This window comes from Malus sylvestris, chromosome 14 (assembly GCF_916048215.2).
Source record: "Malus sylvestris chromosome 14, drMalSylv7.2, whole genome shotgun sequence".
NCBI classification, from domain to species: domain Eukaryota; kingdom Viridiplantae; phylum Streptophyta; class Magnoliopsida; order Rosales; family Rosaceae; genus Malus; species Malus sylvestris.
In genome coordinates this window covers 26,958,120-27,028,703 of record NC_062273.1, presented here as the reverse complement: position 1 = coordinate 27,028,703, position 70,584 = coordinate 26,958,120, and the positions used below count along the sequence as shown (strand labels likewise).

General features: G+C 37.5%; 6 protein-coding genes, 1 long non-coding RNA gene, 1 other non-coding gene and 1 pseudogene across 10 annotated transcripts; 4 read left to right on the top strand and 5 right to left on the bottom strand.

The window, feature by feature from the left end:
• Positions 1 to 1,073: 1,073 nt before the first annotated feature.
• Positions 1,074 to 2,105, bottom strand: LOC126598662 (uncharacterized). The gene is made up of 2 exons (XM_050265022.1): positions 1,911 to 2,105; positions 1,074 to 1,707 (listed from the first exon to the last, which is right to left on the bottom strand). Exons 1-2 carry the CDS (start codon positions 2,046 to 2,048, stop codon positions 1,465 to 1,467), a joined length of 381 nt encoding a protein of 126 aa, XP_050120979.1. The 5' UTR covers positions 2,049 to 2,105; the 3' UTR covers positions 1,074 to 1,464.
• A 4,463-nt stretch (positions 2,106 to 6,568) lies between these two features.
• LOC126598556 (uncharacterized) lies at positions 6,569 to 8,197 on the bottom strand. Its single transcript, XR_007614881.1, has 2 exons — positions 7,749 to 8,197; positions 6,569 to 6,928 (listed from the first exon to the last, which is right to left on the bottom strand). It is a non-coding gene; the product is annotated as an uncharacterized LOC126598556 (long non-coding RNA).
• A 9,399-nt stretch (positions 8,198 to 17,596) lies between these two features.
• LOC126598642 (probable LRR receptor-like serine/threonine-protein kinase At1g74360) lies at positions 17,597 to 21,441 on the bottom strand. Its single transcript, XM_050265005.1, has 2 exons — positions 21,135 to 21,441; positions 17,597 to 20,907 (listed from the first exon to the last, which is right to left on the bottom strand). Exons 1-2 carry the CDS (start codon positions 21,214 to 21,216, stop codon positions 17,705 to 17,707), a joined length of 3,285 nt encoding a protein of 1,094 aa, XP_050120962.1. The 5' UTR covers positions 21,217 to 21,441; the 3' UTR covers positions 17,597 to 17,704.
• Positions 21,442 to 28,079: 6,638 nt separating this feature from the next.
• Positions 28,080 to 30,851, bottom strand: LOC126600637 (uncharacterized). The gene is made up of 2 exons (XM_050267237.1): positions 30,750 to 30,851; positions 28,080 to 29,975 (listed from the first exon to the last, which is right to left on the bottom strand). The coding sequence occupies exons 1-2, from the start codon at positions 30,849 to 30,851 to the stop codon at positions 28,194 to 28,196; spliced, it is 1,884 nt and encodes a 627-aa protein (XP_050123194.1). The 3' UTR covers positions 28,080 to 28,193.
• Positions 30,852 to 32,618: 1,767 nt separating this feature from the next.
• On the top strand, positions 32,619 to 36,614 carry LOC126598322 (uncharacterized; annotated as a pseudogene).
• Positions 36,615 to 36,990: 376 nt separating this feature from the next.
• Positions 36,991 to 37,093, top strand: LOC126601029 (U6 spliceosomal RNA). Its single transcript, XR_007615669.1, has one exon. It is a non-coding gene; the product is annotated as a U6 spliceosomal RNA (small nuclear RNA).
• A 5,997-nt stretch (positions 37,094 to 43,090) lies between these two features.
• LOC126600206 (protein IMPAIRED IN BABA-INDUCED STERILITY 1-like) lies at positions 43,091 to 47,784 on the top strand. Its single transcript, XM_050266768.1, has 9 exons — positions 43,091 to 43,803; positions 44,446 to 44,730; positions 44,873 to 45,190; positions 45,493 to 45,720; positions 45,811 to 45,908; positions 46,002 to 46,089; positions 46,180 to 46,710; positions 46,958 to 47,096; positions 47,265 to 47,784. The coding sequence occupies exons 1-9, from the start codon at positions 43,420 to 43,422 to the stop codon at positions 47,282 to 47,284; spliced, it is 2,091 nt and encodes a 696-aa protein (XP_050122725.1). The 5' UTR covers positions 43,091 to 43,419; the 3' UTR covers positions 47,285 to 47,784.
• A 4,236-nt stretch (positions 47,785 to 52,020) lies between these two features.
• Positions 52,021 to 61,262, top strand: LOC126599574 (formin-like protein 20). 3 transcript variants are annotated; one of them, XM_050265969.1, is made up of 17 exons: positions 52,024 to 52,515; positions 52,800 to 53,503; positions 53,582 to 53,803; positions 53,882 to 56,310; positions 56,475 to 56,601; positions 56,955 to 57,026; positions 57,200 to 57,298; positions 57,448 to 57,489; positions 58,430 to 58,510; positions 58,607 to 58,657; positions 58,741 to 58,822; positions 59,105 to 59,199; positions 59,432 to 59,503; positions 59,587 to 59,703; positions 59,816 to 59,884; positions 59,974 to 60,040; positions 60,243 to 61,262. In XM_050265969.1, the coding sequence occupies exons 1-17, from the start codon at positions 52,443 to 52,445 to the stop codon at positions 60,392 to 60,394; spliced, it is 4,554 nt and encodes a 1,517-aa protein (XP_050121926.1). In that variant the 5' UTR covers positions 52,024 to 52,442; the 3' UTR covers positions 60,395 to 61,262. The 3 variants fall into 3 exon arrangements, 2 of the variants coding, with proteins under 2 accessions (XP_050121926.1, XP_050121928.1); XM_050265971.1 differs by lacking the exon at positions 52,024 to 52,515 and having other exon boundaries at positions 53,356 to 53,503; positions 53,586 to 53,803; XR_007615191.1 differs by lacking the exons at positions 59,105 to 59,199; positions 59,432 to 59,503; positions 59,587 to 59,703; ... (1 more) ...; positions 59,974 to 60,040; positions 60,243 to 61,262 and having other exon boundaries at positions 52,021 to 52,515; positions 58,430 to 58,518; positions 58,741 to 58,824.
• Positions 61,263 to 61,587: 325 nt separating this feature from the next.
• LOC126599575 (uncharacterized) lies at positions 61,588 to 63,326 on the bottom strand. The gene has a single exon (XM_050265972.1). It carries the CDS (start codon positions 62,980 to 62,982, stop codon positions 62,008 to 62,010), a length of 975 nt encoding a protein of 324 aa, XP_050121929.1. The 5' UTR covers positions 62,983 to 63,326; the 3' UTR covers positions 61,588 to 62,007.
• Positions 63,327 to 70,584: the final 7,258 nt, after the last annotated feature.

The window sequence follows — 70,584 nt, the reverse complement described above, 5'->3', positions numbered from 1 at the left end:
GAAGCGATGGCCAACGACCTATATTTGCTCCACTTTGGATGATCGGCTTGGCCACTGGCAAATAGGCTTACTTACACCAGATACATTATTAGACCGGTATCTCAAATTGATAATGTGTTGATTAGAGTACTAAGAAGCGATGGTTAATGACCTATATCTGCTTCACTTTGGATGATTGGGTTGGGGACGATGACGATTGTTTTGTTTTGAGGCCGCAAAGCTCGTTCCCTATTATTTGGCCCTTGGCAAATAGGGAGGCTTCTTTACACTAGGTACACTATTATAATAGTATCTCAAATTAATAACATATTGTCACATAAGACAGTTCAACACATAACATTACGTTATTGATTTGAAATATTGTCACAACAATATAAATTAATTAAAATTTAAGCCCACCACACACTAACTATATCGGGATAAGATCATAATCTCTATATATTTTCACTAATCACAACATGGTCGACACACGTTATGGCTTGTGTTGTGAATCTGTGATCATAAGCTAGCCTAACCTATATAATATTTGCTCCACTTTAGATGGTTGGCCCTTATCAAAAGGCAGCTAAAATGACCACAAGGACAATCTGTCTGGTTGCACTCACATACTGTTTGGATAAAGAAGGAAATCTAAACCATAGAGGAAGATATATGAAGACTTTGGAAAAGACTTAAAAAAAAAACTTAGAGTATTTGAATTTAACGGAAAACGTGACACAAAACCGAGCGCAATGACGTTCTAGGATTTATACAACCGACCTCACTTAGTAGAAAAAGACTTTGTTGTTGTTGTTGTTGCTACTTACTCTGCTAAGCTTAAAGTAATGGCCTAGATTAAATACTGCATCATCAGTTTTGCACAGCAAATTATCAACCCTAACCAATATATATATGTAATAATAGTAAAATGAAATGACTACAATGTCCAACTGATTCATCTGGCACACTTGGGTTTAAAGTCCAACTTAGCAGACGTAGGTTTATTCAAGTTGGCTAGATGAATGTGTTTGTCCCTCCGCACCCTTATTCGATCTCCCTCCCCATAGTTTAGATGAGTTTAGGATAGAATATCGTTTGTATAAAAAAGTAAGTCCAGCTCAGTTATTATTAAGAAGGATAAGGAAGTAGATTCCTCCAAAAACAAAACTTTGATCATAAGACTTTGATCATAGTTGACAATCTAACTCGAGAAAATATAAGCAGCAAGAGTTTACCAAAATACATATAGAAAAAAAAAAGGCTAATGGTAGGGAGACCAAATTTTTTAAACCAAATTTGCAAACCAAATGATGTGATTGTTGACGATTGGATTATTACTTAAGCGTTGATCACGTGCTTATTTCATATTGTTGACACATCATTTGACTTGCAAATTTGGTTTAAAATTTTGATCTCCCTAGCATTACCAAAAAAAAAAAAGAGAGGATCCAAACATATAGAGCTGGTTCTTAATTTTGAGGTTAGCTAGTTGGTGGAAGCTGCTGTTTGCTTGGCAACGGGGTATTTTCTTGCATTCTTGACAATCTTGGTGAGAGCTGCTTGTCCAAGATCAAGTCCGCAAACGTCTGCGAGTTGAATCAGGTAGAGCAGAACATCAGAGAGCTCATCTTCCAAATGCTCTTTGTCATCAGAAGTCCAGTCAGGCAGCCCTCTTGCAACTTCACCTTTCCACTGGAAAATTTCAGACAGTTCTCCAACCTCTCCCACCTGCACAAACACATGCCATATATAAGTTCTTTTATCTGTTTGACATGATGATATTCTAAGCTATTATAATCTACAGGCAAGCGGTAGACTCACTACTTTGACCTGGCAACTGACCCACCTCACGTCTGATATGAGAAAAAAATATATCCGCATATAAGAAAGTAAATAAATTGATAAGATTCTAAATGGGTGAGAGTGATTACTAGTGCTAGAAGGAGATTTCTGGGGCTGTGATATTGTTCCCATCCTCTTACTTGAGCAAACTCAGCAAGCCTATCACTAAGTTCTTGAAGTGAAACATCTTTATGACCATTTCTTGCAAGCTCATGAGAACTCCCCATTTCTCTTCTAATATTACTAGCTCTCCTCTACACTTTGGCCCTCATGCAGCGCAACCAAATTTAAAGCAAATGGAGAGAGGGGGAGAGAGATAGATTTTTTAAGGGCATGGTGGATGGGGTACTTGAGTGTTACCAGTGGCGGATCCAGGATTTTAAACTCGGGGGTCTTAATAATAAAGGTCAAAAAATTTATAGACAAAAACAACATTGAAAATTTAAATATAATACATTTCATTCAAAAATCATATGCAAAACAATATTACAAATTATAAAATCATAATTCAAGCGTCAATTACGAGGTTTTATAAGTTACTAGGGAGTACCTAAGTTATTGATTATCTAATATGGACCACTAAATTTAAAACACCGATCAAATAAAACTCTCTCCAAACTCCCACTATCTTTCTAACCAAACACACCATTTTTCTCTTTTACTAGTTTCCAAACATCCACTTTCTCTCTCACTAAGAACACAACTGCCATACCTCCACCAACCGCCTCCCTCCCCATTCTCCCTCCCCATGGCAGCTCCAACCCCAAATTTCACCAATCCATGACAGATCATATCCATCTTACTAACCTTATGTAGGAAATTTCACCCATAAGAAAAATTACTAAGGTGGTTGAAATAATTTGGGGAAATTTGGGCTTATGTACTGCCTCGCCAGACGACAGAGAAAGGTTGGAAGAGAAGTGGGTGCATTGATGGATGAGACCATGGCGGAAGCCAGGAGGAAAGAGGCTGGAAGGGTCCCTTTTTTCTTTCTTCTCCTTGCACGATCATCTTCTCCGAGAAGAAAACAGCCACTGCAATCTGCAACCTGCAACCTACAACTTGCATAGACCTCATGCTCGAGTACGAGGGGTCCCCGGAAAATTTCTAGCAGCGATTTAGGATCGCCGACGGGTCCTGGGACCTCCCAGGTCCCTATGTGGATCCGTCCTTGAGTGTTACCATCATTTAATTTACAAATTTTGTCCCTAAATTTAGTCTCTCTAGCGTTACCCATTTTTAAAAGCACAACTTGGTATAGTGGATGGGGCACTTGAGTGTTCCCCTCAAAACAGTAATCATTTCAGGTATGGCACAAAACATGTCCCAACCTTCTCATCAATGACGTGAAATCACTCACATTTCCCATCTGCAAACTTTTATTTATGTGTAATGTTAGAGACATCAAAACTTTTAAATTAAATGATGTGGTGGTTGATTGTTGGATTATTACTAAGTGTTGATTAACGTGCTTATTTCTTATTGGTGACAGATCATTTGGTTTAAAGTTTTGGTCTCCTTAGCATTATCCTTTATTTATTAGTTGGTCCAAATCACTTGGCTCTTATAATACGAGAAATCTAATAAAAAATCGGGAAGTGATGAGAGAGATACTAATATCTTGTGTCACATAATGGGAACCTTTTAAAATTATAATTAGGAAAATATTTCATTTACCACGTGATGAGAGATATACTAATATAGGGACCAGTCTACACACAAGAAATCCCTGACCTATGGCTATGGCAATCTTTCTTTATAGAATCTAGCTAGTCTCGAATCCTTAGAATCTATAACTTTGTTCCTTGGTGTTTTGAATTTATCCTCCACCAATTTCACTAGCTAGTATATTTTTAGATTTCATAAGAATCACAAAATATTTTGGTTTCTCACTCTTTTGTGGAATCAACAACACAAAAACATCGTCGGTTGTGGGTTTGTTATATGAATCCGGAAATTGCGATAAGAACTAGGACAATTTACGACATCAGAATCGGAAACTTGAAAGGCATCCAGACAAAGCATTGGAACATTTCATATCATCCTCTATGGTTGTCATTTATCGTTTATTATAAGCATGGAAATCGTGTCCAAGTTGAAAAAAAAAAAAAAAAAAAAAAACCAACCAGCAAAGCCATTGCCCATTCTGCAGAATAAAACGTGTAAAAGAGAGAAAAAAAAAAAGTTTTTTTGCTTGCATATGCTTTAAACGTGGGCGCCCACCCACTAGTCCTACTCATAAGAGCACTTCTAGTGTGGGAAAGCCCCCGGGGCAACTGCCTATTGAGTCCTCTTCAATGAATAGTAACTGTATTTAATAAACAGTAATTGTCTTTTGCATCTTCATCATTAAACTGAATAGTCATAGCAATAGGCAATAAAATAATAATAAATAATTTTATTTGTAATTTCGGATAGGATTTTTAATCCGTCTCATTGGGTCACGTGTCATTATCCGAATGGACAATTTTTGATGATATATTTCGATAGATTTCGCTAAATTTACATAAACACACCAAATAAAAAAAAACACTAAATGAACTTAATTTTCTTGAGCTTGTTTCAATTCCCACTGGTGCTCTATCAAGGATTAGGTTGGAAACAAAAGTATATACAAACTGTGAGATAAAGATTGGAATGTGGTTGAAAGAGTTTGAGAAAATATGAAATTGTGGTGTGAGGTGGAATATAATGATAAGGTATTTATAGAAAAATAAAATCTTTTTTTTTTAATTTTTAAACCTTTTTTCGGAATTTTTATTAATTTTTGATATTTTTTTATTAACATAATTAATTTTTGCCTTTGGATTAAAAAAATTTGAAATCCAACCCTCCAAATTGTGCCATGTGGCACAACAATAACATATCTAATTTTTTCCTTTTTAAAAATTTTTAAAGGCAAATAATGTGGACCATTGATCTGGAATCCAACAGCTGATATTGTGCCACGTCATCTAGCCATTGGGGGAGGTTTGAAATTTTTTTTACCATTGGAAATCCAACAGGAAAAAGAAAATCCGTTGAAAACCAACGGTTGAGAATGTGCCACGTGGCACCAGAAACGATAACATCTTAGAGTTCAAATTACGGGCCCCACCAACTGAAAAGTTGTCGATGACACGCTCCCATGCGCGAGTGTTATGCACGCGCCTGACACAAATTTTTTTATAACGTGGTAGACGTCAGACTTGCAGCAGCGCACCCTTAGGCGCTCGGGCCGTGAATTCGTGCCTCCCCTCTCCCATGGGCCCACCCTTGGCCTAATTGCCCGCATGGGCTGGAGCAAGGAAGGTTGGCGATTTGGGTTACTGAGCAACTGGTCCCCATGGCGTTTAACAACGCTGGACTTGCTCTAAGCAAACTTATAAGCACATGCAATATCCTTCATACCTCATTTCCCTGAAGTGGGATTGATCCTCCTACTTCTTTTTCCAGATATGAAATTGATACTCTCACTATGCTCGCAAAATCTAGTTCAATTACTTATAAGCACATGCAAGATCTCTTCTACCTCCTTTCCCGATTTGGGATTGATATATACTCTCAATATGCTTACAAAACCCCTCCTCCCTCCTTTTTTCGATATTGGATAACCTACTCTGATACCATGAATAGGGTTCATGTTCCACCATAAAACAAATTGACAATATGGTGAGTAGCCAAACTACTTATAAGAGTACATGCATGGTCCTTCATTTCTCCAATGTGATATTGATACTCTCAACAAATTTCAGTTTCTATGAAGCCTTTAACATATGTTATTTAAAATATTTCAAAATGAAAAATATATAATGTGGTTGCTGGAAAAAACTACTATGATTGCTCCGAATGGCTTTAGGGACTGTTAGTATCACGTTCGTGCTCCAAAGGTGTTGCCATTTTAAGAACAGCTGCTGTCTGTAAAATCCAATAGGGTTGGTATTAATGTAGTGGTAGACCCTATCATCTCTGATTCATCTTTCCACAAGTGCTTTTTGTAGAAGCAGCTTTTCTACTTTCATTCATGGTGATGATTGATAAGTTGATGCACGCAATGCAACTAGAAGATTAAGATGAAACCATATGGCTCAGTTTTCGATCTCCTAATAAAATTGTGTTCATAAATTGAAACTGAAATCTAAGGATCTCATACTATATAGGTACTTCACTAACGTGTGCAAAGCGCTAAATAGTTCATAATTTAATATGATGCTAACTACTTGTCTCGGCCTGCTCCAAAATATTTTTCATAATGTAAACCAATATTTTTTTGGTTAATATTGCGAGATCATTTGTTTATCAAGTCATAATTACATAACTAAACGAGTTATGATTTGAAAGATACGTAATGAAATATTATATATATTAAAACTCAGTTTTTCCCGACACTGTTCATTAACAGTGAAATGGCGAAAGTGCCCTTTGTGCCTTCTTGCTTTGCCGTTCTTTTGCCTTCTTGGTGCAGTGAAATTAATGATTGATTTGCCCATGCTGGATACGCGTTCATCATCCTTCATCTTTAGCTTTTGGTACCCTTTACCTTTCTATTTCCCTTTACTCTCTGGTCGTTCTCTGGTGTTCACTATAGTTTGGCTAAACGATTTTTACTTTGGAGTAGTGGTTGAGCTAGGATTTTCAAATAATGGGGTAATAATTTCGACCAAAAAATACTTCCTTGGACCATTTCTTGAGCACCTAGTAGTAGGGCTGGGTTCGGTTTGAAACGGTTCGGTTTTTTGCCAAAACCGAAACCGAACCGAAATTTCGGTTCGGTTCGGTTCAATTTTTTTTCGGTTTTTTTCGGTTCGGTTTTTTTTCGGTTCGGTTTTTTTCGGTTCGGTTTCAGTCCGGTTCGGTTTTTTTTTTTAATAAAATGTAAACTTTCACTAAACTTACATACATATAAAAGCCCACAACTAAACACAAACAAAAAAATGGGCCAGAACAACAACCCAACCCAAGGGTTGAGCCCGAAAAAGAAAGAAAAAAACGGAAAACCCTAGCTGCTAAGTTCCCTTGCCGCCGTCGAAGCAAGCTCCGGCGACCATGTACCAGCAATCCAACAAACACCAGAGGTGAAGACCATGAATCGCGATATCCAATCATGATTTCCTGCTTTTAACAACCCCTGAGCACAAACAAACATAATTTTCCTTCAGCTGATGAATTAACAATCACAATTCAAAGAGAAAAATAACCTTTTTCGTCATTGATTTATGAATTACTTGCATAATCACATAGCAATATCATTTCTAAACAAAATAAAAAACTGAAGAACAAACAAGGAAAATTGATTAACATTTAGACCTAAAACTACTAGAACCGCTCAATTCCATTGGCGTAAAAGCACAACAACTGAAAATCTAGTTCTCGTCAATTTTCTTAGGCACCAAACTGAAAAAACTATAATAAAAATGGAAATATGAATAACCTAATAACAAAATCCATCAGATCTAAACAGGCATGCAGAGATCGAATCCAAAAACCAAATGCACAAATCCATCAGTATTTGGATTTCTTTTTTTCTTTGTTGGGGGTTAGAGAGAGAGAGAGAGAGGGAGGGAGAGTACAGTGGGTGTAACTATCCATCAGTATTCGAATCCATCAGTAATCCAAATAACAATCGAAACAAATATCCAAATACACAAATCCAAAACCGAAACCGAAAACAAAAAAAAACCGAAAAATCATGAAATAATTCAACAAATTAACTGATGCAGATAAAAAAAAAAAAAGCAAATGGGTTCGTCTAAATGCCATAATCGGACTCCAATATCACATGCCCAGTGCCCATATTCAAATTCATAGTCAAGTCCACAATAGATCTAGAAATTCCAAAACATATTCAGAGAAAAATACAAACTTTTCCACCTTAAATTACATAAATTTCAAATGGGTAACCATAAAATTAAAAACCCATAAACTGAAAAATAGATAAAACCCACAACCTTTGCTGCAGCGATATCGCAGTGATCGTCGCAAGCTCTTACAATTCCTCTTTTCGTCGGGTCTCGAAAGGGGGCGAGGGAAAATCATTGTTTGGAGAAAAAAAAACCACGAGGAAGACAAGAGAAGACTAGAGAGAGTGATTTGGAGGAAGAGAGGAAGGAGAGGGAGAGAGAGAGAGACTGAGGAAGCAGAAAGGAAGTCGCGGCGGGGAGAAAGAGACTTTGAGATCTGAAAATGAAATGGGAATGGGACAGAGACGGCTAGGGTTTTAAGTTTTTTATAAAGCATTCAATATAAGAAACCTATAAATAATATACTGGTACAACTATAACAATAGAAAGTCTACAGTCAAGTTGGCTGACAGCATCTAAACCCAACCTACAGGTCAGGGGTTCGAACCTTGATGCTAACATATTTTTTTGTATTTATATATATATATATTTTTTTCGGTTCGGTTCGGTCCGGTTCGGTTTCTGGACCTCAAAAACCGAAACCGAACCAGCCAGATTTGGTTCGGTTCGGTTTGGCAGTTTCGGTTCGGTTTTTTTTCGGTTCGGTTTTTTTCGGCCTCGGTTCGGTTTGGTTTTCAGTTTTTTTCGGTTTTCGGTTATTTGAACCCACCCCTACCTAGTAGGCACTTGCCAAAAGCTTACACCAACGTATGTCGACAACTACTATGATCATACAGGCTTTTCAAGGGCAACTGTAGGAAACTGTCGAGTAACGTTGAAGATTGCCAAAGTTTGTCAAATGAAGCATTTCATTAAACATTCGCACAAAAGAGTTTCACACAAAGAGAGAAAGGAAGACGTGGATGATAAACAAAAACAAAATGAAAAAAGGCATAAGTTATGATTTAGTTTGTCATAACCAAGGAAGAAAATATCGGAAATATCGGTAGTCCGAAAACATGGAAATATCGATGGAAATATCGGGATAATATCGATATCGATAAAAATTACATGGAAACCACGGAAATTGTAAGAAAAACTTGGAAATTTTTATTGAAACTTTGAATGATGTTTATTTAGTCAATTATCTATTAGTTTATCACAAAAAATTGGAAGGAAATGCATTGCATGATGGATTTAACATTATCAAGTTGATTATATAGCGAGCTGACAAACATTGTAAGTGTAGAAAATATGTAGTAATTAATGAAAGAAGTTTAAACACACCAATTGGGGCTTATTGCGGCAAGTTTTTTAGATATGACCTCACATCAAGTCGTCTTTTGTGTTAATTTGTAATCTTAACTGGTTTTGTTGTGTTGTGTCAATTAGTTAAATTAAGCGGTACATCCAATTGGGGCTTATAAACATTTTAATTCTCCTTAAAAATCTAAGGGCATTTAATTAGGATTTTAAGTGATTCTATAAAGTTTAAGGGGTATTCGATCATGATTTTTAAGAAATTCATACATTCCAAATGTATTCATTTAGAAATTGATTCGAAGAGATTTTTAAAAAGTTGGGAAACTCGAAAAAATTAGAAATATTTCACATAATATTTTAAACATTCTCAAATCGCTCCCTGAAAATTTGAGGGAATTCACTTAAAATTTTACATAAAAGTTTTAAAAATTATTAAACTTCATCAAAATTCATAAATTTTTAAATCTATTATAATCCTTTAAAATCTGAATGGAGTAAAAAAATTCAAATCTAAACCTAATATGAAACAATCACTAAATTACATAGAATTTCTAAACCAAATCTAATAAGGATCAATTACAATTCTAATACGATGTTGTAATTATTTGGAGTTTTTTAGGGCAATATGTAACACCCACCCCCATTTATAAAGATATATTTGTGTAATTATCCCCTAAACACTTTAATATATCAAATTGGTCCTCTTTGACTACCCAATCAGGATCCAAAACATTGGATCCCTTGCTTTCTGAAGTGGCCACGTGGCACCCCCCTCCACTCTTCTCTTTTCTCTCTCTCTGTTCCCCCGTGACTCCCTTCTTCTTTTCTTCTTCTTTTCTGTTTTCTTTTCTTTTTCTTCTGTCTCCCTCTCGGCTCTCTCTCTCATATCTCCCTCATCTCTCTTCTCTGCACCGCAGCACGCACGCACCCATCTCCATGCGCGAGGAACATCACCATCACCCTTCTCCCTTCTCTCTCCTTCCTCATTCCCACAACTTTTAATTATTTTTCGCTGTCTCTCTCTCTCTCCTCCCTGCTCGTCACTCTCTTCAGATCCCAGTCTCTCTGCAAATCCCAAATTCCCGGTCGCCCCTCTCTCTCTCTCTCTCTCTCTCTAAAATCCATTCCGTCAGGGAATCAAAATCTCATCTTTCATTCACATACAAAACCCACACACATATTTATAGATCTGCTGCTCCTCCTCCCATGGCTTCCACCGGGAATCAAAATCCGCCGCCGCAGCAGCAACCGCCGCCCTCGGCCGCTGCTGCGTTGTTTCTCGCCGCTTCCACTCCCTCGTCCCCCAAGTCGAAAACGTTGTCGTCCGTGTCGACTGCTCCGCCTCCTCATCTTCCTCCTCCGACAAGTCTCGGACCCCCTAGATCGGAGTCTATCGTCCTGTTTTACAGTCGGCCGGAGCTGTAGAAGCTCCGACGTTCTTCTCCGAGTAACAGTTCAAAAAATATCGCGATATTATCGATATCGATAATATCGCAATATTTTTCCGAAACCCCCTTGGATACCACTTAAAATATCGGTTGGGGGAAAAACCGATAATATCGGCGATATATCGCCGATATTATCGATATTTTCTTCACTGGTCATAACTATTTATAAGGATCAAATACAACTACACAGTCAATATATGTAGCAATTGTAAAGTTATTTGGATTATAGACAACCAATGATCCCATATTAACTCCGTTACTACTTTGGACTCTATTTTTAGGATTCTTTTATCTGTAGCCACTAATTTGTGAACTTGAAAAACTGTGAATATTTATGTTATATTTATCGATGATATTGCTGAGCACCCCTTCAATAATAGTGGGACCAAAAGTAATAAATTATTAAACGGTAAAATACTAATGTTTCATCCATGGCGACTTCTTGCAGTTGTTCAATATAAATAACTGATAATTTCGTTGACTGTCTAATTACAGTAAAATGCTATTCAACCCCACATATTTCTTAACATTTGTGACATGTCTTATTTGACTTTCGGTAAACTCTTTTCTTTCGGAATATAAAATCGTTGATACGATGGTTTTTTTTTTTTTTTTTTGAACAAACTATATTGTTTACAATAACTAGTGTGGAGGAAAGTTGGATTTAGCTTTATAATAAATTAGTAATAATACGATTCAAATTTACTTTTGGCAAAAATTAAATTTAAGACTTCTCGTTTACAAATGAAGAGAAATATCACTAAACCATTGTACTAAGTGACTTTTCTTTTTAACATGCTAAAAAATGGAAACGGATCCTCCCCAGATCTTTTCCTCTTAATCCACCAAGTCCGGAGATCTAGGCTATTGAAATTTGATCTAATGACTAAGTTTATTATAACTTTTAAAGTGAGTCTATGTTTGTAGTCATTTGATCAAATTTCAATGACTCAGATCCTCGAACTTAGTGAATTAGGAGTAAAGAATCCTAAGAAGATCCATTTCCCTAAAAAAAATCTAAGTTCAAATCCTACGTCCCGTCGCTAAAAACTAACTTTCTAATTTCTATAGGAGGAACAGTAAGTTTTAAAATTGTTAACCCAAAATAGGCCTACCAACTAAGTAACCCAACAAAAAACCCGACCCGGTTTCGATCAAATTCAATTGAGCCGAAGAAATCAATCTGCCCTAATTTTGCGTTTACCCCCTTTTCACAATCAGGTAATCAATCTCTCCTGGATCGAAATTTCTTAAATTTGGAAAATAACAGACGAATTTGTTTTACTTCTGACTCGGTTTGAATTTAGGGTTCGTTTTGTTTAGTGTTTTCTTGTCTGAATTGGGTTCCTGTTGCTTGATTGGGTAGGTCTGAAATGTATAGAAGTCAGAAAAAGGAGTGATTTTTATGTGTGTATAGTGAATTGCAGAGGACTATTGATATTGTACGAGGAACTGCAATGGTAGAGGGCAAATATAAACCTAGGAAGGAGTAAGAATCGAAGAGGATAAGTGGTTTTCGAGATAGAGATGACAAAAAGGAGAAGTTTTGGGAGGAGGCATTAGAGGGGGAAAGATAGAAATACGAGAGATTGTGATAGTTGTTACGTGAGAGACAAGTTTTGTGATTGTTCTGAGGACGAGAGGTACGATGTAGAGAAGCGGCATTGAGGAGATAGGGAGAGAGATAGTCATAGGAGGACTAGAGATAAGGAGAGGGAGAAGGTCAAAAGAGAAGGTTGCAGAGTGATGATGTAGACGAGGATGATGATGCTAGGGAGAGTGATAGGAAACGGTGTAAGAAAGATCACAAGGATAACGTAAAGAGAGAGCGGGAAAGGAGTAGCAGCAGGTCAGATGGACATAGGGATGATGGAGTTGAGAGGCTGATCATGAAAAGTGATGAAGATTATTCAGTTAAGAAAGAGAGGAAACGAACATGCGAGGTGGTGGAGGAGGAGTTAAGAGGATCAACAGAGGAATTGGATGAGGAAATGGAAAAGCGGAGGAGAAGATCACTAGTCACGCATTATCACTTCCTGGTGGCGCTCAACAACACAGATATCAAGTTTTATAAGTGAAGAACTCAATTCCAACCAACTTTAGGTATCTGCTTATGCTGAACTGAATCTGACTCTCAGTTCCTATTTTATTTTTCTCGGTCTCCTGATGAGTTTCCATACTGAATTATTCAAGTATGAGAGCCTTCTTTGTTAATCTCTACATGAAATTTCAGTAATCTTATCATTGTTGTCAATTGTTTAAATAGTCATGAATTTGTTTTGTCTTGCTTTATACAATTTTCAGTCCTGCTTTTGATTTTTTTTCTGTCATTTCCCCTGGTGCAAGGGACATTAGGTACATAGGCTCGCTTATTCAATGTCGTCTACGCCTTTACGAAGCTGTGCAATTCTTCATTTTAAAGGGATGTATGTGTTTTAGAATCTCCTGTCTTTTTTTGTTCCATCAGTTTTGGGACCTATGAGTTCATTCATTTTCTTTCTACTGAAGATTTTCATTTTTTATTTGTTTTTTCTTTCCCTTGATTTTGATTAGTAGTTTAAGCTGCCGTCTTTCCTGTGGAGACGATTTTATAATGTAGACAGTTGGTGACCAATGCATTAATGCTATACTGATGTGTATTTTCTTCTGTTCAGCGACGAACTATCGACATAAATAAGCCTCCGGGATTGATCTCGTGCCCAAGGTCAGTAAAACCCCGCTTCATTAAGTATGCTATCGGTAGATTGTTACCATCAAGAGAAAGTAAAAAGCATAACATTGCTGGAGAGCAAGTTCAAGTATAAATTGTAGTGGATTCTCTGTTTACAATTTGATTCTCACTTCCATGGTGTTCCATCCCTTACATCAATGTTTTCGATGCAGCGTGGCAGCAGAATATATCACGGGACTGAAACTTTTGCGTTTCAACAGTCAAGAATCTTTTCGGGAAGCTGTTAACCGGCTTTATGGAGACTGTCTTTAGATATCTCCACGATTTTTTGCAAAAACCCAAAAACAATTCAAAGTGTAAAAATGTAATGTGAAGTTTGTAATTACGAATGATTAAGAAATTGTGTTCTTGTTCATACAGGTGGAGCTTCCGAAATTCCCACTGTGTATGAAAAAAAAAAAAAAAAACTAATGAAAAGTCCAAAAAAAACTTCTCTTTTAACGAAAAGTCATTTTTAAAGGTATAGTGAATGGTGCCAGTTAAAGGTAAAATATGATTTTTCGTTAAAAGTGAACAGTACCAGAAGTGTTTTGTTAAAACTCCAAAAAAAAACCTAATTGGGACGGGGAAGATTAATTTTCTTTTACAACTTTTAGCGGCAACATCAATGATAGTCGCTACAGAATAGTTTAGCGGCGACAACAAAATTCGTCGCTAAAGAGACCTTTAGTAGCGGCTAGCAACGAATACATCGCCGCTAAAAAGCTTTTTAGTTACTGATGTCCATAATATCGTCAATATTCGTTACAAAAGATTGAAACAGTCATCTTAGGCAAGAATGGCTACTTTTTGCTAATTTAAGTGCTCCTCCATCTGCTTTTCGGCAAAAATTTAAGTGCTTTTCCTTTTGCTACAGCCCATTTATTAAAAGCAAGAAAAAATGATTGGTTTGTCAATTTTCCAATGTAATCTACAACCAAGTAGTGTTCCTTCGTGTTAAGAAATGAACTTGTAAAAGTTATTTACTTCCCCAGTGAACGTAATTGCTAGTAATTTCTAGATGAATTGAAAGGCAAGTGACTGCTGTATAATTAACAAGCCACAACGAAAATAAAATTTGAGAAGTTTCGGGGTTTTCATCTTAGAGAACCATGAATATCGAGACTATAAATAATGTAATTTGTGACGAAATATCAAAAAAAAAAAAAAAACAGTAAATGAGATCAGACCAATCCAACCCCAATCCAATGGATTGAGGATTAATTGATCAGTTGAAATTCGGTCGACAACAGCGAGAGTTTGGTAATCTTTGTCCGAGAGGGCAGCCTCCCTGAGATGGAGTGGGACAATTTCCCCACCATTGTCCAAGACGACCTTGACCAAATTATACTCATAAACTCCTGGATGTTGTTTAGGAGGCATCGGCGGATCTTCCAAGTCCCCAAAATCCCAAAACAGAAGGTGTGTCACCGTATCATCTCCGTACCCTTTGTCCTTAAACTTTCTCCGTATTGTCGTACTGGCTCTCTGTTGTGCCTTGGCCCGTTCGTTAGTGCGGAAACGAGATTCAGATTACAACCTCACCAAAAATCACACTCAGTTGAACAGAATAAAATACAAGAAATAAAGACACTGAGAAATTTACGAGGTTCGGCAAAAATCCTGCCTACGTCCCCGGAGAAATATTGCTCTTCACTATGAGAATAACAGTACAAGTTACACTTGAGTTAAATCGACATAACCCAAACCCCAATCCCTTGTACCCTCACAGCATTTTACTAAGAGACTCACTCTCCCCAAGAGTTTCTCACTCTTACTCTACATTTTCTCTCCTTTGTGTTCTCCTTCGGATGCTCTCTCTCACCCTTTCTCCACTTCGGCTCTTTGCAATTAAATGGACAGAAAAGTGAATCAACCTCTCCTTTTTTGCATAGACACAATGATGATCCATCATGCTCCCTTTGCCTTTTACTCAAAACCCAAAACCACTTTCGTGGCATGCAAATGGGAAATCAATAAAAAAAGGCCAAAACAAAAGAATCCATGAAACATCATCATTGTCTTCCACTATTAGCCAAAATGAGATATAGACATATTTGGCCACTATTCCGAACGCATAACACACAAAGTCACTTAATTGTTAACAGCTCAAAATATGAGCCAATCACAACACTCTCGTCTATGCCGCTAAATCTTAGGGACTCACTGAATACAAACACCGTCTTGATCATCTGCTCTGGCTTCACACTCCCCTTTGCAATGGCAGTCACCTCCGGAATATCAAACAACTTCTCGTAATCAACAAACAAGTCGGACTCCATTGTTCCCATAAACTCGCACTTGTACTTGAGATCTTTGCCTTGTATCGGACATAGCAGAGGCTGATCTTGGCCGAATTACCAAAAACGATCACCTTGCCTTTCCATGGCCCTTCGCTCAGTTGAGACAGCAATAGTGCCAAACCCTGCATCATCCTGCCTCCAACTCCCTTGTCCGCGTATTTGGTGGTGTGATACACAGCGAAGTAGTTTCTGAATTTTCCCTTCAGGTGCATGCCCTCCACCATTGTCTTCCACTGAAGCTCAGCCGCTTGCTTGATATCACTGCCATCTTCGGCGTAGAGTATGATTTGATGTGGAAGGAGATCATCGTACTTTATGCCACTTAAATTTCCTGCTGCAATTTCCTCCAAATACTTCTTATCATCACGGCGCTTGTGTCCGACAATGCCTCCAAGATTGTAGTAATTGGTCAAGGGCTCCTGTTTGGATTAAAACTTCCTGCCACGAACAGCTCCAAAACCTCCTTCGCCAGCCGCTTCCACTCTTGTGAATGAACTGATGATTGATGCGGGAAAAGCCTCCTTTCAACGCAGCAAAACAGCGCGGGTGGCTTTGGTTACTGAGGGGTATGCGCTAACGCACCACGCTGCAGCCTCGGTAACAAAAACATCATCATCACTATCATTGCCAACATCATCATTCAACTTGAGTTTCAGCTTGTTCTGCTTCAACTTTCCAATATCAGATTTCATCCTCTCCACGAAAAGATCCATCACCCGGTCGTGCAACAACCTGTAATCCGGATCGCTGTGCACCCTCTCAGCAGCGTCTTGGCCTTCCAGAAGGCTTTAGAGAATGTCAATAAGGACATACGAGTCTTAAAACGAAACGTTACGTAGTAGAGTCTTTGGGTGGTTGTGGTGGAGCCAAAACACGGCGGAGAAGAACGCTTCATCATAAAGTTTTCCAGAGTCGAGGTTGCTGATGAGCTTGAGTCGAGTGTGATTAAGGGATTGTGAGACCAGGCCAAGGGCAGCAGTTGCTTCAGATTGTTAAGCAAACCGGAATTATGTGAGGCCTGCTCGGTGTCATCTTTGAAGTATTTTTGTGTCACGTGGTAAAACAGATCAAGGCAGGGATCGCCGTAGGAGGAGTAGAAGGAGGAGATCTTGCCAGCCGCGTCGTTGGAAATTATGTAATTTGATGACTGGCTTTGTTTCAATGAGTTTTCTGGTAGGAGAGGACTAATAAGGAGGATATGTGTATATAGGAGAAGAAAGTGTGAAGGGCCCCTTTCCAATTACTCAACTATGTCAGATTATCTGCCTAGACAAGGTAGTTTATGACGGACAGAGATCCTCCTTGGATCTCACTATCCTTAGTCCAAGAATTCGACGATTTTATTAACTCATTCCATTAACCCACTTTACATAAACTAAGGGCTTCGATTTCTCTTTTACACAAACCAAAGGCTCGAATTTCCTGGTCCTTAAACTCTGAACAGTAAGGTCTAGAGAGGATCCAAATTCGTTTATAACTTTGCATGTCACATCCTTACCTATAATCTTAACATATATTTGCTTTCTATTAGGGTAAACAAACAAAGCACAAATCAATTCAAAGTAAATAACATCACTTACCAAGTTTGAATGAAGCATTTAAAATAATAAACGCGAAATATGAAAAAGGAAAACATTTGAGTCATTTGGTTAGCTACAATAACAAAAATTTAGTTAATATTGTTAGAGATGCTCTCACTAAGCCGTTGTACTGATTGAACATAGTTTTGAAGTTGGTGAAAAGGCAGACTGCACCACTTTAACCCATTATTGAGTAGCATTGATCATATTAGAAGGTGAAAACTGCCGGTGATAAATCTAAATTATATATGGGGTAATTGATTGAGTAGCAACTTCTGTTACTTGACAATTCAGCATGCTCTGTTTCTGTTCAAGACATTATCTTCCATATTACATATGCAAGTAAACAAGTCATTTATCAAACATTACTTATTAGTTAGATTCCTGACAACGATAGGATAATTTACACTAAAATATTTTAAATTATAGGAGAATTCGAACTTGAATGCAAAGAGAGGGAGCACACTACTTTAGCCAACTCGACTTACTCTAGGTATGCTATTTATTTGATCAATGCATTGCATTTTTCAGGTAGGGGATAATGATTTCATTTGGTTTTTTTTTTTTTTTTAAATATTATTATGAGAAGATGAAGAGTTAGAAACTATTACAATAATTTAAGGGATGGGAGTTCGAACCAGCAAAGCATGGGTAGAAATCTAATACCCTAAGAAGGGGCAAAATTGATTGGATTTTTCGTTTCTTTACAAGAAGAATTTACATAAACGAATCTGAGTAGAAAAGTTAATTTCTTTGTGAACTATATATTTAACATTTCGACATTATATATATTGAGTAGCATAGCTAGAACCTCCTTCATGTTTGGCCTTGACTGTGGTGCCTCGGCCGTGCACTTTATGCCAACCTTAAGCAGCTCGCACATCTCCTCCGCCCCATCAACCAGCCCCGATCCCATAAGCATAACCGGTATCACAGACCGGTTGAATCCTTGCTGTCCATTACCCATTACCCTTCTTGCCCATTCCACAAGGCACTCCTCTCCTCCATCCACCGCTCTCCTCCCGGTTGCCAACTCCATTGCCAGCACTCCGTAACTGTACACATCTCCTTTCGTCGTGGCTTGCCATGTCTGCCCATATTCGGGCGCGACATAACCAACAGTCCCCGCCACCATTGTGCTCACATGAGTATTCCCTGCATCGACTATTCTAGCCAGCCCGAAATCTGTAACTCTCGCCTTTCCATCCTTGTCTAGCAGCACATTGCTCGCCTTCACATCGCGGTGCACGATGGCAGGGAAACACTCGTGGTGTAGAAACACCAAGGCTCGAGCCACGTCAACTGCCACATCAACTCGCCTTCGCCATGTCAGTCCTACTCTATCAGTTATAAAATCCTCCAAGGTCCCGCCTTCCATGTACTCGTAGACTAATATTTTTTCGGATCCATAGAGACACCAGCCGTGAAGAGTTACAAGGTTCGGGTGAGGCCAGCCAAAGCCATTCCCACTAAGAACCTCCATTTCAGCTCGGAACTCCCTTTCACCTTCGAGTCCTTCTCTTAGAAGCTTCTTCACCGCTACTACTCTCCCATCCGGCAATACTCCTTGGTACACTGTCCCAAACCCTCCCCTCCCTATAATCCTATCTTCCGAAAAATTGCGTGTAGCGTTCAAAATGTCAGCATGTGTAAAAGCCGTTTTGTCCAAACGAATGATCTTAACAGTATCCGACAACCACGGGGATGAACTGCTAGAGCTCGAGGCCAAGTCATGCCGGTATTTGATGTCCTCCAACAAGTATCCTGGGGGCTGTGGCGGGCTCTTTCCGGATAAGCACGCTACAAGTGACAAAACTCCACATACCAAGACAACAATTAGCAAAACCAAGACCAAAACATATGCAGCAAACTTTTTAGGCTTTTTCGGATTCCCGAACGGTTTTTTTGCTGGATACGTGGAGTTGTCGATGAATTTGGGAAGCTGCAGGAGGGGGTCACCGAGATAGGACTCTTTCTCGAAGGTTGCTAACTGCCCACTCGAAGGAATTATGCCGGAGATGAGTGGATTGTACGAAATGTTGAACTTACTTAAATCAGTCAAGCCGTTTAGGCTCACAGGAAATGTGCCAGAAAAATTGTTATATGACATATCAAGATTCCGCATGCACTTAATATTCCCAATCTCCTCCGGAATTTGACCCGAAAAATTGTTCGCACTGATGTTGAACACTACAAGTGGCAACTGACCGATATTTGCAGGGAGTTCGCCTTGGAATCTATTGACACCCAAATGTATCATGCTAAAATTGCGCAATGTACCGATATCTGGTGGGAGCTGACCCGAAAGCTGATTCCCACTCAGTTGAATGTAACCCGAGATTTGTTGTGTCCGTACAGAAGAGCCAGCTGCACATATTTCAAATAGGCCGTTTCCCTTGAGCAGCCGGTCCCATATGCCTTGACAACTCTTCCTAGTGAGGATCGTGTACACGAAACTGAAAGGTGGGTAATCTGCAGGAATCCATCTCTTCATCGCCAAGCACTCTACTGATCCCCCTATGATCTTATCATAGTCCTGATTATTTTTGTCGAATGTTTGCTTAACATTTCTCCCAATTTTTGTCAGTTGAGATGGGATTGGCCCGGAGAGCTTGTTGTTCTCGAGATTAAGCCACAGCAAACTACCACAATTTCCCAATTCGTGTGGAATTGGACCAGTCAGAAAATTGTTTGCAAGCATCAACCACAAGAGAGAGCTCAAGTTTCCGAGGGTGCTTGGAATTGCTCCCGTTAGGCTGTTGAAGGAAAGGTCCAGGGCTTGGAGGGTTGGAATGTTTCCGTACTCCGGTGGTATAGTTCCGTTGAATTGATTGAAAGCCAGGACTAAAAACTCCAACTTCGGCATCTGAGAAATAACAAGCGGCAGAGGACCAGTAAAATTGTTGTAGCTGAGGTCTAACCTCGTAACATTTGGTAACTTGAGAATGCCAGAGGAATAGATTCCACCTGTGTACCAGTTTGAGTGCAACCCAAGAAACTTCACCTGTCTGAGTCTCCCGAAAATGTCTTGTATATCACCGCTAAAATTGTTCCTGCTCAAATCCAAGAATGTCAAGCTGTTCAAATCCAAAAGGGATTCCGGGAGGTCTCTTGAAAAGCTGTTGTTGCCCAAGAACAAGGCCTGCAGACTCGAAATTGATCCAATCTCAGACGGGATTGGCCCCGTAAACTTGTTCCCCCATAGATCCAATTTGACCAGCCTCTGGCATTTCGAAATCTCTGCAGGAACCGCACCAGAAAAACTGTTTTCGGACAAGTCCAAATCGACAAGACTACAACTATTCGCAAAAACAGAAGGCAAAATAGTGCCATTGAAATAGTTTTCTGATACTGAAAACTCCGTAAGCCTACTGAATCCACTCCATATCTCACCACTAAAATAGTTCGTGCTCAAATCCAAGTACTGCAAATTGAAGCATTCATCAAACATGTGATCAATCCTTCCGTTAAAATTATTCGCTGAGAGATTTGCAACCACTAGGTTACTGCAAACTCCGGGAAAGCTCATCCCCAGATCGCCGTAAAATCTATTGACAGTCAAATCAAGAACCTCCAGCTGATTCAAACCATTCAAGTTCAGCCCACCGTCTATAGTGTTATGTGACAAGTTGAGGTGTTTGAGGCTGTGGCATTGACTCAAGTCCTCCGGGAGAGCTCCGGTTATTGTGTTTTTCGAGAGGTCGAGGTGCGAAAGTGCTGTCAGTGCAGAGAAGTTTAGGAAAATCTCACCGGTGATATGTTGGTTGGAGAGCTGAACGCCGCTGACTCTCTTGCTGTCATGGTTGCACGAAATTCCTGGCCACTCGCACGGGTTGCTGCTATTCTGATTCCACTGCGAGTATATTCCTTGGTTGACGCGGTTGGTTTGCTGAAGAAATGCTTTGAGGCTCAGCAGAACTTCTCTGTCTGTGTCCAGAGAATCTCCGGCTACCATGGAAGCACCTGCAAAAAACGATAAAATATTAAGATTTCAAAGTCGAACTAACAGCCTAGTAAATTAAATAATAATCATCCTTGAAAAACACTTTTCATTACACATGACAGAATCATTCTCGAAAAACTAAATTACAACATAATCATCCTCGGAAAACGGGTGAATTTAAAATCAAAAAACAAAAGTACCCGTGACAAAGATTTTTAAAAAATCTGCAACATGTTGGAGTAAGTACCTGTGATCATGATCACAACCAAGACCAAGAATATAGAACACACTGCGCGCCATGAATTATTTTTCGTGATCGATGAGTACATGATGCAAACTTTTTTATTTTCTGCTCCGCTCGCTACTTGCAAAACTTCGATATTGAATCTTGATTAGGCGCTACAATCGAATGAAAAATGTGTTCGTAGAGATTAAAGAATATTTTTTTTATTTACAGGTGAAGAATGTCTGAAGGTTGAAAATGTCGGAGGAATGTCTTTGAAGGCACAAAGCCTGCAATACGTATACGCACGAAACCAGAATTTGGAACAAAGAATTTTTCTTCTGTATTTATTTTATATTTAAGTGATTTATTATAACAATTAATTATTGGTTAAAAATATTAACGACGTTGCTTGATTGCGTTGATTAGCTTAAAATCTCTCTGCTAATACAGTTCCCAGGGGGCCGTTGAGCCGCCCATGTTGACCGCTTTGATTAAACCGGCTTTCCGATTTGACTCGGGAGAGAAAGATAGACAGAAAGAAGAGTCCGGTGTCCATTAGTCCATGTCTACGTGCTTTCACGTTGGTTTGTTTGAGATTTCACTTGAATAATAACATAGGTGGTGCTATTCACACACCTATTTTTACATCTCAACCATCATTCTCAAATTCTTTTTGTGAGATGAAAAAAAAAATTGAAGAAGATCATTGACAAAAATTAACGAATGTGTGAAAAATAAAAAGAAATATGTAAATAATATAATTATAGTAGCATATGATGCCCGACCCTATATTCCGAATGCATTGAAAAATCATTCGTTTGTTTGGATTCTAAGATTTGACATTTGGCATGTTTTGCTTTAATAATCCAAGCAAAATTACCAACAAAGGGAATAATATTTTTCAAAGTCAAAAGGGCACCCGTGGTTTTGGAATTTGATGCAAAACCTTCTACAAAATTAGTAACCCCTTTATACTCTCAAATTTTATCATATAGAAGTCGAGTTAGACCCGGTTCCTACCTGCTGATTAAGCTCTAAAAAAAAATTAGATAACATAAGGGGTAGATCACCCTAAAACCAACTCAATAAATTATTACAAACAATTCGTGTTTTAGAGACTCTGATCATATTATTAAATAATGAGTTTCAATTCATTCGGGTGGATTCTCAAAATAATGGTACCCAAGATTCAGATTATAATTCCAATTGGCAAGGTTGTCCATAACAAGGTTTTTCTCCCCATAGACATGAACCAACTTGCAATCTGTTATGCGTACTATAAGATGTTTGCATTGGTCAATGATGTTGGTAAGAGAAAGAAAGCTTGCATTGGTTAGTGTTAATTAAATTAACAATTATAGCTGGGGACATCTCCACACGAAGGCTTGAAATAATTTTTTTTACTGCAAGCTAAGAAGACAAAACTTTGAATATGCAGATTGGAGCTTTATTAACAAAAGGCTACAACTAACGTGTGTTATGGTGGTGGCTCACCTAACAAATTATAAAGATAAACATGAAATGATTAGTTTATTAATATACAAAAAGAAAATGAAATGGTTTACACATTTTTCTTTTGTGGTAGCAATAGAAATTATGATTTCTCAAATGCATATCTTGTAAGATAGTTACGGAATGTGAGAGCAGTCGTTCGATCAATCAATTTAATAAATAGACCCACTGGGCACTCGCATTTTTCAACTATCCAGCAAGACTAAAAGATGAAGTCCCAAAACCATTGAGAGATCCTTGTCCAAAACTTGAAGCCAACAATGATATGGTCAAAAGACTCAAAACCAGAACCTTTGGTTGTTTAATTATGATATAACCAATGTATCGGTAGTCTAAAAACACGAAAATTTCGATGGAAATATCGGGATATTATCGATATCGATAAAAATTGAATAAAAACCATGGAAATTGTAAGAAAAACTTTGGAAATTTTTGTTGAAACTTTGCAGGATGTTTATTTAGTCAATTATCTATTAGTTTATCACAAAAAATTGGAAGGAAATGTATTGCATGATGGATTTAACTGATTTAAGTTGATTATATAGCAAGCTGGCAAACATTGTGAATATAGAAAATATGTAGTAATTAATGAAATAAGTTTAAACACACCATAATCAGTTATATATAATGAATTAGTACAATATTTGACACTTTATACATTGCATGGTAAGATACATGAGTGACTTAGTACCACATAGAGTTCCTATGAGGTTCAAAATTTTCACTATATTCATCATCTCTATGTGTAGAGTAAGTGTATTGTGAAAGTAGTCAGCAACCATGGCAATGGCTTTCAAGAACCAAAACCCAAAAGTCAATAGGAAACCGAATACTTCGGTATTTTTCGGGATTACCAAACAAATAGGATTTGGAAACCAATCCCATATCGAAAATTTCGGTATTTTTCAGGATGGTTTGGGTTTGGGACTTTTTCGGTTTGGTTTGGGATTTTCGGGAATTTTTTCCAACCCTACCATGTAAGTGGCCAAATAAAAAATAGAAAAATTAAAAACCACATGCCATTGACTAAGTAATTAATTGACACAATTTAAAATATAATACCACAAAAATTTTGGATTATGTGCAAATTTGTTTCTTGTAAAAAAGAATTCAAAACAAAACCATATATATAAATATTTTAGCATATTATCACAAAAACATAAGTGATATGGTGGTGAAGGCGTTGAAGGAGATAAATGGGAAGGGTTTGAATCCTTCTATGCTCAAAATTGAGACTTTTCAGAAATTTTCAAGTATTTTTTTATTTCATATCGTGATATTATCGATAATATCGCGATATATTAACGATAATTAAAAGATAAGTCACGAAATATCGTCATATGAAAAAAACGATAATATCAACGATATTTTGGTCCTTGGATATAACTAATACCTTCTTTTTCGTAACCCCAAGCTTTTAGGTATTTCCCAACAACTTCTGGATCTAATACATGGGACCCTTACAATGTGAGAAGGAGCACATATATGCTTGTTGGTCTTTTTGCTCATGCAATCCAAGTCTGGGAAAAATTAATTTCAAGACACTGATAGAGCTGGCCAATTAGGGATGTTATTTTACTTTTCTAAATAAGAGATTAGAACAAACTTTTCATTGATTTTTCACTTCATGTAGGCTATAACGCTTTTGAAGATGAGACTTGAATTACAATTTTTTTTTAAATAATAATAATAATAATAATTGGTGACTTCGTCACTGCTGTCCATTCTTTCGGAGACTAGAAAGACTCACGTAGTATTTCAGCTTTCCCTAACCACGATCGTATGATACATCAGTACTAGAAATTAAACTCAGGACGTCCGTATAGAATACGAATTTGAAATTTGTTTCCAACCACACTGTGGTGGTTCTCGAATTCCAATTTGTGTGAAAAAAAAAATATGCTTGTTTCGCATTTTTGGGATTAAATATCAAAACCAAAATGTCCTAATACCAGTACTTTATTATAAAACAAAAATATTACATGTACTAAGTACAAAACAAGCAAAAATTCCCATATAGATCAGACAGAAAACTAATAAGAAAACGAAATAAAGCTAGGGTTCTTATAAACTGTTTTTACACGCTTAATGTAAGGAATTATTAGATCCTCTCCAAATCTTTTCATTAGGGATTTCAGAGATCAATTAATATCAACCGTTCATTAAAGATCGTGCGATCCATTACAATTAAATGCTTTTTATATTTTAATAGTAAGATAGACTTGTCTTGCGTGAAAAATATATATAATAAAAAACTGTAATTACACGATCTTAGATGATAGGATTGTTATTAATTGATCTCCGCGATTCCTAGTGTAAGAATCTGAAGAAGAACTAATTCCTTAATATAAATCCATAGAAATAAAATTGATCGGTCAAAGGACATTTTTTTTAATCTACTTTTTCATTTTTCATGGGCAAATTTGTTTATCTAATCCAGGGCGCGGTCGGGATATACAAAAACAAGTCCATGTATTTAGAGAGATTTTTTATTGTGTCGAGAATATAATCTGATACTACAAATGTTATAATACAATTTGCTAAAAACTTAGAAAAAAAATTTCACTCAATTATATTACTATATTTAATATATCAAACTATCTTATCGAAACACTGGACAATTTCTCGTGCTTGGAGGTTTTCAAAGGCATCTGTGGGTCGACCAGAGGTCGTGATCGTGGATTTGGATTCACAGCATAGGGAACTATTCCACTCATGTACTTAAGGTACCGTTTGGTACATAGACGGAACGGAACGGGACGAAATAGGATGGGACGGGACGGGACGGGAAGGGACGAGACGAGACGGAACAGGATGGAACAGATGATGTAAATATTGAAAAAGATAAGGAGAAATTTTGTCATAAAATGTTATAAATTTGTGTTCTACGGATGTGGAACGGGTCGTTCCAGAGGGAAAAGGTGGAACGAAAAATTAGCCAAATTTCGTCTTATGGGACAACCCGTTCCACAATTTTTAAGCGCATCAAACATGGGACGGAACGGCTTGTCCCGTCCCACGTACCAAACGGTACCTAAGGGATGTGGGGTGGTTCCTAATTTGCTTGATTATCATATTCTAATTGAGTAATTAACAAATTCATAGTCAAAGTGAAGACTTTTATTGTCAACTACGTATTATCTTTGTATGGTGTGACACGGAGAGCATCAGATAACTTTTGTTCTGATCTAGTCACACGTGTTGTGGTTTGGAAAATCTTTATATAACTGAAAATATTCCTTTCATACAAGGGTTTCACCGACCTAAGCGATATTATTACTCTATACTACTTTTTAATACTCATTAATATTGGACGCTTCTCAGTTATAAAGTAAAGATTTTTGTTGTCTTCGCTACTATCGCAAACTCATTCAAATAAATAAGTTAAATAAAAGAAAATGCCAAGCACAATGTAGTCAAGCTCAAGCATATAATAAGTCTGATAAAAATAAGAGAACCATTTGTTGCACATAAGGAAGCTCTTTTAAAATTTGCCTGCATAAATTAACATGAAAAAAGAAAAAGAAATTAAGGGTATAAAAACAACACAATAAAAAAAAAAATTGAAGCACTTATCCTCTACTGATGATGATGTAATAGAATTTGGACATACATAAATGGGTTCTTTTTCTCTTATATTTAATGAATAATTGAGATGAATTTAGAGATTTTAATCATATATATTTGCAGCTCAATTTACTTTTACACTCTCAGCCATAAGTTCCAGAAAATATTTAATTGGGTTTTGAATTTTGATGGCCGGCCATTGGCGATTTAATAATTCCACTCAAAAATAAGGTTTTGGACTGAGGTCGAAAAATAAAAGCCAAAAGAAAGATCAACAAAGATAATAATACAACAGGAGACAAGATCATGGAAATTAGAAGCAAAGAAAGGGTATTTATTTATACTAAAATCTCACACGCTTATAGTGACTGCTTGCACCCCCAAGTTGCAGGTATTTGTTAATAAATTATGGAAATGAAATTACAAGGTAATAAACGAGTCCAAATCCTCAGCCTCCAAAACTCTTTCTGATCTCTGTGTGTCTTTAACTCATTGCTTGACACATGTTCTCAAACTAATTAACGCGATTTAACTTTGTCAACTATTAATTAAAAATAAAAATACAACGAACAAATTAGTCCAACCGTCACAGACACACACAATGGTTTGATGATTGATTGTTGAATTAAATTAGTACCGTGGAGCTTGAATTAGAGCTGATATGGTGATGATTTGAAGAGGCATATGGATTGTTACAAGATTGGCAGAGAGAGAGGGAGAGATACAAATGGAGAGTGAGACAGAGGGAGCGAGAGGGGTAAATTTATATCCTCCTTATTAATATTTTTTATTTATATTTTTTCTTATGCTATGAAGAGTTAAGTTCATGTCCCCATGATTAAGTGCAGCTCATTTTTTTCATTATTAATAAAATTTCTATCGTTTGGTCAAGGTTTTCTTAAAAAAAATTTAAAAAAAATATAAAAAAAATTGCTAATACATCCTTTTTCCTTGGTCCTTACCACGATAGTAGGGTTACGACTATCCCAGTCAAATTACAACGCAATTTGTATGGTCAAGCATGTAAAACAATTCCACACCACCCGTGTGCAGAGACTTCAGACCCTTCTGAAATTGCATTCCAAATCCTTCAAGTTCAAACTTTATTTAAGACTTGACGTCAGTGGTAGTATATGGAGAAAAATTAAGTTCACAGGTTCACACTACGGCTCCTACCAACTACGTGCCTGCTACGCTGCTAGCCACAGCTCGAAACCTAAAACCCACGTCGGCTTTTTCCTTTTTTGACAAATGATAGAACGCTAAATTCATTTAAACTACGAGAAAGAGAATCAGAATTTGGCTACAAAAATAAGTGCACTGTTCTAGCCAACTTGGTTAAGCCCAAATCTGTTAACCCACTTTTGGGTTTAAGTTTTCATAATTCCTAATCCTCAGATTGAATCCGTTCCGGCTTAGATTTCCCTAATAGGGTAAAGATGCTGTGGTAGGTTTTGTCTATGTGACAGGTTGTGAAGATCAACTGATGTTACAATCTTTTTCAACAAATTACTTTGGATTCAAGGACACGAACCTCTAGTCAAACTTAGAGAAAGGGGAACTCACGTCACAAGTATGATTTGATATCTGCAGATGTTAACCTGGTAATCATGATCTTCAATGGTTTTGTACAAAGTTTGAACAATAATGTAACTATTCCGACCGACTTATGTTTTGAACATACTTGCTTTCTTCTAGTTCCCGAATTCGGCTTGCTTCCATTCGGGCTTCAATAGCAGCCGGGTTCGCGGAGCACTCAAATTGTCAATCGTTTGAAATGTTTGAATGAACCTTCTGACATAGGAAACGGATCGCTTAAAAATAAGAAAGGAAGACGAACGCGTGCAAACGGAAGCATAAGGAATACATTTGGAAAGGAAAAGCACATTAGAAACAAGAAAATGGTATTAATAATGATAACTGAATACATGGATTCAACGAGCAGTATGTGCTTCTCACATGAACAATTATTTAGCTTGTCTAATCTTAAAAAAAAGAAGGCTAGAATTTCATTTTAAGTACGTCACACAATTGCGGATATGGTTTTTGTATTTCTTGTGATGCATTATGCTTAAGTTCATCTGGAGATTCATATGCAGGAGGCTTAATTTCATCTGGAGATTCATATGCAGGAGGCTTAATTTCATCTGGAGATTCATATGCGGGAGGGCTAAATTGTTTAGGAAGAGACACCTCCCTAAGCGCAGCAAGAGCAGCTCTTCTCTTTTGCTTCACCTTTCGCCAAATCCTTATCCGGTCCTCTAGTCTTTCTTTCGCTCTCTCGGCAAGATCAGCCCTAGTAGTAGCCTGCTCAGCCCGGTTCCTGAATTGCGCAACTTTTTCCATTGCAGCTTCCAACTCCTTCTTCAAATGTTCCAACTCAGACTTATCTCCCGCGGTGCTGAAGCTCAACTGACGACTAAAGGCTTCCACCAACGACAAAGGAATTTGATCAGCCTGGTCAGCCTTCTTAACCAAGTACTTGTATTCCTTCAATGAAATTGTTACATAGGAATCGTTCTCTTCCTTTCGCTCTTCAGCTTCGTCCTTAAGTTCACCAGTTTTGGAAACCTCAGCATCTTCATTAGAATCAAAAAGGGGAGATTGTTCGTCAGTTTCTTTGTCTGCGCTATCTGCTCCTTGCTTTAACATTCTGTTTTCCATCTTGGCAGTCTCGGCTTCTATTACTAGTTGATGAATCGCAAGGTACAGCCCCGATTTAACATTTTCGGTTCTTGCTTCAGCTGCCTCTGCTGCTGCAATTTTTGACATCCCTCTATGAAGCTCAGACTCCAGCATTGCTATCTCAACCTGCGCATTGTTTTCCCTTTCCGCCATCTCATCAAGCTGTATTTTAGCTTTCTGTAAATCCTCAGTAAGAACTTCAATGTCGAGCTTCAGGCTGTTGGCCACTTGATTTGCATCACTAAGCTCCAATTTTAACTGATTCAGTTCCATTTCTAGCCCCTCGATGAAACCTTCCTGATCCGAGATCTTTCTTTCCTTCTCTTCTAACTCTTTTTCCAGCTGCTTCAAGTCATTCATCGCATCAGAAGACGCCATCTCAGAGAAACTAAGGTTTTCATTCACCTGTTTAATCTCCAGCTGAAGCATCTCAATGAACGAAGACTTAGCGAGGAGCTGATCCTCCAACTCCTCCATCTTCACCGTTTGTTTCTTAGAATATTCGAGCTGCTCCTGCTCTTGAAGAGCAGCCTGTGTAGCGAACTCAATCTCAGTATCCTTCGCAGATAATATCGCCAACTTCTCTTTATCTGTTTCACTAGCAGCAACCTTTGACTTAACCACGGCTTCACTTAGCTCGGAGACATGTTTAAGAAGCTCTTCCACCCTCTCCTTTTCCATCACGAAAGCTGTTTCCATTAGCTCCGCTTGCGTTAGAGCTTTTAGCTCCGAATCTCTAGCGTCCGCTAGTTTTGTTTCCATGCCAAGCAACTCTGATTGTGTAGCCTTCAACTCACTAAAAACATGCATGAGTTGCTCTCTCACCTTCTGAGTCTCAGACAGCTGATCCCCCATTTCCTTTACCTTGGATTCGAGTTGGTATATCTGCGCCCGAGCCTCTTTACATTCCTCGACGCACTTATCTCTCTCAAACTCGATGTTTTCAAGGAGGGCAGAGAGTTCCTCCGCTGTGTACTCGTGGTGTTGCAGCTTGAGAAGGGCTTGCATGTAGGAAGCATCTTTTGCTTCCAGCTGCACCTTGTAATTGGCCAAATCCTTCAACACACCTTCAAGCTCTCTCTCTTTCTCACTATCCTTCTGCAAAACATTGTCGGAATCAACAAACTTAAGAACAATATCTGCATGCCAAAACAGCCTATCAAGGGTATGGTTACATACAAACTACCAGATTGTCCTTATGTATTTAGTAAATCAGTTCTGGTATTAATTACCATCTTCAAATACATATTTCCATTAGCACTACCAAATCAAATTTGGCGAAGAAAGTTGAGGTTTTACTTTTGCAAAGTTTCTTAACCATGCGATGTGGGACAATAGTTCAAATCTTTCACATCCCCTTTCATGTCTGGAAAAATTTCAAGTCTAATACATGAATAAATTTACCAGGGTGACATAGAGCACAACTCCTTAACAATTAATTGACAATAGTGGGAGTAGCTCAGCTCCTTATAAACTCTCGCAAAACTTTTAAATTTCCGATGTGAATTAGTTTTTCACATTATCCTCACATATGGAACCCTATTAATCCTAGAAATTACCTAATAATGATCATGCATCACTTTTTTTTTCATTTTATTCGAGCAATATTCTAATTTAATCCAAATTACGAAGAGTGAGATTTAAACTTGGTTGCGAAAGTACGAGCAGATTGCTCTAGCCAAATTGACTTTGCCATCACATCTTTAAATACACAGCATAAATGCATAAACAGAAAAAAATGAAGCTATAAGTTTGGACTAGGAAACCATCTGCATATATCACAACTCAAACTTAAAAGGAAGGATCTTCCTATCGAACTGAACTGTTAGGCTGTTACCATACCAGTTCATGTGTACACACACGATCACTTACATCTGTGCCGGAAAGCCGGGTTTTCCGGTGATCGTTCTTCTCTTCAAACAGGCACAATGCAGCCTGGACTGGTTCAATTGGTTTTGTATCAATCTCCCCCATGTTTCCCAGTCAGTTATATCTCCTGAAAAGTTGATGTGAATTCTGGGGATTAATGATGGAATGTAACATTGTTTTATTTGCTTTGGAGGATGCGCTGCAGAATAAGGTGAAGGTTCTCCTGTGTATGTTCCGCCAGTGCTTTGGATTGATCACCAGAAACGTTCGGCAGAATTTAAACACTTCTGTGTTCTAAAGATGGGGAGCAACAAATGTAATTGGACAATGTGACATATAGATGGACAACAAGAATATGCCTGCGCACTTGTGTGCTAAGTCCAATTTGTTCTTGGTAATTAATGGTATGTATAATGGGAATGGATTTGTGGCACCATATTTTTTACACAATTTTTGACACAAGTTTTTCGGGCCCAACTATTAATGTATTTCAACGATCCGAACCTTCTGTCTTTTAAAACGTTATTCATAAATCATTCTTGCAAAAAAATTAGACAAATTCAAAATCATTAAGACATTAATTTAATATGAAGAAATGGATGAATACGGTTCTACGAAACCCTAAAACCTTAATCTAACAATTATATGGTTTTCAGATTTGAATGATTTTTTGTACACATGGTATTTTAGGAAAGACCTAAATATAAAACGATTTGGATTGTTGAAATACATTATTAGGACTCGAAAAACTTGTGTCAAAAAATTGTGCAAAAAAAATAGTATCACGGATCCATCTCCATATATACACACATTAAAAATTCAACATGTGACTCACATCTAGATATGCATTATCCACGTTTGTAGTGTGGTTCGTTGCCGGTGTGAATAAACCAAGGCCGAAAGATGCCTGTGAAATGCCCAATGATGCCATTCGAGCAGAAGAATTTTGAGGATGTGCGGAATTTTACGAATTTACCCTCGTTATATTTTGGAAATATGAAAATCTTAAACAAAGAATTGTGACACTCGTTCCTTTTTATGCTATTCAGATATGCAAAACTTGTGAACACAAAACAAAACAAAACTTAAGAAATAAAAGAAAAAGAAAATGATTCATGCACACTCCTAGCTTTTTCATCAGATTGAGCAAGAATTTAAGAGAGAGAATTAAAAGTAAGTGTTCAAAGTTCAAACTATCGGTAAAAAGTATGTGCAGAAATCGCTTTCACAAAAATAATTTGCAAACAATAGGAGAAGAAAGGATAGAGACTCAAATCAACTAGACATCTCTTGTCAATTTAATTCTTAATTTTTAAGTATTTAATTACGAACTTCAAGAAAAAACTTAAAAATTTTCGATTCTTTACTTGTAAGTAAATGCAAGAAAAATTAAGAAATGGTTCACTTACCTCTATTTTAATAAATGCAGAAAACTAAATGTGATTTCAGTTCTTATTCCCGTAAGTAAATACATACCCTAAACAAGTGAAAAAGCAAAAGAAGGGAGAGACTGAGGGTGTCATCTTTAACCGTTGGATCATATCAGAACTAAGGAATTAGATCCCCTCCGAAGCAAACCATCGAGATCCTCCTGATCCAATAACACGGACCGTTAGATTTTGATCCAATGGATAGAATTATTATAACTTTTAAAAGGATCTCATATTTGTAACCGTTTGATCAAAATCCAATCCAACTGTCAGTATTAGTGGGTAAGGAATATCCCAAGGGTTTGCCTAGGAGAGGATCCAATTCCTGGCAAACTAAGAAAGTGGCGGGAGGTTATTACAAGTGGTACAATATGATTGGCGCCCGGGGACCACGTCAGCGATCTGACATGGCAAAGTTTCTCTCTCTAGAAACTTTCGGATTATGTTTCTTCCACTTCCAGTTCAAGAAGAGAGAGAGGGGGGGAGGGTGTGATGAGTTCTTCGCCGAAGAGCAAGGGTGACGAAAGACCACGGTTCTTCGATTCAAAAACGAAGAGCAAGTGCTGGGCAAACGCGGATGTGGTGCCGGGTCGACACCCTGAGCGGTGGCGGCAAGACGCCGCCGGCAACGTCGTCTGTAAGCGCTTCTGCAACTGCCAGGGCTGCCTCTGCTTCGAGTACGATCACATCGTTCCATTCTCCAAAGGTCACAACTTCCTCTCTTTTCAACTAGATAGTTTCAAAATTCTTTCCACAAAGTTTCAATCTTTTGATTGATTGTCATGAATTCTGAACTGGGTATCTTGAATTTTAGCAATTTTATTGCAAAGTTTCAATAATTTGATTGGTTTTTGATGATTTTTGAACTGGGTATTTTGAAATTTAGCATTTTAGTGCATATACTACTTAATTGAGCTGAATTTCGATATTGGTATTTGTGCTTTTATTGGGTTTTCGCTGACTCTAATTGGTATGTAATTTACTTGATTTTTTTACTTTTTGAATTATTCAAATTCAAAATCATGGCGTTTTGAGGCAAAAATTTTCGGTAGTTTTTTCTTTGCTGTTCCTCAGCAGTAAACATGCTAATGTGGCCTTTAATCTGTCAGCCAATTTGGTGTTTGAATTAATCGAGATTTGGGGTTGTGTTGTAGGTGGTGAATCCACAGAAGAAAATTGTCAGATTCTTCAAACAAGGGTAAACAGATTCAAATCAGACAAAGACAAAATCGATACAGATAAATTAAAAGGTTACTCTTGTGATGTCAAGTTTACAGGTAAGTTTTTCGCGTTCTCTTCTTCACTGTTAATATTAGATTCGGAGTTCTGATCTATTTAGTTTGGAACCCAGAATTGTGGTTATTGGGTCGAGCATAATGGTTTTGTCTTTGAATCGTAAACACAATTCGTCATTGTGGTTCGTATCTAATGATTTTAGGGGGGATTGTTTTCAAGTCGAGTGCACATGACTATAATCAAAGTTTAGAACGTGTTTGGTGAATCTACGTGACCTGATGCTCCTATGTTCCATTGATAACAATTTTGGGTGTCATCCCCAATTTGTCACCATTTTGAACAATGCTTATAAACTGTTTTCTGATCTAAAGTGTCCAAAGATTCACAATGAGAATATATGTTTTAGGTCCATATGTACAATACTGGTTTTAGTCATGGTACTAGGTGTTCGTCTTAAGGAATATCCAGTGAGGACATTTCCTGGACAACGAGCACACAGCTCCCCAAGAGGTTGGCGCCGGTTGATGTTGTCTGTCGGGCTTCTGCTTATTGGCGGGCTGTAAGAGAAGGATAGAGTTAATTCTGAAATGTGCCTTTGTGGGGCCTTAGGTGTAGGCCTTGAGGCTCACAATCAAAATTAACTTTAAGTACCCAGGCGTGCCACTGCCACCTTTAGCATGACAGATGTAAAACCAATGTTAAGTTTTATTGTATATATATGTCCGAGAGACCAAGTTAACTATGACAGGTGCCTTTGTGGGGTCTTAAGTGTAGGCTTTGAGGCTTCCCGTCAAAACTAACCAAATCCTTGAACATATATTGGTTGTTTCATTGTTGTAGAAGTATCACAACCGTTATACTTTAATCGTCCGAGCCCGCAGAGCAGAACGAATTCAGATAGGTGCCTTTGTTGGGCCTTAGGTATAGGCCTTGAGGTTTCCTATCAGAGTTAATTCTATACTCAAGCGTTCTGTAGCAATCATGATATAACAGAAGTAAAACGAGAGAATAAGCCAATTACTTGCGTCCCAAGTAACTTCGGACTTCTTGTTATCAAGGACTGTCGTGGATGGGTTAAGTCCACACAGGGTTCTTTTTATGCCTTGAGACCAAGGACTTTTAATTGATCAATCTTGTCTGCCCGAATGGTTAGAACTTAGAAGTCTTTTAATCATACACTGGCTAGAAATAACTTGGATGCAGATGGAAATATACATCATATTACTAGATATGTGAATGAAAGACAAAAAACAAAGGAGGTCAGGCAAGGTTTCACCTTGTCGGGCAAGGCTGATCGTCTTGCAACTTCTTCTCTTTGTGATTTACAAAGGGTTTGAATGCTAGAAGGGGAGATTGGGAGATGAGTTTATATGAGGGAATCGATACTACAACAAGATTTAAACAAGGTAGCATAGCTTTTACAAAGGCTTTCTGGTGAAGGTTGATCCCGAAAGGGATGAAGGCTTGGGGGCTGACTACAGCTTCGTGAAGGCAAATCTGGTTTGAACAGAGTTTGTGCTTGTATTTGTTTGTTTGATTGAGTGTCCTTATCTCTGATTTTTCTTCCTCCTTTTATAGACGATTTGGCTTGGCTGCCTGCAGTATTGATTTTGCCCAAATGCATCTGAAGGGCAGTGACTCATCAACTTTTTACTTGTACTGCCATTGTAAAGTACTTTTGGGCTGATTAGCTGACTGGTCTACACCACTTGACCTCTAGGTAGGTGAGCAGGTGGTTTGAATGATCTGCACTTGGTCGAGAAACAAGCTCCTTCTTTCTTCTGGGCTTCGGTTGGGCTTTGGACTTTTCCTTCTTCTGAACCTTCTTTTGGGCTAACCCCTTTTTAACCCAAAGTTCAAGTTTTATCCCAAACACTAGGACTCTATGTCTCAGCATGTCCAATGCTTTGTAAATGTTCTAGTCGGGGGTCACTGTTCACAACGTAGGTGTGCTAAGAGGGTTGTGGGTTAGTTTATAGGATGGACTGAACGGTTGAGTTTGGCTAGCTTGGTCTTTGTTGAGCTACATAACCTCATCATTTGTCCCGATTGAGAATTGACATCATATCATATTCTTATTGGTGTAAATATGAAATCAGAAATACAAATTACTCAGGTTCACTCGTACTACTGTTCTAGTATGCCTTTCGTTATGGAAAAAGTTCGGAGCTTTGTGTCTAGAGACATTAACTCATGATCAATTATCTAAGCAGAAGGGCGGGATGTACATTGTCTCTGGCTTATATTCAAAGTGAAAATGGCACACTGTAGTTTAGGCTATACCTTTGCTCTGAACTTTTTCTGATAACGACGTTTCCACTTAATTTCATAATTACTTTCTGCAATTATTCTCAGAGAAACCTTTTCCCCTGATCCTTCGCCATATCCTTGACTTCCTATTGCTTGTTCCTGAACATAAAGAGCATCAGATCTTGTTATCGGAATATTTTCATAAACCTAGATTTGATTCAAGATTTATGATATTTGTTCATTATACAAAGTAAATCATTCAACGAATTCCAAATTTAAAGAAAAGGGAATGGAAATTTTCAACTTGGGCCGCTTTCTCCAAGACCCCTGCTATTGCAAGATTTACTTCATAAAACCGTGGAGAAGAGGAGGAACCTTCGAGTAATTTGAATCTTTCAACATTCAAAAAACATTTGTCCGAACTTCTGATTGCCTTTCTATCCGAGTCAACACAGTTGTGATTTTCTTTGTTGGCACATTGCTTTGAACCTTGTGGTTGCTTTGAACCTTGTGGTCTTTTGGTGTTCATTCTGGCCTACTTGGAGGCTAGTTAGTTATTAGAACTGGTGAGACTCGTATCTCATAATCACACATCTCTTTTACTTGCAGATAAGGAGCTTGACATAATCGAAATGGCCGTATATGGTGACGTGATCCGCCCAGGAAACCAATGCCGATGCAGAACTGTAGCCGAGATGCTTGGACAGCACAAGTCGAAAGACCAAACAGCTGCTTGCAAGTTGCCATAGGTTCGGCTCTTTAGCAACCAATTACTAGTTCTTAAGACTTAAAGTGAGTTCATCAATTCAACTTGTGACCCTGCACACAAATTTGGGTCAACTTGAATAATGTCTGATTAGACACGTTAATCAAATTTTAACTTTCCTTGTACCATCATGGCCATTGACATAATGTTTGGAATTTATCTTCCCCCATCAAAGCAATTTTCTTATCCGGTGTGTTTTAAGTCAATGGAAACGGTTAAAGTATCACTCATTGTTTTACGAAAATGATTACCGCACATCTCTTTTTCTCTTTCGTGTGTATTTCCGTCTCTTACAACAACAACAACTAACAACCAAGCTTTATCCCACTAAGTGAAGTCGGCTGTATGAATCATAAAATGTCATTCGCTCGGTTTTGCGCTATATCTTTTGTTAGTTCTAAGTACTTCATATCTTTTCTTAAAGTTTGTTTTCTCTTTCATGTGTGTTTCCGTCTCTTAACATACATGAGATAACAACCTACTTAAGTAAATAAAATCTTAGCATACATGATTAGTGAATGGGACATTACTAATTCTAGCATTTATAAGGTCTAAGCATTCAGTCCCTTCAAGGACATCTGATAAAATTAGAACGATACAAAGAAAATTAGCATGACCTTTGCGAAAGGATGACACGCATAAATCAAGAAATTGTCAAAAAAAATCTCAAAAAAATAAAAAAATAAAAAAATAAAATCTAAGCATGCACGATTGATGCTACACCACCGTCTAATCATTGAAGGTTGTTGGAATAAAGTTTAAAACCAAATAAATAGTAGGAACATTATGTAGAGGGGACATAGGAGAATAATGGGTCATATCTCCATTGAGACCTACCTTCTTGATTGACCCATCAACTGCGGTACAAGTCTAGCTCCAAGCAATCATGAATCTTAAAGCTCATTTTAGGGAGAGATTAAAGTATGAGCTTGTTAGAAATACTTTTAAAATGAGTGAAATCGTTTTTAGATAAAATATTTTTGAATTTTAAAAGCATTTTAAATACTTTTTTTTAAGATTTATTTGTATTTTTACTAAAGATTTATTCTAAAAATATTTTCACAAAAAATGATTTCAATCATTTTGAAAGCACTTTCAAACGAGCCTTATATCTTTTGTCAAGTTTGATATTAGATTATACCAGACTACCAAAATAACTTGATTTTGGGCGCAATTGAGGGCCCGTTTACTCGTCATGTATGTGAATAAGTATGATTCTCAACCTTGTGTTTACTAAAACCTGTAGAATGCATTAATAATGTGTCTTATCAATTTTGGGTATTATAAATAAATGTCTTAATAGTTTTAGATTTTTCCGATTTTTCACAAGGATGATCTACAAATGATGTTATAAAATATAGACGATTTTGATCGTTAAAATACATAATGAAATGGATCTTACAAACATGTGCCAAAATTGTGTAAAAAAATGGTGTCACGGATCCACCCTATATATATATATATATATTCGTTATGTTCTACTGGAATTGACATTATATATAGAGTAACCTTAATTATAACAATGATAATTAACCCAACCTAACAGTCTAAAAGCGTATTATTATTTGATAAGTCCATGCAACCAAACCTAAAAGCATATTCGTGAATGATTTAAATATTTATATCTTCTTTTTTTTTTTTAATTATTTGTGAGTCAAAAATCTCTGTAAAAAAAATAATTTAAATAAATATTTTTTAACTAAAATTGTCTTTGAGATTAGCATAATTCTTTATTTTGATTCTTGATATTTAAAATTGATAGTAGTGGTCCTTGTGATTGTCCACCGTAAATCAGTTGGGTCCTTCAGTGAAAAATCTTTGTTAAATAAAGAGTATTTTTGACAAATAAATCCCTCCACTTGAACTAGTGATTTCTTCAATTTAAAGGAAATTTTTTTACAAGATAAGAAGCATAATTAAATAATTGAACCAAAAAACAACACATCTACTTATTTGTTTGTCTTGTCCTTGTTTGTCTGTGACCTGACCTACTGGTTCTTCTAACTTTTGCTCATAAATAAGATATTAAAAACGTATTCACCAAGGAAGGACATATATAGCTGTTGATTAATTAGCTCCTCTTAATATATTTACACCATGATCTTAATTATATATGAGTGAAGTCGTTGAACAATATGGTCTTTGTTAGTGACATTCATGCAACTAGACCTACCTTCAACTACCCCATCAAATATCCCTAATTCTTTAAGGTTAACTGTGCAATTTGGTTTCCGGATTTGTCTTTTGCAGTTCAAGTCTTACAAGTAGGTCAATTTTTTAAAGGGAACTTTAACGGAAAGTTCTTGGTACTGTTCATGTTAACGAAAAATCACATTTTTACACTAAAAAGTCAATCATGGTACTATTCATTTTACCCTTTATTTTGTCCTTATCATTAAAACTCAAAGTTTTCAAATCATTTTTATTAATTTTTATTTATTTTTAAATAATTTTTATCATTTGATTTTTTTAGAGTAAAACTTTACCGTTCATTTCTGAACTACTTAGAAGTTTCAGACTATTGAAGAAAAATTCGTCATATATCCAAAAGAAGATTCTAGTTTCAGAATTAGGGTTTGGGGTTTCTTACGAAAAGTAGGTTTCAAGGTCGTCATGAAATATTCAAAAGTGGTGCTCTTTGCCTCAATGTGATAATTAATAAAAACAAATTAATATGATAACCTCTTTTTTTTTGTATAAATTAAAAAATATATGATAACCAAATTCTTATATTTTCTGGTGCGTGAGTGGTATCGATGAGTGGCTTGAGATCTTGATTGGATCATGGGAAGCAGCAATCATAACTTAAGGGTGAGAGTTCAAGATAGTGGTGGCAACTGGCATGCACACACATCACATGCCAATTTCTTAATTTTCATGTTTTTTTTTAGTTGGATTATCATTATCTTATTAACCAACCAATTAATTAGAAGGATTATAGCTAATGGAGTAGGATTCTCTCTTTTCTATTTTCCTCTCCTCGAGTTTGTTCTTATTTAAATGTTCACGATTAAACTACGTTAACATTTTCTGTTGCCTTCATTATAGAGCGAGAAAGAGAAAGAAAAAAAAAAAAAAAGGGAGACTGAATAAGAGGAGAATGAGAAAGGAGAGAATCCCGATACATAGCTAATACATACATCCCATTGATGGATTGGTCCAGGTTGTAGCATCACAGCTAGCTAATTAAAATAGTAAAATTGATATAGATTATACTATTTTTGTGTATGTCATACGAATTACGTACGAAACTCCATGCCATGCATATAAACTCCATGCATATATTGTTTGGTGGAAACCAAAAAACAAGCTAACATATTGCGTATTTTGCACGTAGATTACCAAAGCAGCAGACCCTCACTCCAACAACATGTATTTGTTAAACCTCAGCTAAGCAGACTTAAGAAGGTCGGCTTCTTTGGCTATCATTCTAACTGGGAAGCTTAAAATTCAAGGATTGGCATTCTTAGACAACTGCTGTGCTCCAAAAGATTAAGCAAACAACGTACGAAACCTCATGAATTTAAGTATAATACCATATTGGACAACCACTAAGTCCTAAAAACTTAAGCATAGAAAAATGCACAGCACAACGAGACCTCTTGGAATCCGAGTTTTAGCCATAGAAAGATACACAATGCAACGAAAACTCATGAAATATCATATTAGAAAACTACTAAGGGCTGATTTGGTATTAATGTGCTTTGAAAAAAAACTGCTGTGAGAATAAGCAGCTGTGAAATAAATCAGCAGAGTGTTTGGTAAATTTTTTTGTAAAAGTGCTTTTGGAAAGAAAAAAAAGCAGTCTAATAGTGGGTCTTTTCATTAAAGGAGCACTGTAGCTCCGTATGCTTTGAAAAAAAACCAGTTTTCCAAAGCTGCAAATAGCAGCTTCAGCTTTTTCCTTTGATTTCAGCTTATTCTCATAGCAGCTTCCAAAATAAGCCCTTTTTTGTTCAGTTTACCAAACACCTAAAACCTAAAACTCTCACAGCTTTTTTTCATGGGTGCTTTTTTTTTTTAAACACATCACTCCCAAACTACCCCTAAGCCTCAAAAGCTTAAGCAGAGACAGATTCACAGCACAACGAAACCTCATGAAAAAACTAAAACTTTGATACCATATTAGACTCGAAACTTTATGGCTCATTTGGAAATACTTTTAAAATAGCTGAAAGCGCTTTTGATAAATATGTTTTTTATACCAATCTTTAATTAGTAAAAATGTTAGTGAAACTTGGAAAAACACTTCCTGTTACTTTTAGAACTCAAAAACATTTTTTTTCCAAGAGCGCTCTCAATTATTTTAAATAAGCTTCCAAATGAGCCCTTAAATTGTAAAAAAAAAATAAATAAATAAATAAAACACCGACAATGTATATTAAACTAAGAAAAATTACTTTTAACATCAATTGTACTGCATAATTGCTTTGGATTTACTTTGTGAAATTGACATGTGGCTTGAGTAGATCATAACTTTACATTTATGCATTGCTCCTCACTTTCTCAGACATGCCCTTAAATATATTTACTTTTTAGCTAACTACTTTTTTCATATATCATCAATTGTATGTCCCCAAAACATCTTATGAAAGTGTCAATTGTGAAAACCCCACTATTCATATATTTTCAGCACCCAAAAAATGCACTCTTTCAATAAATGAAATATTGTCAATCTCACTCATCAATATTTGGATATTATGTGATTAAATTTTACATTCAGGGACTTAGATACTCCTACCAAACTGAGATAAAAACAGATAATATAATTAAGATGATTCATTTCTTCATTTTGGTGGGCAGGCCGCAGATGCAGCAAACCAACTTGAGCTAAAACTGCAAGGAGAAATGTTATGCACACTATTCCAAAATCGGACTTTTTATGAACTCTTTACTATATTACAGTTTAACGTGTGTTAATATTATAAAACATTATGGAAAAAATATAAGATAACAAAAAATCTATAAAAAATCTTACTTTTAAGAAAGTATTCTTACCATTTTTCGACTGCTAAACCAAGATTAAGCATAGAGATGCTTTGTTCCAATTATTTAGTGGACCCCACCATCAAACTCAACATGTGGGGCCATGAGACTAATGAAGTTTGAAGGCCTCATAAGAAATGTCAGAAACTTAGAAGTGGGAGATGGGCAAAAGAACAGCATGAAGAAGGAAGGGTCTTTTGTTTGAGTTTTCCTCTCTCCTTTTTCTTGCTTTCCATTTCTTCTTTAATCGTTCCCCAAAAAACAAAAGTTCTTTAATCAACTCCCTTTTTCCTTCCATTCCCCTTTCTTGGATATATCCACAAACCCAACCCCTACTCTTATGCCAAAACTAGAAACAGACTTTACAAAATCAAATATATTTTATTTTGAAATATTGTGTATATGATTTTTGTATACATATATTACCGCCACCACACCGGTAACAAAGTTACATCACTATAATTTGGCTAGTCATAACTAGATAATAACTAGATATTGATTTTGTTACAAGTCTTAATAAATCAAGTAGTCGAATCTGAGATAAGTGAAGACAAGTGCTAAGAGGCTACTTTAATTGAGCTAGTTACAACTAGGTATTGAATTCATCACAAATACTAATAAAGTGAGTCAGTCGAACTTAAGATGAGTGGAGACAACTATCAACCTCAAATTAAATTGCCAAATGTATTATTCTTGCATGTAGAAGAATCTAACCTAAAACATTACCAGCTAAATTAATACAACTACCATTAAACCAAGAACTAGTTGCTTCAAAATCAATTTATATAACCCAAAACAGAATCCAAAAACTAATCACAACCCCATTACATATACCATTAGCCAACATTACAACAACTACCCCATATATGAGTTCATGACCTCATGACTCATGACCCAACCACTAAACCAGTTCCCAATCCCCATACTTGATTGGGACCCCACTTGTGTAATGCCAGTCTATTTCCCTCCCATGCACCAACATGCAACCCCATGTAGCTGCCTAATGGTGGCCTACATAATGCAAACCTCAATAACTTTGAACACACACAAATTAGCAATGGAAACAAAGAAAAATAGCAATGCAAACAAAAACCAGAGAATAAAATGGTTGCAAACAAAAACCAGAACAGTCCCCACAAAAACTCGCGTTGGCAATCGCATGACGCGTTCTCATTTTGTTTACCAAAAAAGCAAAGAAAAGAAAGGTCTTTTACGTCTTGAAAAAACATAATCAAAACGTAACGTGAATTAGTATCGTTTCTTTTTCGACAACGATATGATCATTAGCTGAATAAGTGGGATATTTGTGTGAAGCTACACTATAAGTTAGTTATAATAAATAAACACGAAACTTGCCATCAATTCAAATCAAATTTAAGACATTTTTAGCCCCGAGGAAGTAAAGAGAAATACCACTTACAAGCGACATTAAAAAACGAATGAAAATTGCATGTGAATTGCTTTGATAGTTAAAATCTACATCTTTTAACCTCTTACGTTCCAGATTCAAATATTTTTTCATTTTCTTTATAGCAAATTAGTATAAAATATCGTTCTGTGTTATAAAAAAACAAAAAAAGACTCGAACTTTGGCAGCACGGGACGGGCACATATACATTTTGTTCTGTCTGCATGAAGAAAACCGCTCATTAAAATCCTCTATCCCCATCCCCGCGATTACCGCAAAAAAAATAGAAAATTAAATTTTCAAAAAAGCAAAAAAAAAAAAAAAGTTAGAGAGAGAAAGCGAGTGATGAAACGAATCATTGAGATAATTACAAACGAACATTCTATCTTTGGATTGTTTGTATAAAACCCAGTTTCTGTTTCCGTCTCAATTCCAGCTCTGCATTTTCCATTTTTGATGTTTTGAGCAAACCAGTTGGTTGGTTCGCTGGTTGGTTGCTCCGGACTTCCGACCCTAGCTGAGCCGGCGGCTTCCCGATCCGGGTCGACCCAGATTTCGGCGGGTGGGTGTGCATGGTCATTGGGTCGGCGGCCGGCGATGGGTTGCGTGAGCTCGAAGCAAGCGGTGTCGGTGACGCCGGCGTTCGACCACTCGGGCGCCTTCAGGGACAATGTGGGGAATTCGGGTCGGAGTCGGGCCGGGCTGGGGGAGGCGGAGAAGAAGAGTAAGAAGGGGGCTGAGTTGAGCGGGAACGAGTTGGGTGAGTCGGGAAGAGCGAGTTCGAATGGCGGTGGCGGGAATTATCACAAGAGCAATAATAGTTATTCCGAGTCTCTGAGTTTTAGATTGAGCAATCTGCAGAAGTATGTGGAGGGTGAGCAGGTGGCCGCCGGCTGGCCTACTTGGCTCAGCGCCGTCGCCGGCGAAGCCATTCAAGGGTGGGTCCCACTCCGTGCGGATGCATATGAGAAGTTAGAGAAAGTGAGTTTCTCTCTCTCTCTCTCTCTCTCATTTTATTAGATTTTGTTTGCAAAGTTCGAGTTTTTTTGTTGATTGTTTGGTTTTTGTTTAAAAAAGTTCTGGATTTTACAAAAATGTTGAGCACAAACGTTAAAATTCAATGTAGCTAGTGAGACGTTTACTCTTCATTTTCTTACACTTTTTTAGAAAGTTGGCATATTTGTTTAGAGTAGTTTTTGAACCCGCGTTTGATCCCGTCTAAATTAGAGTAGTTTAGAATATCGACTGGTTAAAAAGCTAAAAACTTTAAGCACTTGCTTGAAATCGATGGCGTGCATCGGAGTAAGCTTACAACAACTTACCATTTTCAGATTGTTTGGTAAAATGCAAGGCCTTCAAATCCAAGCTGGTGTTTCTGCAACTGTTTTTTTCTTGGCAAAACTTTCGACATGGTTAATTTTGCTGTCCCGGAATATCTACATGATATATTTTTCGATTGGATCGTTATAATCTAACTTTTGTTATTGTTCGTATTCTTCATTGCAAGTATTAATTGATTGTGAATTGTAGAAACTATATCTGCATGGTATATGTTTTGTTACCCTTGATAGTTTTCCGTCTTTCTTCTTATCTGTTCTTATTCGATCGCAACTCCTTGAAAAGATTGGACAGGGTACATATAGTAGCGTGTTCCGAGCACGGGACCTTGAAACTGGGAAGATAGTTGCCTTGAAGAAGGTGCGGTTTGACAATTTTGAGCCTGAGAGCGTCAGGTTTATGGCACGAGAAATCTTGATTCTTAGAAGGCTTGACCATCCAAACGTCGTTAAACTGGAGGGCTTAATTACTTCCCGATTATCATGTAGCATATACCTTGTGTTCGAGTACATGGAACATGACATTACCGGACTCTTGTCTAACCCTGACATCAAATTCAGTGAGGCACAGGTTTTGCTTCCATTGCTCTTATGAATAGTTGTCATGCTAGTTTAGTAGTATTCATCTTTCGTGATGTTCTACTTCACAGTTAGTCGTCTATCTTTCCATCCATGTTGGAGCTCAAATTGGTGATGTTGGCTGTATTTTGTAGATTAAATGCTACATGAAGCAGCTGTTATCTGGACTTGAGCATTGTCACTCGCGGGGTGTAATGCATCGGGATGTAAAAGGATCAAATCTTCTGGTGAGCAATGAAGGAATTCTGAAGGTGGCTGATTTTGGGTTGGCAAACTTCTGTAATACCGGGCATAAGCAACCCCTAACCAGTCGTGTTGTAACTCTATGGTATCGTCCTCCTGAACTTTTGCTTGGATCGACTGATTATGGAGCTTTTATAGATCTATGGAGTGTTGGCTGTGCGTTTGCAGAGCTACTAATGGGGAAACCTGTTCTTCAAGGGAGAACAGAGGTGATTAACTAATCGAAATACATGGCTTTTCTTTATCAGTCTTGGTAAAATAATCAGCATGTTTATCAGCACGGCAATCTGAATGCAGAGTCCTCCGTTATGCTTGCATAAATCGAAAAATTAAAGATCTGATTCTCTTAACAAGTGCATATTTTTATGAGAACTAACACATTGATTCTCTTAGGATGCATTACATTAGTAAAACTCTTTTATGCATGCATCAAAGTTGTACAAGGATTGCTGTTGTCATACTTCGGTTTGGTTTTCCTGTTGGATTTCTTATATGCATTTTCTGCTGACAGGTTGAACAGTTACACAAGATTTTCAAGCTTTGTGGCTCCCCACCAGAAGATTACTGGAAAAAGTCCAAACTTCCTCATGCCACTCTATTTAAACCACAACAACCTTACGATAGTTCTCTGCGGGATACCTTTAAAGATTTGCCTGCAGCTACTTTGAACCTACTAGAGACTCTCCTTTCTGTAGAACCACACAAGCGTGGGACTGCCTCCTCCGCTCTTGCATCCGAGGTAACGTGCAAAATAATGTAATATGTACCTTATGCGTTGGTTCTCATCATTCAGATTTTCCTAATACAGTATTCTTTATTCCCACTTCAGTATTTCAAAATGAAGCCTCATGCATGCGATCCATCAAGCTTGCCTATGTACCCACCTAGCAAAGAGATAGATGCGAACAACCGGGAGGAGGCAAATAGGTGAGTGGTTCTTGTTCTCTTGTGTGAAAAAAATTAGTGTAGTCCTCACCAAAGTATGAAAATTGAAATTTAGTGCGGTCACTGAATTTTCAGGAAAAAAATTGGTGGGCGTGTTCGTGGATCTGAAACACGAAAGCCAGCAAGAAAGTCACTTGGGTTTAGTAAATTGGCACCACCAGAGGTCTCTCTCTTGTATGTTGTTCGCGGGTCTGTGTGTTTTAATGGTAACCATTTGAAGGTTCTTATTGATAATCTCAACCTTATCTTGCAGGACTTGGCAGCTGAGTCTCGAGGTTCTTATAAAACTAATGGCACTAATGGACATATTCTTAAGGAAGATAACTCAATAGTAGGGAGGGAACTTCCAAAGCCGTCAGCTGGTAAAGTAGAAGACTCTTCGCATGTAAAAAATGCATCTCAAGGAGACATTCCACTCACCGGTCCATTAGAGGTTTCTACATCAAGTGGCTTTGCATGGGCAAAGAGACGAAAAGATGAGGCCAGAAGATCTCATACTCGGTCTATTTCAAGAGGACACATTTTTAACACGTTAGAATCTTCGATCACAGTGCATACAAGGAGCAACTTTGACTCAAGAAGGCATGAAAATGGGGAACTTACGTACAAGGGGTGCACTGATTCTAAAGGGAACGATTCATACGAGATTGCAAAGCTTGCGATGCTGAAACAATGGGGCAAGCTTGAGCGTCCAGATTCCTTTGATGCTTCCGAGGAGTACCATTCGCAGGAATTATCATTAGCACTTTATCAGAGAGAGGAAATGGCAGCTAAAAGTGATACAGTAAGTTTGTAAATACAGAAATCAGATATAATTATATGACTTTCGACATACAACTCCCAGTTTTCGCATTACCTGGAACACCACAAGAATACCGTCTCATTTATCTTTTAGCTTTTCTTAGTTATTCGTTTTTTTGGTCAAGTTGAATACAAGTTGTAAGGCAAAAAAAATTTCTTTTTGGTGATGTTATAGTCTTATAGATGATCACCTGGCGTCTTTAACCTCGTTAATATTGGTTTTGTAACAGGGGTTTCAACTTCAAGATCAAGGAGAAAAGGTTGAATTTTCGGGACCCTTGTTGTCTCAACCGTATAGAGTTGATGAATTTTTGGACAGACATGAGCGCCGCATCAGAAGGGCGACCCGGAACTCATGGTTTCATAGAGGTACCGGACTAACACTACTAACTTACCATATATCTTCTGGTTTTCCCCGCAGACCTAGTGGATCGGGGATGTAGAGGGGTACTTTACTACATTATCGTGTAGCTGACTAAATACAGGTGATGATTGCAATGGCTGTTTTGGCTAAATATTGTGACTTTTGAATTGCAGGTAAAAAGCAGGGGAAGTAAATGTCTGATGGAGAGACTTTGAGTAAACCAGAAAAGGAGACAGATCTCGACGAGAAACACAAGAGTACAACCTGGTCGCTGGCATTTCCATCTAGGCGGCTGCATCCACTAGTTGAGGAAGTGAAAATCTCTGCCACAAACTCGGTGACAAAGTAAGCAGAGAAACTACCGATCCACCTTAGAATGTTCGGGAGGGGAGGAAAGCATGGTCTAAAACGATGGGATCTCTTGTTTAGAGTAATGTTCTCTCTCTCTTGTTCAAACTTTTTGTTTGTTGCCTGATTAGCTCCTGGTTTCCTGTTTTGTCAAAGTCCCGTTGGGCAAATGCATAGATTCGTAGCAATGGTTTCCGAGGAAAAGCCGTGTACAGTTTCTTGTTTCGTAGGTTAGGGCATCATGCCTCTCTTCGTATCGTTATAGCTTTGGTTCTTCTGAACTTCTCAGCTTTCAGAAGAGTCTTGAAGTGAAAGAATAGCAAAAATGGAAGGATCCTTAGCTCATAGCAGGTTTACATATTAAAACGTTTGACAGGCTCAGATTATTGCACGCATACAACATTTTGAGGCCCAAAATCTGAAACACATTCGGATTTAAGACCGATCCAACTTCACATTCACATTTAAGTCCAATCCAATTTTTATCATGTGGATTAGGAAGTGTCATTCATTTGATGGAGACCTCGAAGGTGTGAGTATACTGTTGTTGTGGTGTCCCGTGTTAGTAAAACAACCGCATGTAAAGAAAAACTTACACATGATGTTGTATTGCCAATGAAAGAAATCATGGTGGCTCGTGTATTCATGTCATGGAATGGAAGTTCTACGAGAGGGAGAGACTTACCTGAAATCAGGTCTATACAATGTACTTCTTACGTGAGACATGAAGAAAGAGACAAATACTTAAGGAGTGCACTCGATTTAATGTAGCTTTTAGCCCGTAATTGAGAGAATAACGTCACTAAAACAATGATGTAAAGGTGATGGTGTTCCAAACTAATTATATGTCGTCGTGTAACAAAGTTCAAATGTATAGAGACATGATAAGTTCGGGACACCTTTAGCACGTCACTTGGGTGCCCCCGGTCTCATGTAAGCCTCTACTGGATATCTCAAAACCTTAGCTACAACTACAACTTGTAAGCTTTGCATCAATGGGATGAAAACAAACACAAAACAACAATAAGATGGAAACTAAAGCATGAGTGAAGGGCTCTGCAACCTCCATGATTGTAAAGGGGAACATGAAAAGGAACCAATGGCCCAAATCTGTCACTGCCATGGATATAAAGGGGTCTATCGGGTTTTCCTCCACTCAAACCCTTCAAGTCATAATCATTGTCAGAGCTTGTCTATTATTCAAGATAAACTTACGTTCGTAGCGTTATTTTAAGTTAATCACGTATTATTATTACACATTTTGATTTTTTTCAAATACAGTGCATGATTGGTCACTCACACCCACACCTAACGGGCACTAATAAGATCTCATTCCGCATGAGAAACTGCTGACCATTGTTAACACGTTAATTAGAAGAAAGTACAATACAATTGTTTGAGCTAGTTAGAGAAATGTACCTTAATCTTTTTGTCTATATGACAGTATTTCAAGCCAAATATGTATTGTTGTACGTTAAACTCATCACATAACAGTGAATAACTTAAGATATTATCACAATGACATTCTTGTCGTATGAAAGTTTTTCTCCTCTATGTTGTCGTTAACATTGCGCATCAGGTGTGGGGCTTATCAATCGACACTCACACCCTCGCTTTGCTCAACACCAAAATAGTCCTTATTACAAACATTGTTCTGTTACTTTATAATTAGTACTAGCGCTCGTTTGAAAGTGATTTTAAAATGACTAAAAAATTTTGGTCAAAATATTTTTAGAACCAATCCTTAATAAAAATGCAAGTGAATCATCGAAAAGTACTTGAAGCACTGATGCTTATAGCAGAAAACACTTCAACTACTTTTAGAACCCAAAAATATTTTCTTTAAAATCGTTTTCAAACGAGCCCCTAGTTAGTACCATCAAATTAATTAAGGTTAGGGGCTATCAAAAATAGTTATTGAAGCAAATGGGATTACTGTTACCATAATAATTACCTTAAGACAAACACATGATGGTGAAGGTTTTGGAAGGTGAGGTCTCGCTTTCACGAATCATCTCCCCAATTGATAAATATTCTCTCAGAATATGCTGGGGTGCACATGGCATGCACGGAGTGGCTGCAATCATTTCGTGGGGCCCTTTTTAAGATGATCACTGTAATCTCACCGTTCATGTTTCTGACATTTTGATAAATCAGTTGCATTGCATGTACGCCACGTGGATCTGGATCTCATTGCCTTTGTGGTCCAAGCTTTTCACCCCAACATGTGCCTCTAATTTCTGCAATTACAATGTTTCTTTGGTTACAAGGACATTTAAAGAGATTAACATAGTAATTAACAACTTAAGTAAATAATGTGGTAAAAAATCCCAAACAAGACTAAGAAACAAAATCCGAACAGACAAAACGAGCCTTGGAGATCCCAAAATAATGTCTGAAAGAGATTTCAACAAGATACAATACTAAAAGCGTAAAAACCACAAATCAAAATGACGTGCGAGTTTCATCTTGCGCATGTAAATTGAAGAGTAGGCTACTACCAATCATTCAATGATTTTGATTAATTTTTTACGACATGATGTGTATTAGATTATTACTATATAACAAAGGTTGCTTGGCCATCACCCTATATTTAATTGTCACCGTCCATTCGTTGAGTTGGATGAAAGTAAAAGATTGGACGGCGGTGATTGGTGCTTCAAGAAACCCACCACGAACGAAAACAAATTAGACGGTCCAAACGAATACACGTGAGAGAGCAATCACGTGGTGGTTCCGGCTCCAAGTGCTAAACGACATCCCTCGGGACTGAAAAGCTGTCGTATAGTCGATCACGAGCAAAAGGCGTTTCGGGAAACGGAAACGTACAATTAGAAGAAGGAAAAAAGAAACGTCTTGATTTGATGAGACAAGTGCCATCCGATCTGATGACGTCTTTTGTGAAGATTTTAAAAATTCGTCAATCTTATCAGTTTATTGTTAAAAATATAAATTATTTTAAATATTTTTATTTAAAATTAAACATAAATAATACTTGATAAAAATTAACTGCACAATATACGATAAACATATATAATTCAAGAATTTCTAGGATCTTCTCGGATCCAGAAAGGATCATGTTGGCACAAAGAAAGTCGGACCTGGCTTCTCTGCCCTCTCATTTCCCATACACTCTTATCCCTTCCTATTTGTACCGTCAGTCTAAGTCACATTAACATTTTATATCACTATTGTTTTTTGTCTTATTATCTTTATAAAAAAAATCAATATAAAATATTAACGTGACTTAACTGTGGCCGTACAAAATAGGATAGGATAAGAGTGTATGAGAACTAAGAGGGCAGAGAAACCTGTCCAAGAAAGTCACCCACAGAGCAGTGAGAGTCAGCGCACATGGGGATTGGCTACGCGACGACATGACGTTTTTTTTTTTGGAACGTTATGCGGTATGATTATATAATTTCTTTACCCCACTATCCTCAAAAGATGAACATTTGGGACCTGGACTTTAGAAAATTCTTGGATGGTAAATCAAAGCAAATTAAAATAATTATGTACCTTAGAAATTTCAAAGTAAATCGTCCCATTCTGAAACAACCTCGTAGTTGGAATACATAAAAGAAGACAAAATTTGGATCACAAAAATCAATTTTGTAATTCTTGATTTATCTTGCAAATGATTGTTTCGAAATAAACTTGAGTCGTTACTTTCACTTTTAAGTTTTCGACCCAACTAATATGTTGTAATAAGAGAAGAAAAATGTTAAGCAGATTCTTTAAAAAATGAATTTTTACAAATTTTTTGTTACTTCATATTTTCAACACAATATTTTATAAGATTACCAGAAAAATTAACGTTAAATTGTGAGATGATAGAAAGTATAAAGGATTCAGAACTTTAGGAGAGTTTCCTTAGCATTTATCTTAAAAAGAAGTAAACTTGCTCAATGCTTGTTAATCATGGATAATTTCTATGTTTTTTTTATTAAACAAACGATATTATTTACGCTAAGGGAGAGTGAGTGGACTTAGCCTCCCATTGGCTTACAATAATATGGTTCAAACTTGTTTTTAGTGAGAATCAAATATAAGACTTTTCACTTATAAGTGAAGAGGAATACCACTAGATCGTAGTATTAAATGACGAATAATAATTTCTATGTTGAAACCATAAGTTTGACTAAACTGTAAATACCAAAAAAAAAAAGCTTTTACCTTAGACCTAAGAAACGAAAAGAGATTATCTTCGGATCCCTTCCATCAAATTCACTGAATCAATCAATCCGGATCCTTGAAATTTGATCAAACGGCTACAAACAGGAAGCCCATTTAAAAATTATAATAACTTTAGCTGTTATATCAAATTTTAAGGATCCGAATTAGATGATTTGATGAAAAAGATAAGGAGAGAATCATTTTCCGAAACAAACGTAATCTTTCCCTTTTCAGACAGTAACAGTGGTCTTAATCATCTCGTAACGAACTTTATTCATCAATTAATTAATTTACCACTATCGTATTTGCCACGTCGGACAGCTGCCGGCCGATCCCTCCCCCGCGCTGCCCCACCCGAAAAACGGGAAAAAAAATGAAGAAAATTAAATTAAACAAAAAAAAAAAAAAAAGGAAAGAAAGCGAGAGTTGCAGAAGACACACAGAGGTGCCCCCACGGAGACGAGGAGAAGAAGACGGGTCGGGTCTTGTAGCTGCTTTCTCCTTCTCAGTCCACTTCTCTTCTCTCTCTCTCTTCTTTCTCTCTCTAGAATTCCCTTTGCTTTGCCCTTCCCAAAACCCCCACTCCCTCACTTCGTCTCGGGAATTCAATTCCCCCTTTTGATTTTTTTTCTCAATTGGCGATTTCTTTCGGGATTTTCGTTTCGCCGGAAGGGTTTGGCTCGTTCGGGTCGGGTTTTGGACCGTTGAAGAATCGGTTAAAGGCGAGATCTGGCTGCGTATATTGCAAGGGATCGGAATTGTGATCCAATTGGAGCTGGTTTCGATTACCGTTTTGGATCCGATCGGGGGAGAAACAGCGCCATCAGATGGCGCTGTTCAGACGATTCTTCTATCGGAAGCCGCCGGATCGGCTTCTTGAGATCTCCGAGCGGGTGTACGGTACGTCGCCGTTTCGTCTTTCTTGAGAATTTTGCCAAATTCTGCGAAGTTCTGGTCTTTTTGTGCTCAATCTGTTGAGGTTTGGGCCAATGCGGTTGAATTTGATGGAAATTCAGAGTCTTTTCTGGGGTTCTTGTTGAAATGCGATTGAATTTGCTTCGAATTCGATCAAATTTTGTTTTTTCGTGCATTATATATGTTTGTGGATTGTTTTAGCTCAAAATTGTGAACCTTTTAGTGTAATGTGGATTGATTTTAACTTGTTTTGGCTCCGAATTATGCAGTTTTCGACTGCTGCTTCTCGACCGATGTGTTGGAAGAAGATGAGTACAAAGTATACTTGGGTGGCATTGTAGCGCAGCTGCAAGACTACTTCCCAGATGCTTCTTTCATGGTGTTTAACTTCAGAGAAGGGGATAAGCGGAGCCAAATTTCCGACGTGCTTACGCAGTATGACATGACAGTAATGGATTACCCTCGGCAATATGAGGGGTGCCCGCTGTTGCCACTAGAGATGATTCATCACTTCCTTCGTTCGAGTGAGAGTTGGTTGTCATTGGAGGGGCAACAGAATGTGTTGTTGATGCACTGTGAAAGAGGAGGATGGCCTGTTCTCGCGTTTATGCTTGCGGGTCTTCTGTTGTACCGTAAACAATACAGTGGGGAGCAGAAGACTCTTGAAATGGTTTACAAGCAGGCTCCTAGGGAACTTCTCAATATTTTATCTCCTTTAAACCCACAGCCTTCGCAGATGAGATATCTTCAGTACATTTCACGACGAAATTTGGGTTCTGAATGGCCTCCATCAGATACACCTCTACTTTTGGATTGTCTGATACTTCGAAACCTACCGCTTTTTGATGACGGAAAAGGTTGCAGGCCTTTTATCCGTGTTTTTGGTCAAGACCCTTCTACACCAGCTAACAGGAGCTCTAAGCTTCTCTTTTCAACTTTAAGGAATGAAAAGAATACCCACCTCTATGTACAGGTAATGTCTACTTCATGCAACAAAATCTGATGAATAAGATGATATATTTTTTAGCGTTCTTATGAATCCTAATCACAGGCAGAGTGTGTGCTGGTGAAAATTGATATTCGTTGCCGTGTTAGAGGGGATGTGGTTCTTGAATGCATCCACCTAGATGAAGATCTGGTTCGCGAGGAGATGATGCTGCGGGTTATGTTCCACACAGCATTTGTACGATCAAATATATTGATGCTGGGTCGTGATGATATTGATATTCTTTGGGATGCCAAGGATCAGTTTCCAAAGGACTTTAGAGCAGAGGTATGTCATTGTTTATTCTTATATGGGTGTCCTTTTCTGAAGCTATAGGAGTTAAATGCATACTCAAATCTGTATCAGGTACTTTTTCTGGACGCTGATGCTGTTGTGCCTAATATCACCACAGTTGTGGCAAGTGAAGAAAGCGAGCCAGGGAATGCATCACCTGAGGAATTTTTTGAGGTGGAAGAGATATTTAGCAATGCATTGGATTCACACGAAGTGAAGGCGGATTTGGACACTTCCATGGTTCACGACAATACTCCTAAAGATATAGTTCAGAAAAAAATCTGGAAGGAGGATTTAGATCGTCAGGCATTTGTAGACTGTACGTCAGATGATGGGAAGCACAAAAAGGACAGAAAGGCAAATTCTAATATTGATGCGGTGAAGGACATTGCTGTTGACGATGTGAAGTACAAGCTCAATGAGGTGGATTCCAATGTCGATGCAGTGAAAGACATTGCTGTGGATGATGGAGATATGAAGTCAAATTTCATCCCAGTTGCTGCTGATGTGCGGAGTCATACTGGATCTAAGGAAGTGGTAGAAGAGGTGTGTCAGAAATTGGAAGAGATGGAAGATATAATTAATGAAGAAGACTGCGCTCCACGGAAGAGGTCAGAGACCAAGGTTGCACAATCAAAACCGAGTGCTGAGGTCTCTAGACCGAAATCTGAGAGATTGCAGCCACCTGCTTATAAGAGACAGCCTTCATTTAATGCAAAAGTAGGTGCAGAAACTACGGTTGCAAAACAGAAGACTAAACAACAAGAAACTCAGGGCACTTCGGCAAAAATAGCAAAACCAAATGCAGTATCTAGGTGGATTCCCCCTAACAAAGGCTCTTATACTAATTCAATGCATGTTTACTATCCACCATCAAGATATAATAGTGCACCAGCTGGTGTTGCCAGTACTGCTTCTTCAAAAGATACAAATGCAAATGCTAGATTGAAAGGTTCTTCTGGAACTGTGGTTTCAAAGGATGTGGAAACTGAACTGAAACATAGTAAGGTGGACCCTTTGAAGCATTCAAAGTCTGCACCAGAGACACTTACAGAGACATCCACATCCTACCTGCCATCGACACTACCACCAATCCAAGAGACAGAGCTTTCCTCTATTAAAACAGAACATATTGATGCAGCAGTAGTGGCCCCTCCGCCTCCACCTCCACCTCCTCCTCCTCCTCCTCCTCCCCCTCCACCGCCTGTGTCTCAAATATCTTCATTGTACACTTCTCCTATGCTTTTGTCACCAGCTACCCCATTGTCACAGGTAGCTGTACCTCCTCCACCACCACCGCTGCCACCTCTGCTAAGTGCTAACTCTATCTTCTCAAAGCCCTCTTCAGTCTCGTCCTTGTTCCCGTATCCTCCCCTGCCACCACCACCACCACCACCTCCACCTCCACCTCCTTATGCCTTGTCATCTAGCACGCAGAATATTGGTATAGCTTTGGTCCCTGCACCTCCCCCTCCCCCTCTGCGACAATCTGGTGGGCAGAATAGTGGCACCATAATGCCTCCACTGACTTCTTCATCTCTTTGGAAGGTTGGGTACTCTTCAGCTGCTCGTGTTACACCACAGCCGCCTCCCCCTCCACCTCCTTTTGCTGCAAGTGCATCCAAGCCTCTTGGAGTTGGAGTACCTACTCCACCGCCACCACCTACTCGTGGTACCCCACCTCCTCCTCCATCGCCTTCTCCTATGTTGGGAGTTTCATCTACTCCACCTCCACCAACCCCACCACCACCACCACCTCCAATGCAAGGAACTCCACCTCCCTTACGTGGAGCTTTACCTCCACCCCCGCCCCCACCACCTCCAATGCAAGGAGCTCCACCTCCACCACCGGCACCACCGTTACGTGGAACTCCACCTCCACCACCCCCACCACCATTTTCAGTGCAGGGAGCACCTCCACCACCACCACCACCTCCAATGCGTGGAGCTCCACCTCCACCACCACCACCTCCAATGCGGGGGCCCCCCCCTCCACCGCCACCTCCTATGTATGGTGCCCCACCTCCGCCACCACCTCCTATGTATGGTGCCCCACCTCCACCGCCCCCTCCAATGCATGGGGGGCCACCTCCACCACCTCCACCACCTTCAGGACATGGTGCACCACCTCCGCCGCCCGCTCCAATGCGTGGGGGCACACCTACACCCCCTCCACCACCATCAGGGCATGGTGCACCACCTCCTCCTCCACCTCCTGGTGGAGGTCGCACTCCCTCACTGCATGGAGCACCACCTCCCCCACCACCTCCAGGAGGTTGTACTCCTGGGCCTCCTGCTCCACCTGGACTTCCTGGTGGTGCTCCTCCACCGCCACCCACATTAGGTGCCAGAGGAGCTACCGCTGGTAGAGGGCGCGGACGTGGGATACCTGCCACAGCGCCCCGACGGTCCTCTTGTAAACCACTACATTGGAGCAAGGTGACAAGGGCGTTGCATGGAAGCCTGTGGGAGGAGCTGCAAAGACATGGAGAGACTCAAAAGTATTCCATCTTATTTTTCAACTTATCATTCCGTTAGCAGCATGTTTTCTGCCATAAAGTTATGTTGTTGATTTGATGGATCTTACATGTTTAACACATGCAACCGTGTATTTTGTTTCAGATTGTTCATTTCAAATCACTAATGTGCTTCTCTTTTAATCTAGTGAGCCAGAATTTGATGTGTCAGAGATAGAGAGCCTTTTCTCTGCTATAGTTCCAAAACCTGCAAACTCAGATAAATCTGGAGGGCGCCGCAAGTCTGCTGGTTCTAAACCTGAGAAAGTCCAACTGGTAATTTTGTACAATTGGTTATTTTACTGTAAAATCATATATTCTTAAAGTTATGCTTGTTAAAGGGGATTCTTTTCCTGTTATACTTTCTGGGTCTTCCTACCGGTTATGGGGTTTGATTATTCTGTTAGAATGTAACCATCTATCATCCATCCCTCCATGTCTCCAGAGTTTTTGTTATATAGTTGCACTTATATTAATTAGTTGGGTGTGCACGTTGCTGCGTGTTGGCTATATTCGTTAAAGCAGAGATTTGTTTTGATGAATATTTTTTTTCTTCATTTTTCAATATAATGTCAGATGCTATTACTTCTCTATTTTCTTACTGTGATTCTCTTTGTTCCACATTGTAGATTGACCTGAGAAGGGCAAACAACACAGAAATTATGCTCACAAAAGTTAAGATGCCACTTCCTGATATGATGGTAAGCTGATCCAGTTGAATTTCTTCTTACTCATGGTTCGTGAATATAGATAATTTGCTTATCTGATGAGTCTTCTTCAATTGGCTTTTACTTTCCGAGTGTTTTTAATGCTGATGTTGTAAATGAACACTTTTCATACTTAGCTAATTATGTATTTGTATGCACATTCTCAGGCTGCCGTTTTAGCAATGGATGATTCAGTATTAGATGTTGATCAGGTGGAAAATTTAATTAAATTTTGTCCTACTAAAGAAGAGATGGAACTTCTTAAGGTGTGGCCTTTATTCGTTTTTACAATTTTTTTTTTGTTTTTTTTTTTTACGATTTTGTTGGTTATTTTTATAGTCCCTTTTTACAATCTGAAATGACTTCATCTCCTCATCAATTATATATTTTCTTGCTTGTGATTTATGTTGTTTAGAACTACACTGGTGACAAGGAGACCCTGGGGAAGTGTGAAAAGGTATAACCAGATCATAGCATATTCTTGAAGTATTTGTCTTAGTAGATTAATGACAATAAGAGCATCTCCAATGGTAAGATGAATATTTTGCATCTCCATTGGAGCTTTCGGGCCAACCAAAAATGTATATTACACATTCAAGGGATTGTGCATATCCCATTGGAGATGCTCTAAGTCGCTGGCCTTTTCTGTGCCATATACAAAAGCTTTGACCAGATTTTGAATATTATAAATTATGATTTAAATCTTATTGTGTCCCCATGATCTTGTGCTTTATTAATTTATAATATTAAGTAGACACAGATTAGTCCATTCACCACTTATTCAGTTTAATTTAAAAATATTCCTCCAATATTATTACACTTGTAAATGTGGCGGCAATGGAAGACTTGAAGATGGCTGATAATCAGTAAACATCAATAAATGATTTCCCTTGACTGTTGAAAAATAAAAGATTTTGAGATGGACCAAATTCTTTTTGCGTGAGGAGTAAACAATATATGGAATTTTTCCATCCGATACCGAGAAATGATATGTTTTTACGATGTTTTAAGGGATATAATTTGCTTGTCCTTGTTTAAGATGCTAAATTACACTGCTATTGGTTTAATCGGTGTCTTAATTAGACATAGGAAAACCCCAAAGGAAATTAGTGAGGCACTACCTAAACTTTATTGAATGGTCAGGTGGAATCATTTCAGATTAGTTTCTTGGAGATATTCCCAACTTTTGTGATAGTAGTGCTCTGCATTACATAAACTTTATTAAGTTTTTGAATATTGTTTTCCTAATTATGTTTTATGTTGCTTGTAGAATTTCAATAATAGCAATTATGTGCTAGATGTTTTGAGTGCATATTGGATTCTAATTTCCCTTACATATTTACAGCTATAACTAATTGTCAGATATTTAAAGTCTCTGTATATTTGTAATGTTTCAGTACTTTTTGGAGTTGATGAAAGTGCCTCGGGTGGAGTCAAAGATGAGAGTTTTTTCTTTCAAGATTCAGTTCGGCACTCAGGTTTGGTAGTATGTGCTATTTTGTTCCTGATGTCAGTAAATGTGGCCTAATGTTTTTCTCTTTGCATCTTTATCTAAATTTTGACCTCTTTTGCAGGTCTCAGAATTTAAAAGAAGTTTGAACACAGTAAACTCTGCATGTGAGGAGGTATGTCAGTACTAATAATGAATTGCTTCCTGCAGTATATAGATACCGATATTAACTCAGCTACTCTTTTACTGATAAATTAGGTTCGGAACTCTGCTAAGTTGAAGGAGATTATGAAGAAGATTCTTTTTTTGGGGAACACATTGAACCAAGGAACTGCAAGGGGTATGTTATATTGGAATTTGTTATGTTTGTTGAATTTAGAGCATGTAGGAAGGTTGTTTTATATGTTGCTTGAAGTAAGAACTTTAAGATAACCTATTATTGTAGACTGGGAAGTATTAAGATAAATTATGTGAATCACATGCTGGATTAAGAGTTACCGGCAGAAACATCCTTTATTTGAAACCAGCTATTTCGTATTCCATTTTAAATTCCTATCTACACTTAGCTTTATTTTTGTGAAGCCTTTGTGAAATGATATGAATTGTTAAATTATTTGTACAGGTGCTGCTGTTGGGTTTAAGTTAGACAGTCTACTAAAGCTCTATGATACACGTGCGTCTACTAGTAAGATGACACTCATGCATTATCTTTGTAAGGTATGTTTCATTTTTTTTTTTTTTGGGTTATGCAGTGAATATATTGACGCAAATGCGTTATTGTCTGATGAGAACTAACAAATAAGAGATGATTGCGTGCAAAATTTCTCATTCTTGCCAAATTTTTTTGGATACAAGTTTTCTCTCAGATGGATATGTTGTCTCTGTTTTTTGTGTAAGCGGTACTTACCATCAAATTTTGAATCTAAGGTTTGGCTTTCTTGTGTCTTAGATCCTTGCATCTAAATCACCGGGACTTCTTGATTTTCACCAGGACCTTGTCAGCCTGGAACCTGCAACAAAGGTGGCCATTTGTTTCCTTGGTGTTAATTTAATTGTAAGCATTGTAGTTAATTTTTGCATGTGACAAATCTTGTTTCCATGCAGATACAATTGAAGTCTTTAGCAGAAGAAATGCAAGCTATAATCAAGGGGTTAGAAAAGCTCAATCAGGAGCTGACGGCATCAGAAAATGATGGCCCTGTGTCAGACGTTTTCCGTAAGGTATTAAATTTTTCCCTTTTAATGCTAAAAGGCCAGTCTTTTTCTTCTTCTGGTTTCTTTATGGGTTCCCTAACAATTTTTTTGGTACTTGTTTTTATTGTTGAATTTCTAGACGTTGAAAGAGTTCATTACTGTTGCTGAGACCGAAGTGGCATCTGTGACGAACCTATATTCTGTGGTGGTAATATGCTAATTATCAACTGTGTCCTTGTGGCCGGTCTTATTTTGTATTTTATGATCTCAGCATTGTCATTTGCTTTTGGTGGACAGGGTAGAAATGCAGATGCACTTGCATTGTATTTTGGTGAGGATCCCGCCCGCTGTCCATTTGAGCAAGGTTAGTAGTGGATGGGGGTGAGGGTTTTTTATGTTTTTAGATTTTGGATTGGGTAAGAGAGTTTATGTTTTCGGTGGAACCTATATGTTTTTTATGGGACGGGGGTTTTTCTGGATGCGCACAATCTGTAATTAACTCTTTTCATGTAGACATTCTGAAACTAACTATCATCGTATTAAAAACCCTTTTTTGATGACTGCAGTTACCGTGACTCTCTTAAATTTCGTGAAGTTGTTTCGGAAAGCACACGAAGAGAATGTCAAACAGGCTGAATTGGAGAAGAAGAAAGTCGAAAAGGAAGCTGAAATGGAAAAGGCCAAGGGCATTAACCTCACAAAAAAAACACCAAAATAGGTGGAGATTATAGTCACTCTATCACTACATGGGAAATTGAGCTCTCCTGTCATACTTGCTCTTAGGACCCAGTGTTCGGTCGCAGTGTTCCTAACCAGTTTCAAGGAGCATATTTGCTTTTAGGACCCTGGTCGGAATCCCTTTCTCAGAGCTTGTGCAACGGAAGGCCCTTCGAGATTTATTTGGATGAGGGCAGAAAGGGCAACTGGTCGAGTCCTGCAGCATTCGAAGTTGTGAACTATGCATGAATCTTAACTATACATGCTTGACAAGATGTTCAATCGGATGATCACGGCCAACTGATCAATCATGTGGGATATCATACAAAGAGACCGGACCTTGGCTTTCACTCGACAGTTCTATCCATTAATTGAGAAGCAAGGGTTCCCCGAGGCAATCTGGTTTCGGCTGCCATCATGATGTCGGATCTGGCCCCTCTGGCGTCCTTGTGAGAGCAAAGTTCAGTCTCGGTTCAGCCTAGGCGATCAGGTTTCGGCTTTCATCATTCGTTTGGCATAAAATGTACAGCACACACCAAGGAAGATGCCGTTGGGATCTGTAAAGCACCCGCATTCCTGCTGTACCGTTAAATCCTGTACAAATCACGCTAACCCTCTCTCCGTAGTTTAGAATTCAATTCATTTTCGTGTAACATATAATTTAGTTCCTCGTTACGTTGAAATTTTGGATAGGAGACCCCGTCGTGATAGGCGTTGTATAGGTAATCAGGTTCAGAAAGAAACTAGACGATCGACGGGGAATTTCTTTAATTTTTTAGGGTAATTGTAATATAAGTATAGGCTGGTTTTAGAAACTGACTGTTGCTTCCTTATGGTTGTTAGTCAAAAAGTATACTTCATTCATGAAATGTGTGTGTTTCTGTGTGTATTTTTTTGGTTAAATAAAAGGGCTAATAGCCCGACAAAAGAGAAATTACAAAGTAATGGTACGAGGCCGAGAGACATCAGAAATTATAAAATGTTAGACAATGATAACTGCTTACAAAATATGTTTTCGAATGATTTTTGTAGTTTTTCGCAAAAATCAATATGTAAAAACCGTGAGCTACATTTTTGGGGAAAAATGCCTAAAAAATGCGATGGTTGAGTTTTCACAAGATCTTTTGCAGACACAATTAGAGAACAATTTACGTAGGCCGAAACCTCTATGAAATTATGCATGAATTGTAAGAATTTATAAACGGTTGCAAGATGTAAATTTTATATTGCTCAGTCACTCCGGTACATTTACATTGGAATATGACCAATATTATTTGTTTAATGCTAAGCCAATACAAAACTAACCAAGAATTTATAAGCATCTGTCACCAGCTGATCTGTAATTTAAAAGAAAAAAAATAAACCAACACAAAACTAACTTGAATAACAAAAAAGGAAAAAGAAACAAAGAGACCTAAATGTATCATTCACACTGCTAAAGTTGCCAACCTAACTTGGAACAAAGCAACTAAATTAAATTGGAATAAAATAATCATAAGCATTTTTTTTTTTTTTGCAACACCTTTTTTATATTCTTTCTTCCATAAATAAAGAAAGAACTAAAATGGATTGGTTTGAAGTTTGAAGGGTCCTTTGAATTTCTTGAACCAAAATTCATGGAAGCACTTTCATGGAAGCACCTTTGACAGCCTTCAAATCTCCACGACTTTCTTCGTCGTCTCTGTGTTCGATCCGTCGAGAACTCGGCTTGCAGCTTTGTAAGAACATAAAGCTCACAGTAATATCAAGAACAACAAGAATTGAGTACAAATAAGCAAGGAAAACACCCTCCATAGCCATGGAAGATCCGAGCTTTCCTGCGAAATGATAAGCTCGTACGATGCGGTATTGGAACAATGCTTCAACTGCAGCTAGGGTTAAGCTGACAGGCAGAGCAAGACAGAGAGCCGTTGAAGTTCTTCCTCTGATCAAAAGACAGGCCTTGAGAATTGCCAAGTAACCGCCACTCTTTTGTGCACCTGATAGAACCAATGCAAGATTGCATATTATGAGTGCATTGGAAAGAACAATGGAGTACAGAACTGCCCCAGATACCGATAAGAAGAGGAGGGTGTTCGGAGAAGAGAAACCGAGTCCTTCGAGGACATTGAAGGCGATGAACAAGAGAGAAAACACCGTTGCATTGGCAGAGAGGATCAAAAACGAGTTGTAGACATGAGTGTGGAGGAGTGGGGTGTAGAGAGAAATTGTGGAAAGAAACGATGGGTGTGACGAGGTATTCGGTTTTTGGTGGTGGCTGAGAGATTGGATTACAAAAGCTTTGGTTATGAGGAGGAAGGTGAGGGAGAATGGGAATGTGAAGATTGAGGAGGTGATGGTTTGGGAGAGCTTGTTGTTGAGAATGGTGAAGAATTCCAAGGAGGGAGGGAAGCCGGCCACGTCAAAAAGGCTGTGCAGGCGGTTGTAGACGGCGGGCAAGAGGGCGAAGCTAGACGGAAGAAGTGCTTGTGAGATGAGAACTGAGGCTGAGAAGGGTAAGGCAATGACTGCTGCAATTGAGGTGAAGTATTGATAGTTTAGAAGGAATGTGTGGACTGATTTTCTGATAATCCTGCCTGCCTTTTCCATTGCAAGAACTTTTTTAGCCTTCTTGCACTCCAAGGGAGAGGAAATTGGTATGAAACTGGGTGTGTGAATCACAAAATTGGGTGTGTATTAGAAGAGAAATGTCGGTTCTCTTCTCTTCCCAAATTTTTTAATTGGCTCTCTCTCTCTCTCTCTCTCTCTCGGTTGGTGTCTTGGATGCAAGGACTGGCCAACAACTAAAACTAACAAATTTGCAGAGCTGGAGTTGTTTGGGAAGGCTATTGTTTTCATCAAAGAAATTACTTGGAGTCTTTTGGTGACATTGTAATCTCCAAATTCCCAATAATGTAATTGGACAAAGGAGGATGGATTATGAGTACAAAGAAACCTTTGTTTTGGATTGCTTCAAGTATACTTTTTTTTTTGATTTTTTGTTTTTGTTTCATGATGATAGCATCATTTTTTTCTCCCTTGACTTAACTTCAAAGAACTGTTTTTGGATTTGGATATAAAATCATAGGAAAATGTAAACCCTATATATTTTTCTGGAAATTCTTATTGGCAAGGGATACGTGGGACCATTTTTTTACACAAATTTCCACATGTTTTTGTGGGGGCTTTTTTTGTAATGTATTTCAACGATCCTAACCGCTTATATTTTAGCCTGCCCTCTACCAAAAATTATCTAAATCTAAAACTGTATAACCGTTGGATTAGGGGTTTAGGTTTGTCCTTTTTTTCACTACAAATGAATGTCTTAATGATTTGGACTCATCTAATGTTTTGCAAAGATAATCTATAAATGATGTTCTAAAACATAAACGGTTCATTATATTAAAATACATTACAGAGTAAGTCCCACAAAAATGTATGTCAACCGTTGTAAAAAAAAGTGGTGTCACAAATCCGCTCCATGTTTAATAGTTCTTTGAAAAAATTATTGTGCAATCTTTCATGATAAAAAGTAAAAGAAGAAAAAGTGTAGGATGACTATTAGAGTACTAAATACTAATAACAATCTCCTAATTTATGAATTATCATATAGATGAAAATTTGAATTCAACTCTAAGAAGATAAAGGTAGATCTTGTTGTTTGCCAAACATATCTATACTTCGATGCCAAACATATCTATACTTCGATGCAGTCACCACAAACCTCATGCATGAATTTTGTAAAAGATAAAAGGTAGAATACTTCTCTTTTTTTTTTACTTCAAAAGGGATCAGCTAGTCGCAAGTCATGGCAATTAAACTTGTATAGAAAAAAAAATCTATAAATTTAGAGAATATTAAATAATCACTTAATTAATAATTTATTAACTTATTAATTTATTCATGTATTCTTTATTTTCTAAAATATTTTATATTGTAATCTATGTATTTTTTTAACCAAGTAAAATTCATGAATTTACTTCTTCTTTTTTCAAAAATAGATTGTGCATTGTTGAATATACTACATTATTTTATTTTATGAACATTTAACCAAGCAAAAATTTTATTTAAACAAACAAAACGGAAAATTTTGAATTTTGTCATAATCATTAAACAAAGTTATATGAGTATTTTTTTTGTTAAGGTTATATGAGTATTTTTTTTGTTAAGGTTTAAATATTTGGGGCTCTTATCATTAACTTTTTTATTCTTGAAAGTAAATTCTAAGATAAATAGATAAACAATTGACCTTCACGCGACCTGTAAAGTAGTCCTTATTTTGTAATGTTTCACGTGGGAATAGTATAATTCTTAGCTTGCAATATAATTATAATAATAGCTACCTGCGAAATAAAAAGGAAAAAGAAATGTCGAAATAAATTAAATACAAATTGGTTTAGAATAGGATGTGTCACCTTCTTATTCTGTCAACAATTATTTATGATAATAATAGGACCCTATCATTTTTTTAACATAAATCCTCACCGTCGATTTTCATATTAAATCAGATCCACTGACAGATGCCTCCATCTCTTGAATTTCTGCATAAATGCACATCATCCATTTTGTCATGATTTATTGTAATTTTTTTTTTCAAATGCAGATTTTGTTCGATTAAATGTTAGATTAGTCACCGATAGTATTTAAACTCATGCCATCTTACAAGTCACCACGGTGGACCTGTGGTAAAGGACCGCTTGCATGATTTATTGTAGTGTACTTCTCTATGTTTACATCCACACTAGTATTAATTTTTTTTGGCTTTTTAACAAAATAATGGCTTCTTAGATTGACATAACTCTTTACTTTTGTTCTTAAGATTTAAAATCTATAGAAATGATCCATGAGTTTGTCCACGTCAATCATTTGGTCCTTGCATGAAAAATCTCTGCTAAATAAGACTAAAATGACAAAAATATCCTCTAATTTTGTTGAATTATTTTGGCCCATTGTTTACTAAATTGAAGGTATTTTTATCATTTTGGTCTTTATTTAACATAGATTTTTCACAGAATGACCAAAATGATTGATGGTGGACAAACGTAAGGACCGCTTCTATTGATTTCAAATCTCAGAGACCAAATTGAGGAGTTATGTCAATCTTAGCAACCATTTTGGCTAAAATGCCATTTTTTTCTCTAATGCAATTAGAGGGATAAAGAAAAGGGAGCGAAAAGGGTTTTCCATGAGATGGGAAATGAAAACTATTAGCCCCCATAGAAGGTTTGTGAATAAGTGATTGTCTGATAATGAGCAAGAAATATTCATCTTTTTGCTAAACATAATGTATCAAACTCATAATTCATTAGATAATTTTTGTGAATGTTAACTAAGTATCGTAAATAAATTGCTCCCGGTTGTTCAATAATTTGATAACCATTGTGTCGCATATGTTATTGACATTGTCAATAACTTGATTTTACATTTCTATACGTCTTATAAATATGTCGTCGAGAAACTTGACTGAACTTTTAAGAAAAGTGTTATTAACGGAGAAATTGTGTTAGTGTGAGAGGAAATGGTTTTTAAAATTTATTGATTTAAATAATTAAATGAAAAAATATTAGTGAAATTCTGCTGAGTTAATCAACATGACTGGGTATGTTTAGGTGAGAAGCCTTAATCCGATGGCCCAATAAATACAAAGATGATGAGGGATTATCGTCTTCATCATGCGGCTGAGCTTGGTGCACAGACTTTTGACTTGGTTGGGTGCTTACTTCCCTGCTTTGGTGAAGTGTCTGTGTTTGTGGTGACCTTCTAACTTGAAGATAATTTAAACCAAAATGTGTTGTATAAGGACTATGAGTTCACCTAGCTACATTCCATGTGGACTTCACATAAATAAACAACAAAAATGATGACTTTTATTGCATTTTTCGTATAACATTTTTAATAAGAGTTCCACATGTATTGGTGGACCCTATCTAGATTAGAGAGGTTTTAACGAGACATTTATTATGGGTTGGTTATACCTTTGTATGCATTCTACTTGCGTCCTGAAAACGTTTAGTTTTGACTTAATACAACTTCTCACTTTTATCCATAGATTGTGAGATTTATCCTACCTTGTGTTTTACTATAGCCAAGTTTTGTGAGTTTTATTACTTATGTATTCTTTTGTTATTTATTAGCCTCGCATTCGTTTATTGTGCCGACTTGACAAGACTACTTCATCAACTATTTCTACATCATCACATGAAAATCTGATGCGTAATTTACTTGAGTATTTACACACTCAAGGGGGTGTTGCAATCCAAGCATCGTTAAGATTGTGATTGTTTAAATCCTAGTGAATTATATGTAGGATTTTGCAGTATCTTTTAGATAGTTTCCATGTACAACATGTATTACTTGGAGAACAAATTTATTTCTCCCTTATTAGTATAAATAAAAACATATAAATAAAGACACAATGCATGATGAATAACACTCACGAATCCCTCGAGCCCTTTTCTCTCTTCTCCTTGCCGCTAGTTCTCTCCGTTGCTTTTCCCTCAGTAAAATAGGCGTACAACAAAATTAGCTTTGTTGAATAAACTTTTTTCTTTAATACAAACGACCAAAATATAATAAATATACACCCTAATTGCGATTAACGACCTTTTCCAACAAGTGAGATATATACATCATTGCATAAAGTTGACAATAAATTAATCAAGAATACACATCAAGTGACTGTTTTTAATTATTTTGATTTTGAACTTTATTTGCCAAGAGTTGTTCGATCTACCAAATTAATTATTGGATCAATTGCTTTTTCATTTTTCTTATTGTGAAAAATTAAAGACCACATATGGGTTGTAATCTGTGTATAAACAGCAAGACAACCCCTATTATTCATATTTGGTTCTTCAATAATACAATGTATTAGTTTCATCATCTAATGATTTATATATATACAAGAGAAAAATGATTAAATAACAAAGGTTGCACACAAAAATTAAAAAAAAAAAAGACGAAAAAGATGCATACACTAAAAGATAAGAAGAAATTCGTCTGCCAGGCACCTACATATTTGATACCCTTTTCCTATGAAAAAAACTTGCAATACCGATTTGATTCGTATTTCCATCAATTACTAGCTCAGTCTATGAAAAAACTACGGAATCCTGGTATTATACACTAAAAGATAAGATGACAAACTCATGATACTGTTCACTTTAACGAAAACCTATATTTTTACACTAAAAAGTCAATCCTGGTAGTATTCACTTTACCCTTTATTTTGTTTTTATCGTTAAAACTCAAAATTTTCAAATCATTTTCGTTAGTTTTCCTAAAAAACTATCTAATTTTAAACTCAACTGGGAGGCATTTTTGTGTGAGGGTGTCGATGTCACGTCATCTGTTCACCAAAGCCACACACACAAAAACCAAGAATCTCTCCACACTTTGAGTGGAAACTCACCAAAACATCCATTGCTTTCTTGCCTGAAGTTATACTGCTACCATGAACTCAGGTCAGCAGGAAGATTATTTTGACTTAATCGTATTGTCTTTTGTAGAGGTCGCACTTGGTGCGATGGCAAGTGCCTTCGCCCATGAGCGGTAGGTCTCGGGTTCGAGACTTGGGAGCAGCCTCTCCATAAATGGGGGTAAGGCTAGCCGACATTAACCTCTCCCAGACCCTGCGTAAAGTGGGAACCTTGTGGACTGGGTACGACCAATCGTATTGTCTTTTGTTGTAACATTAATCCACCAAGAAACTGCACCATCTTTACTAATTATTTTTTCAGTTGATTACGTACGTTATTGTTTGGATCCTATCCACACACCTTGCCAAATCTCTCATAACTACTTTGAAGAGGGTTTATTTATCTAAATAAACTTGGTGGTTAAGGCATGCTAATCTATATTAGATCGAACTTAAGTGTCAATGGATTAAGTCAACTGACTTATAGCACTCCGATGTGTGAGAATGTGAGAATAAAGTCACACATGACAATGAGTGACCAAACTATGCAAGAGCTTATAATGAGTTGGACTATTTCTTATTTTGCCAAATGATTTTATGGTGGAACTCTAACTTTTTGCATGGTATCAAAGCAGATTGTCACACATTGTTCATGCTTATAAGAAGTTGTGTTGCTCCCTATATTGCTAAGTGATTGACGTCTTTTACTCGAGAACCACTTGAGTGTAGTCGGACATATGTTCGAAGTTTTATGTAAGAAACTCTCCTCAAAATTTTAGCATGTTATATATCAATCTACCTTTGACGAAACATTAGAATTACGAATCCAAATTAATTTGTCTTCACATCCATATTAACACTCCCACATATTGTTGAATAAACCTCACATATTTAATACACCTCACATTTGCCTTTTTAATTAAAATATATCTTAATACACCCCACATACTTCCCTATATTCCCTCACGCCCCACATTCTCAACATAAACCTTACGTTTTCTACATATACCACATTTTTAAAATCTTATAACACTCATTTTTAATTTTCAGGGACTGAATCTAAACATTTGAGCATTTAGTGCCAAATGATTTCAAATCATTTGAACGTTTAGTTTATCGAATGATTTCAAATTGAGTGATTTGAAAAATGTTTATATTCATTTGAGCGTGTTTTTCAATAATGATAATAACAATTTCAAAGCTACCCTTAAAGGTGAATAACGGAGAAGCTTAAATGATTTGAGACTTCATTTGAATGTTCTCCATGTATTCTCTAAAAGATGAATAAGAGTGGAGAAGCTTAAATAACGCAGCAAAAGCTAGATTTAATAATTATCGATATCATTGAAATCACTAAAACAATGAAAAATATGAAGTCTTACCTTTTGTTCAACAATGGAGAGTGTGAGGAGTTTTGATAATTGAAGAAGATAAATAATACGTTAAACGTGATTTGGGTTGTATTTAGAAAATTTTTATTTTTTTTAAATTTAGTAAGGTCAAAATTATCATTGCATAGTAGAGTACATAGGTCATATAATATTAAATTCTAATGACGTTAAGTAGAGTGCTAATATAAAATCCCTTTTTGTTTTAATTATTTTTCATATATTTAGGCCTTTTGGGTTTATTGATAAATGCAAGAAGCTCTTGGGCCAAAGTTGGAGTAGGAAAAAGATATGGTGGATGATGATTTCAAGGCCTCTGGCTGAGGATTGGGCTGATAATGATAGGCCCAGGCTAGTTTTTGGGTTAGGCCCGAACTACTTTGTATTTGCATGGGAGATGGACGTGTGGCCTCCTCTATATCACTTCACGTGCGAAAGGTGTATTCACACATTTTTAATTCCACGAACTCTTGTTAATTTTTTATCATCGATATTGTTCAATTCATTTGTTCTTACGACAGAAGATTGAGAGAAATATGTGAGAATAAAAAAAATGTTTGGATAACACTACCCTTAAGTAGTAGCGGATTGCTGCAAAAAAAATTTCGGGGACCTTTCATACTCGAACACAAGGTCTGTGTTGTGCAAGTTGCAGGTCTCGTGTCACATCCCAACCCGGGCTCCGCCTCTGCCGTAACACGATATTGTCCACTTTGGGCCCCGGGCACGCCCCCACAGTTTTGTTTCTAGAAACGCACGCGAGCAGAACTTCCCAGTGAGTCACCTATCTTGGGAATGCTCTAGCCCAATCTCGCTTAACTTTGGAGTTCCTACGGAACCCGAAGCCAATGAGCTCCCAAAAGGCCTCGTGCTATAGGAGGTGAGCATGTACATATAAGACATAGAGGATCCGCTCCCCTGGACGATGTGAGATCTAACAACCTGATTTTATCGGAACAAATGAGGTATTTTCGTGAAACTTCACCTTGGGCTAGATCTTTTTCTGTTAAAAATGGTTTTTGGATCTTAATTGGTGAGCCCAATGGGCCCAACTTCTGATTTGTCCCCCGGTTCCCTTCCCATTTTCTTTTATTTTTCTGAAAAGTATTTCTCTCTATCTTTCTCTCTCTCAATTCTCAATTCTCCCTCACTCTCTCTTCTTTTTCTCTAATTCCCCCGAGCCCCATTTTCTGTATTCTCTCTCTTTACCCGTGAACCAACCCACACACCCTCACTTCCACACCACATCAACGAAGACGACACCACCCCACCAAACCACCCTATGTCGAACCCAGCTACTGTCGTTGAGCCAATGGGCTTCGGCGAGGAACTGTGATTTTCCCCAGCAAAGACCTTGCCGATCTTAGTGAAGGTAACTGTCCAAAACCTTTTAAAACCTAGTAGATC

Bases quoted from the DNA above. Each gene is read 5' to 3' on its own strand.
- LOC126598662 (XM_050265022.1), bottom strand. From the start codon at position 2,048: ATGGGGAGTTCTCATGAGCTTGCAAGAAATGGTCATAAAGATGTTTCA. The intron at 1,708-1,910 runs GTAATCACTCTC...GTGTTTGTGCAG, and splicing joins GAAATCTCCTTCTAGCACTA to GTGGGAGAGGTTGGAGAACT.
- LOC126600206 (XM_050266768.1), top strand. From the start codon at position 43,420: ATGGGTTGCGTGAGCTCGAAGCAAGCGGTGTCGGTGACGCCGGCGTTC. The intron at 46,090-46,179 runs GTCTCTCTCTTG...CTTATCTTGCAG, and splicing joins GTAAATTGGCACCACCAGAG to GACTTGGCAGCTGAGTCTCG. The intron at 47,097-47,264 runs GTACCGGACTAA...TTTGAATTGCAG, and splicing joins GAACTCATGGTTTCATAGAG to GTAAAAAGCAGGGGAAGTAA.
- LOC126600637 (XM_050267237.1), bottom strand. From the start codon at position 30,851: ATGGGGGAGATTGATACAAAACCAATTGAACCAGTCCAGGCTGCATTG. The intron at 29,976-30,749 runs GTAAGTGATCGT...AATGTTTTGCAG, and splicing joins CCCGGCTTTCCGGCACAGAT to AAGGATAGTGAGAAAGAGAG.
- LOC126599574 (XM_050265969.1), top strand. From the start codon at position 52,443: ATGGCGCTGTTCAGACGATTCTTCTATCGGAAGCCGCCGGATCGGCTT. The intron at 56,311-56,474 runs GTATTCCATCTT...CTTTTAATCTAG, and splicing joins AGACATGGAGAGACTCAAAA to TGAGCCAGAATTTGATGTGT. The intron at 57,490-58,429 runs GTATAACCAGAT...GTAATGTTTCAG, and splicing joins CCCTGGGGAAGTGTGAAAAG to TACTTTTTGGAGTTGATGAA.
- LOC126598642 (XM_050265005.1), bottom strand. From the start codon at position 21,216: ATGTACTCATCGATCACGAAAAATAATTCATGGCGCGCAGTGTGTTCT. The intron at 20,908-21,134 runs GTACTTACTCCA...CGTTTTTTGCAG, and splicing joins GGTTGTGATCATGATCACAG to GTGCTTCCATGGTAGCCGGA.
- LOC126599575 (XM_050265972.1), bottom strand. From the start codon at position 62,982: ATGGAAAAGGCAGGCAGGATTATCAGAAAATCAGTCCACACATTCCTT.